The 60,948-nt window shown below is 54.3% G+C and overlaps 7 protein-coding genes and 1 non-coding gene across 13 annotated transcripts; 3 read left to right on the top strand and 5 right to left on the bottom strand.

Annotated features, from left to right (window-relative positions):
* The first annotated feature begins 7,426 nt into the window (after window positions 1-7,426).
* Fbxl16 (F-box and leucine-rich repeat protein 16) lies at window positions 7,427-20,228 on the top strand. Of its 3 annotated transcripts, none has more exons than NM_001379394.1 (6): window positions 7,427-7,786; window positions 15,383-16,029; window positions 16,646-17,154; window positions 17,464-17,548; window positions 17,862-17,925; window positions 18,340-20,228. In NM_001379394.1, the coding sequence occupies exons 1-6, from the start codon at window positions 7,513-7,515 to the stop codon at window positions 18,486-18,488; spliced, it is 1,728 nt and encodes a 575-aa protein (NP_001366323.1). In that variant the 5' UTR covers window positions 7,427-7,512; the 3' UTR covers window positions 18,489-20,228. The 3 variants fall into 3 exon arrangements, with proteins under 3 accessions (NP_001366323.1, NP_001366322.1, NP_001157697.1); NM_001379393.1 differs by lacking the exon at window positions 7,427-7,786 and adding an exon at window positions 8,065-8,357; NM_001164225.2 differs by lacking the exon at window positions 7,427-7,786 and adding an exon at window positions 8,065-8,352.
* Window positions 20,229-22,592: 2,364 nt separating this feature from the next.
* On the top strand, window positions 22,593-27,696 carry Wdr24 (WD repeat domain 24). The gene is made up of 9 exons (NM_173741.3): window positions 22,593-23,652; window positions 24,620-24,797; window positions 24,918-25,590; window positions 26,001-26,119; window positions 26,201-26,322; window positions 26,394-26,498; window positions 26,619-26,959; window positions 27,120-27,304; window positions 27,381-27,696. Exons 1-9 carry the CDS (start codon window positions 23,172-23,174, stop codon window positions 27,547-27,549), a joined length of 2,373 nt encoding a protein of 790 aa, NP_776102.1. The 5' UTR covers window positions 22,593-23,171; the 3' UTR covers window positions 27,550-27,696.
* Window positions 27,697-28,008: 312 nt separating this feature from the next.
* On the top strand, window positions 28,009-30,809 carry Jmjd8 (jumonji domain containing 8). The gene is made up of 9 exons (NM_028101.5): window positions 28,009-28,129; window positions 28,206-28,304; window positions 28,450-28,498; window positions 28,572-28,668; window positions 28,751-28,819; window positions 28,908-29,027; window positions 29,105-29,172; window positions 29,266-29,400; window positions 29,476-30,809. Exons 1-9 carry the CDS (start codon window positions 28,038-28,040, stop codon window positions 29,554-29,556), a joined length of 810 nt encoding a protein of 269 aa, NP_082377.3. The 5' UTR covers window positions 28,009-28,037; the 3' UTR covers window positions 29,557-30,809.
* Window positions 29,600-31,885, bottom strand: Stub1 (STIP1 homology and U-Box containing protein 1). Of its 3 annotated transcripts, none has more exons than NR_157361.1 (7): window positions 31,658-31,885; window positions 31,012-31,210; window positions 30,762-30,875; window positions 30,510-30,597; window positions 30,275-30,331; window positions 30,068-30,184; window positions 29,600-29,976 (listed from the first exon to the last, which is right to left on the bottom strand). NR_157361.1 is itself a non-coding variant. In NM_019719.4 (7 exons), exons 1-7 carry the CDS (start codon window positions 31,817-31,819, stop codon window positions 29,851-29,853), a joined length of 915 nt encoding a protein of 304 aa, NP_062693.1. In that variant the 5' UTR covers window positions 31,820-31,885; the 3' UTR covers window positions 29,600-29,850. The 3 variants fall into 3 exon arrangements, 1 of the variants encoding a protein (NP_062693.1); NM_019719.4 differs by having other exon boundaries at window positions 30,762-30,927; NR_157362.1 differs by having other exon boundaries at window positions 30,275-30,597; window positions 30,762-30,927.
* Mir3082 (microRNA 3082) lies at window positions 30,331-30,394 on the bottom strand. The gene has a single exon (NR_037243.1). It is a non-coding gene; the product is annotated as a microRNA 3082 (primary transcript).
* A 1,545-nt stretch (window positions 31,886-33,430) lies between the features above and the next one.
* Rhbdl1 (rhomboid like 1) lies at window positions 33,431-36,093 on the bottom strand. The gene is made up of 8 exons (NM_144816.1): window positions 35,954-36,093; window positions 35,377-35,538; window positions 34,935-35,159; window positions 34,711-34,859; window positions 34,436-34,548; window positions 34,243-34,343; window positions 34,103-34,163; window positions 33,431-34,022 (listed from the first exon to the last, which is right to left on the bottom strand). Exons 1-8 carry the CDS (start codon window positions 35,990-35,992, stop codon window positions 33,751-33,753), a joined length of 1,122 nt encoding a protein of 373 aa, NP_659065.1. The 5' UTR covers window positions 35,993-36,093; the 3' UTR covers window positions 33,431-33,750.
* A 1,329-nt stretch (window positions 36,094-37,422) lies between these two features.
* Window positions 37,423-43,491, bottom strand: Rhot2 (ras homolog family member T2). Of its 2 annotated transcripts, none has more exons than NM_145999.3 (19): window positions 43,366-43,491; window positions 43,221-43,279; window positions 43,055-43,136; window positions 42,907-42,950; window positions 42,073-42,126; window positions 41,332-41,384; window positions 41,146-41,254; window positions 40,956-41,057; window positions 40,723-40,821; window positions 40,525-40,633; window positions 40,328-40,448; window positions 40,018-40,102; window positions 39,802-39,944; window positions 39,617-39,717; window positions 39,404-39,534; window positions 39,221-39,301; window positions 38,951-39,073; window positions 38,655-38,857; window positions 37,423-38,460 (listed from the first exon to the last, which is right to left on the bottom strand). In NM_145999.3, exons 1-19 carry the CDS (start codon window positions 43,400-43,402, stop codon window positions 38,334-38,336), a joined length of 1,863 nt encoding a protein of 620 aa, NP_666111.1. In that variant the 5' UTR covers window positions 43,403-43,491; the 3' UTR covers window positions 37,423-38,333. The 2 variants fall into 2 exon arrangements, with proteins under 2 accessions (NP_666111.1, NP_001351879.1); NM_001364950.1 differs by having other exon boundaries at window positions 43,362-43,491.
* A 208-nt stretch (window positions 43,492-43,699) lies between these two features.
* Wdr90 (WD repeat domain 90) lies at window positions 43,700-60,481 on the bottom strand. Its single transcript, NM_001163766.1, has 41 exons — window positions 60,151-60,481; window positions 59,873-60,049; window positions 59,621-59,783; window positions 59,338-59,508; window positions 58,985-59,099; window positions 58,824-58,891; window positions 58,355-58,458; window positions 58,066-58,284; window positions 57,702-57,770; window positions 56,291-56,401; window positions 56,065-56,210; window positions 55,928-55,985; window positions 54,725-54,843; window positions 54,474-54,635; window positions 54,267-54,397; window positions 54,084-54,200; window positions 53,496-53,731; window positions 53,004-53,143; window positions 52,688-52,818; window positions 51,792-51,922; window positions 51,364-51,525; window positions 51,122-51,250; window positions 50,798-50,913; window positions 50,684-50,724; window positions 50,362-50,493; window positions 49,713-49,904; window positions 49,384-49,481; window positions 48,834-48,936; window positions 48,529-48,650; window positions 48,220-48,379; window positions 47,939-48,129; window positions 47,494-47,662; window positions 47,293-47,404; window positions 46,766-46,937; window positions 45,490-45,612; window positions 45,206-45,380; window positions 44,965-45,095; window positions 44,737-44,880; window positions 44,545-44,664; window positions 44,341-44,425; window positions 43,700-44,191 (listed from the first exon to the last, which is right to left on the bottom strand). Exons 1-41 carry the CDS (start codon window positions 60,424-60,426, stop codon window positions 44,034-44,036), a joined length of 5,679 nt encoding a protein of 1,892 aa, NP_001157238.1. The 5' UTR covers window positions 60,427-60,481; the 3' UTR covers window positions 43,700-44,033.
* Between the last annotated feature and the right edge of the window lie 467 nt (window positions 60,482-60,948).

Consider the following 60,948-nt stretch of genomic DNA (forward strand, 5'->3'; position numbering starts at 1 on the left):
GGAAACAGAAAGAAAAAAAAAAGAAAAATATGACATGCCTGATGAAATTATAGCAGACACCAAGGCCTGTACCGAGGATACAAGACACCTCGGGCAACCACAGTACAACTATCCAGCCTGAGAAATTGCAGCTACTTTGGTAATTCTTTGGTACTTCCCATTGCAAGCCACTGAGGCAGAAAAGTAGTCTCCAGGCGCCCTCTAATGGTAATATGGGGATGAGCTGGCCAGTCTCAGAGTTGAAGTCGTCCGACCCTAACCTCCAAGGGCAATGGCAGGAGACCTAGCAGTAAGAGGTAACTGCTAGAGGTTACTAAGGGGTAACTTGGTCTGAAAGAAACACTCACCTGACCGGAGTCTCTCTATTAAACTTACTCTTCCCATCTTCATCTTCTAGCACCATAACAATGATTCTGTCACGATGGTAGATTCTAGACAGGTGCCACTTCTCACACTGGTCAGGGAAAGGGACCCTTGACCATCATTAGCTAGCAGAAGTCTGATGCCCATGGGTATAGATCCCAGAAAGCCATGAGTAGCCTCAGGGTCCAACAGAGCTGCTCCTGGTGCTTTTAGATACCCAGAAGGAAAATGAAGGATGAATGAGAGAGCACCCCACATCTCAGAGAACCTTTAGCTGTTTATGCTCAAGCTTGGGGACTTCCTTGAATGTCTCAAGACTTTGTGCCCTTACCTTAATAAATGAGTTGCAACCGGGTGATAGCAGCGCACACCTTTAGTTCCAGCACCCAGGAGGCAGAGGCAGAGGCAGGTGGATCTCTGAGAGTTCAAAGCCAGCCTGGTTTACAGAACTGAGTTCCAGGACAGCCAGGACTACACAGTGAAAGACTGTATCTAAAAACAAGAAGAAAAAAAAAACAAGAAAGAAGTAAAGAAAAGAAGGAAGGAAAGAAGGAAGGAAAGAAGGAAGGAAAGAAGGAAGGAAGGAAGGAAGGAAGGAAGATGTCTCTTTTTATTTGATCATTACTATGATAGATGGATGGATGGATGGAAAGATGAGAGATAGATTAAAGTGTCAGAGTCAGCTAAATGCCTCAAAGACATGCTCACAGGCCAATCTGATGGAGAGAATTCCTCAGTTGAATTCTCCCTTCACACATATATTATGCTAACAACAAAAATTACCCATCATAGGGGTTGTCCGGGCTGGAAATCACACTGAGACCTGTTTTCTGTACTGTCTTCCCCAGGGCCATGTACTGCACTTGTGGATGCAGTGGGGACAACAGAGGCCTTGGTTGTTATGAGTGTCACCACTCAGGCACCCCATCTCCAGCCATACTGTCCCCTGTTACACAGGCCTTTGCAGGTTGAGGACATCAATAATGTATGTGCAGTATGCTGGTCCCTAAGCAGAGTGGAGGGTAAGCAGCCCAAACGTTCAGCAGGAGAGCTGATGGGAGACATGCAGCTGGTTCCCAATGAACAGGCCATCCAATTGGGGCTATTCGGGGAAGAGCTACAAGTGAGGAGAGTTGACAGGGATTAGAAAGCCAATGACTCCAGGACCATGGAGATTTGAACAAACACAACCACAAATATAACCTGAAATCTGACCTACTGACAGAGGGTGAGTTTGGGTTTCTCCTTGATCTTGTGAGAAAGGGGGGACAAGTTTCCCACCTGCCTAGGACTGCCCCCTTCACAGATAGCAGATAACATTTGAAGCCAGGTAGGGGCTAGATACAGGTAACCTGAGAGCGTTCCTGTATCCCTTAGTGAGCCTGTGGCACCAGGACCCTTACAGCCAGGATTAAATGTGTGTCCTGCTGGATGGAGCTGCAAGGTGGAAATAACGATGGGTGGGGGCACCAGGGGACCAGGAAAGTGCATCAATGGTACCTACCCCCTGAGCACTGCCTTCCCTTGCTGTACCCAGCTGGACCTAGGCAGTTTCAGGGTGGTTCAGCCATCAGCCCCTTGAACACAGAGACCTCATCCAGGATACAATCATAGCCGTCAGCTCCCAAGAAGTCTCAGGTTTCCAGCCATTCCCATGGTTTCTGGATACATCTCCCCCCCACCCCATTAGCCTGGCACTTCAGGGGGTTGGGCATTGAGGTTTCTATCTCTGTAGTTTTTCATTTGCTGAGAAGCCCCCCCCCCCAACACAAGCCTAAAATGCAGCTGCTGATTGATTTGAAGCTGAGCTATAAATAGCCACTGGCTCCAGCCAGGGCCAGGGGAAAATATCCCATTGCTAGGAGACGACCGTTGCCGGGAGACCGCCATCACTAGGCGACTCGTGCTGCTGAGGTGTCAGCTGGGCCCTGAGTCATCCTCAGTCTTGACAGGGGGTGGGGCCAGGCCAAAGCAGAGGCCAGCAGAGAACCTCAACGCTCTCACCCTGTCATCAGGGCAGCCAGACTGATGTTCCACCTGCTTCTCTCCTGTGCACTTCAGCCTCTGGCTCTTGGCAGGGACAGGGTGGAGGAAAAGGAAAGGGCGGAGGAGTATAGGGAGACAGGAAGAGGAATGGAAAAGGACAGAGGGTAAGTAAAGAGGGAGAGAGAAGAAAGGAGGGTAGAGAGGATCGGGGGCATAAAGTATCTACCTGAGCTCAGGGTGACTCACTTGAAGGGGTCGCTCCCCACCAATACTGTGCACTCAAGGTATTCCTCCTTATAGCCCAACTACGTTTCCCAGAAGGGGTTCAGTGAGGGGAACGACCTGGGGAAGATGTGACCCAGCTGTGTGTCTCCCCAGCACTCTCCACACTAGAACCCTGAAAGGCCATGCCTGGAACCTCCTGTGGTAAGACTTAGAGACAGTGTAGAGCTATCATCATCACTCTAGGCTTAGGAGTGATCCCATGATGCTCCCTCCTCCCTCTCTATCCGAGCCAAATGTGCCAGCAGCCCTAGTCTTCATCATCCCCATTCTGTGGAGTTGGACCTTAGAAGCCTGGATAGAAGACAGTGTTCTCTGCTCTGACATCAAGGCAAGGGTGAGGAACATAATAATAGCCTTAGATGAGGGGTGTCTTAAGAGAGGGGTGCTTAAGACAAGTAAGACTGACCCGTGAAGAAAGCATCCTGGTTGAACTGGCCCTATATGCTACCCCATATTCTGTGCAGGAGACGAAAGTCCCTGGTCAGGCACTTGGATATTGTCTGACACAGTTCTCTCAGGATGTAAGATGTTCCAAAAGCGTCATCAGGAATGAATGATGCAGGAATCCTCCGTGGAAGGTGTTCCAGAAGCCAGCTTCCCTATCATCATGACCACAGGGGTGTGTGAACCTCCCCTATGCCCCACTGGGTACCCAGGAAACCCCACCCTGGCCCTCTAAGTGTTGTGTCAGCCAACAGCTCATCATAACTGTGCCATCAGAGAGCCAGTAGGCCCAGGCTGAGAAGAGGGGTTCTTGGTGTTTGGGGAAGACATGAAAGTGAAAACTTCTGGGGAGGATATAGAGTCTGAGAGTCAAATAAGTTCATTCAGTGGCAGGTGACAAGAGGCCACACCAGATGAAGTGCCAGGTGAGAGATGTGGTACCCTCCTAGCTGGCATAGAGCCCAAGGAACAAGGGTCTTTAAAAAAAGATTTATTTATTTAATGTATGCGAGTACACTGTAGCTAGCTGTACAGATGGTTGTGAGTCTTCATGTGGTTGTTGGGATTTGAATTTTTAGGACCTCTGCTCACTCTAGTCAACTCGGCTCGTTCCGGCCCAAAGATTTATTTATTATTATACATAAGTACACTGTAGCTGACTTCAGACACACCAGAAGAGGGTGTTAGATTAGGGCATCAGATCTCATTATAAGTGGTTGTGAGCCACCATGTGGTTGCCGGGATTTGAACTCAGGACCTTTGGAAGAGCAGTCAGTGCTCTTACTCAGTGAGCCATCTCGCCAGCCTGGAACAAGGGTCTAACAGACCACAACTGAGGAGATAGCTGCCTGAGAGAGCTGGACCATTAATGCATGCCAACTGAACTCCTGGAATCCCAAGGGGAGCAGAAGAGAGCAGTAAGTTGGAAGTTTCTGATGACATGAAGGAGAGCCTGATCTGAGGAGGATGGCAGAGGTAGAGGGAAGCAGGTTGGTCCTTTGATGAGAGAGGAAAGGCCCCCAGATTAGTGCTCAGTAACTTCCTAAGTGCTCTCAAGAGACAGGGCCACTGTGTGCTGGGCCTTCCTCACACCCACCTTCACACCGGAGTGTGCTCATCCTATCTGCCCCAGCCAAGACACACGCCCAGCTAGTGATCCCCTGTAGCATTTACAACAGGCAGAGGGAAACCAATCAGCACAAGTCAGAATGAAACTTGGCTCAGACCGATTTGACTGTAACCAACGCTGGACCAAAACTTCTAGAGTCTGGTCCACATCATTTTACTTTAGCCATATTTTTTCTTTTTTAAAAAGATGTATTTATTTATTTTATGTATGTGAGTACACTGTCACTGTCTCCAGACACACCAGAAGAGGGCATCAGATCCCATTACAGATGGCTGTAAGCCACAATGTGGTTGCTGGGAATTGAACTCAGGACCTCTGGAAGAGCAGTCAGTGCTCTTAACTGCTGAGCCATCTCTCCTGTCCTACTTTAGACATATTTAAGCACAGCACAATTTTTTGGGAAAAGTATTCAGATAACAATGAACTCGGTTCCAAGTGCACAACAATTTTTTTAAAGATTTATTTATTTATTTTATGTATGTGAGTACATTGTAGTTATCTTCAGACACACCAGAAGAAGGTACCAGATCTCATTACAGAGGGTTGTGAGCCACCGTGTGGTTGCTGGGAATTGAACTCAGGACCTCTGGAAGAGCAGTCAGCGCTCTTACCCACTGAGCCATCTCTCCAACCCCAGGTGCACAACAATTTAAGCCATGCTTGCATTGAGATTCTTTATGATGTACATCTGGCTTCTTTCACAAGAATGGGGACTGTTGGGACTGGAGAGATGGCTCAGTAGTTAAGTCACTGCACTTTCAGGGGTCCTGAGTTCAATTCTCAGCAATGGCATGGTGGCTCACAACCATCTATAAAGGCATCTGATGACCTCTTCTGGTATGTCTGAGGACAGCTACAATGTACTCATATGCAATAAACAAACAAACAAACAAACAAACAAATAAATAAATAAATAAGACTGAGATAAATGTAATGCCAGTGGGTGTCAGGATTGGCCTGGCCCTAAAATATTATAGAAGTCACTTAGGCTGTTGTAAAATACAAGTGACATCACTCATAATGTATTTTGTGGCCTAAATGTAATGGTTTTAAGGGGAAAAGGTCTGAGCTAAGTCAATTCTTGGAGATGAGAACAGACCCTGTCTCATCTGACAGTGAAGGATCACCAGGCTGTAAAACAGCTGGAAAGAGCAGCTTCGCACCTCATTCCACCGAAGGGGTAAGTTGTGTGTTTAACTTTTTCTGGATTCCCCAGTGGTTATTTGTGCGTGCAGAGGCTTTTTGTCCTCTGTAATTGCCCAAGGACCCATGCTACCACCGAAGACCAACTGCAAGGGCAATAAGTAGAGAAGTGGGAAGAGCATAGTCTGGCTACTCACATCTGCCCTAGTCCCTGCCCCATGCTGATCCATCATATCTGATCCATATCCAGGCAAGATAGTGACACTCTAGTTCCAGCCACACCCATGCCTGCCTCAATCCTGGCTATGACAAGCTAGACTCAAGGCCCCTGCTGTAAAAACAGTGACTCACCCTATAAAAGACAGCCAGGGCCTTGGAGAGAGATTGGTCTGCAAAGTGTATGTCTTGCAAGCACTAGGTCCTGAGTTCTGTCCTCAAATTGCATTCAAAAATTAAAAAAAAAGAAAAAAAAAAAGCCGGGCGTGGTGGTGCACGCCTTTAATCCCAGCACTTGGGAGACAGAGGCAGGTAGATTTCTGAGTTCAAGGCCAGGCTGGTCTACAGAGTGAGTTCCAGGACAGCCAGGGATACGCAGAGAAACCCTGTCTCGAAAAAGTTAAGGCTGAATTCTGTGGCCTGTAGCTGTAACCTCAGTATGGGAAGTCGACACAGGTGACCTCTAGGAGCAGTAGCCAGCCAGCCCAGCCTACTCAGTCAGTTCCAAACCAGTGAGAGAATGCACACAAGAGGGAAAAAAAAAAAAAAAAAAAGAAAAAAGAAAGAAAGAGAAAAAGGAAGTGGGGGGGGGGAGTGGGTGATACAGGCTAAGGGGTAGTTCTGTGGGTAAAGTGCCTGCCTGAGGATTAGGGTCCTGGGGACCTGTGGGTCAGGCAGTCCAGTATAAATGTCTCAAAAAAGAAAAGAAAAGAAAAATCAGGATAGCTCTTCAAGCTCTCACCCTTTTTTACTTTACTCTCTAGCCCTTCTTCCATCTCTCTCTTTTTCCCCCTCTCTTTATGTGGCCATGGCCGCTCTCTCTCCCTCTTTCTACCTCCTCTCTTTCTCCCTTCCTTTTAACGATAAAGCTCTAAAACCATTAAAAAAAAGAAAAGAAAAAAAGAAAAGACAAAACAGGGTAAAGAGTGGTAGAAGACAGACTGGCAAGATGGCTCAGTGGTTAAGAGCACTGACTGCTTAACCTGAGCAAAAGGTCCTGAGTTCAAATCCCAGCAATCACCTGGTGGCTCACAACCATCTGTAGTGGGATCTGACGCCCTCTTGTGGTGTGTCTGAAGATAGCCATGGTATACTCACATACATAAAATATATAATTTTTTTAAAGACTGGTAGAAGAGGATTCTAATATCAGTCTCTCTCTCCTCTCTCTCTCTCTCTCTCTCTCTCTCTCTCTCTCTCTCTCTCTCTCTCTCTCTCTTTCTCTCTCTCTCTCTCTCACACACACACACACACACATATACTCACTCACACACACTGCCTAAGAAATACCTGAGACTGCCCTCTAACTTCTATTTGCACCTTCACATATATGATCATACACCACACACACACACACACACACACACACACACACACACACACACACACACACACCAGCTAGGATACAGCTTACTTCCCTTTCTTATTGCCCCTAGGCCTCACATCATTCCCAGGAGACAGACCTCCCATCTCCACAGCAGTTGGTCTCATCTGAGGACATTCCACCCTGAAGCTCCTTCTCTTCCAAGACGCTACTCTGCTGTCCCAACATCTGCTGTTTCTGGTCTCAAGAGAGACCCAGATTGGGGTCCCTTTAGCCTGCTGAGAGGTCTGGCTCTCCAGCAGCCCTTAATGGGTCCTTTTACACAAACCACCCTCCCTGGTCCATACAGGCTGCCACCACCTGACCTCTACTTCATCTCAGAGCGAACCTGTGGAACTCCATAAGGCAGGTCGATTCTCGAACCATTCCTACCAAGTGCTATGGGGACAGAGAGGGCGTCTCAGATCATTTGTGACATTGTCAGAAGTAACCCCTCCCCACTATCACTCCACTGTCTTGTGTTTTCATTGACGCTTGCTTTAGTCACTTGCTTGCAAGTGTGTGACTATGTCACCCAGAACAGGGATTCTTCTGCCTGACTCGCAACAGGATCGGAAGGGATATGAATCCTAGGGGCCATAAGGAGGGTGTGTGTGTGTGTGTGTGGAGGTGCGACGATGTCGATGTCTCCACTCGGCTTCTCTTTCCTCGCCCTCACAGGTGGCAATCCAAGCAAGGGCACATAGGGCCAGTTGCATCTGCGCAGGATCCGGAACCCCACTGCCAACCGCTCGCGCCAAGGACCGCAATTCTCCTCAGCTGGCAAGATTCTGGGTCGCCACCACTTTGTGCAGATGGGACACTCGAAGCTGCTCTTCGGCCGCGCGGCCTACGGGGTTTGTTATTGTGCGAACACCGGCCGCTGAGCGGGTGCTGCCGCCTGGCGCGTGCCCGTCGGTACCGCACCGGGAGCGCGCGGAGAGGAGCGGGGCGGGGTTGGGGATTCTCGACACCTCAGCCTGGCTCTAGAACCCGGATTGGTCCGGACGCCGGGAGCGCGCGAGGGCGCGGCTCTTAGGGCCGGGCGGGGGGCACGCGCGGCGCCGGCGGCGGCCGCGGAGGAGCGCGGGGAGGAGCGCGGAGGAGGAGCGCAGGGAGGAGGGGAAGGGGAGGGAGGAGGCGCCCGCCGGGTTCCCTGCAAAGCGGCCTTATTTATCTGGGCACAGCCTCAGCCTCCCCGGTGGGAGGCTCAGGGCGGCAGATCCTCTCCCACCGGGGAGCTCCGCTCGGAACTCTGCGGAGAGGGCCCTGGCGCGGGGCGCCGGGCGCGGGGCGCAGTCGGGCCCTGCTAGCCAGTCCAGCACCTCGGCCGCCTCCGCGCTAGGCGGCTCGGGTGCTGAGCTCCCCATGACGCGAGGTCGCCCGGCGGACAGCGTGGCATGAGCCAGAAGCCCTGGCCGAGGTAAGGTGTGTGTGCGCGCGCGGCCAGGCTGCGGGGAGGGGAGGGTCCAGGTCGAGCCACTGCCTCCGCGAAGGCTACAATGAGGAGGGGGCGGGGTGGGGACTTGGGACTGCGCCGCGGCCGCCGCCGCCTGAGCAGGGCTTACGTAATCGCAGCCCCTTCCCCACCTCACCCTTCGGCCGCTGAGCCAGCGGTTCCGCAGCCCCTAACCCTAGTGGCCGGCCTGATTGCGCCCCGCTCGCTACCGGCAGCGCGGTCAGGCTGTATCTCCGTACCACGGAATTGCTGAGAGGAAGCACGGTGGCTGCGAGGACGCGGAACTGCAGGCCGTCAGCCCCCACTCCTTCTGGCTTGGCTCTGGGCTCTCCCCACTCCAGCCCTATGAGCCTCCGGCGGACTGGAGGACGTGACAGGTGTTGATACAATTAAAAGGGAGGAGCCATGTGGATATGTGGCCTAGGGGTCCTGGACGCCTTCTGGACATGAGCTGGTATAGAGCTGCCGCCCACAGCTCTATACCAGGGAGTGGGCTGGCATGTCTTTGGTTCTAGAAAAAGAAAATGGGCCTTGGCCAAGATTGGAAGGCTTCAAAATGGGGAATGGGCATCCTGAGATTGCTGAGCAGGGCTTCCATGTCCTTCTAGGATGTTAGTCAGTGGGGGATCCTCCCCACCCGTCATCCCAGGAGAGAAGGCTGCACTGTTGAGGCCTGGATCTGGCCTAGCAGCCCTCCTGCTAGCCCCTCCCAGCCCGAGCCAGCAGCTGACCTCCCAGGAGCAGATGGCAGATGCCACTTCACCTGCTCCCTCCTGGAGGCCCGACTTCCACTGCCATCTTGTCCCAGGGCCCACTGACCAGGGTCTTCTCAGGCCTCCCTGCTGCCCCTTCGGGACACGGGACCCTCTGTTCCAGCCCAACACTTTGATGAAGTGCTGGACAGCAGCCTCATCGCAGCAGGGGGGAGGGGCGGGGGGGGGGCCGGTGTTGGGACAGGAGCCTGGATGATTAGGGGCTGCCTAGATCAGGTCAGAGGCATGGTGGAGCCTCGATTTCCTGCCTAGACGTGGCCTGAGGGCCGGGCTGGGAGCCATTGGGAGAAGAGAGGGAAAGTCAAGGTTGAAAACGTGGGTGATGTTGAGATAGCCCAAGATTCAGCAGCCTCATTTCCTGCCACCCTCACTATTTGCCTCCCCAGTCACCCATACTGTAAGTCCAGGACACGTATGCACTCACCTGTTCTCCCAAATACACCTGAACAGGTCCCGTCTCGCACTGATGAAGTTAAAACAAGTGCATCTAGGTAGCCCTGAGAGATTGGGCTCTCTATTTCAGAGGCACTAGAAGGGGCTTCTGGTGGGCATCACTCAACCTTCCTGACCATAAGCCTTCACCTCTGAGAGTCACTGATGAACCTTCCGGGACTGGCACTGGGGGGGGGGGGAAGGCAGCAAAGCAAGGTCAGGAGGTCAGTGAGCAGCCCTGAACTGTCCCCATTAGTGGTCAGATGGCCAAACTGGCTGCAGAGAGTGCAGGTGGGCCTCACTTGGCAGGTGTCTAAAGGAGCCTTGGGTTTTGAAGGTCTCATATTCTACAGAACAGCGGGAGGGGGGGCGTGATAAGATGAAGCCTGTCGTGACTATTTGCCCTTAGTTTGGTCACAGAGCATTAGTTTGATCTTCTGGAGCATTGACCTAGGTTCAACCTGGGTCTGTTTACCTCCTGGGCCAAGGGTCTCCCTATCCCCAAGTCCCTGGCACACACACACCCCAGAGGCAGCTCCAGCAGGGGGTGGAAGAAAAGTGCTGTGGTTGACACGTGCAAAGTGGCAGGGATGTGAATGTGCCTGAGTCACAGCACTGTCACAGAACATGTTGCCTGCTCTGTGCCCCCAATCTCAGATACCCTGGTCGTCACCCCAGGCCACGGGGCTGCCACTACAGACTGAACTGGAGATGGGTGTTTTGGTTGTCCTTTTCAAACCTGAGGAGCTGATCAGGGCAGGTGCTATGCAGGCCAGAAGCCAGCCTCCAAGGTGGCCTTCATCCTGACCTGTGCACAGACTCAGGGAAAGAGTCCCTAGACTGAGAGAGATGACGGGTGAGACATTGGTGAGTGTGTAGTTGGCGGTCTTTAAGATTTCAGGGTAACAGCAGTGACCCCGCTGGAAGATAGCTGTGTGCAGAGGCCACTAGTCAAATCATAGGAAAACACAGGACCCAGTGAGGCAGAAGAAAAAGACACAAGGTACAACAGATGTGTTCCTAGTCTGAGTGCTTTGGGGTCTTGGGACAAGTGGCAGTTCTCTGCAGCATCAGAAAGATCCATCCCTTTCTGAGGCTTGTTTTGAACGGTGGTGCTCTAGGAAGTCATGAGGCAGGGATGTTGGAGGAAGGCATCTCCTTGGTGACTCCTGTCTCTTTTTCCTAGGATCAGGTCAGATTTTGGGGGTCAGCCAGTCAGATTCCTTAGCCATGAAACCCCAGAAGAGGGACTTAGCCAAAAGATCTCCTCTCCCTGAGTACCTGCACCTCAAGATCAGCGGGTCTGGGGAGCTAGGTGCTGGCACCAATCTATTTCTTTTGAACAAATGCTGACCACAAGCATACCCGGAGTTAAATTCTTGTGCTTCTCCTGCCCCGCCAACCAGCCAAGGCTCTCAGCCTCGGGCAGCTGCACCCCTGAACCTGAATGGTTCAGGTGACCATTTCTTGTCCATTCCTTCAGCAGTACCCAGAAGCCACACACTCATGGTGCTATTTGTCTTCAAGGAGTTACCAGGCCACGGGTAGAAACAGTGATGACATCTCCAGGTGACACCTGGAGGTGCTTTTTCAGAGTACTAGGGGATCCTATCTATGGAGGCAGGCAGCAAGCTCGGCACTGAGAAAGCCTATGAGACAAGCAGGGCACCGCCACTTGTCCAGGTGAGGGGGGGTGGGAGAATGAAGAGCAGGGGTCTGGCTAGGGAAGGAGGAATGGATGGAGATGAGGCCAGGAGACTCTTTTGATGACTGGATATACAAAAGAGGCAAGTCCTCGTGGTTCAGCATCAGACTCTGTGGAATGCCAATCTGGAAATCACCAAGTACTGGAACTTTCCCAGGAGACCCATTGTACCCTCCATGTTCCTTATGTCCACAATGAGTCCTCTAGAGAGGGCAAAGACTACAGTCAGTGCTCCCGGAGAGCACCTTGATGAGACGGGCTGATGAAGACACAGCAGCTGAGGAAGTTGTCACTGTCCCTTCCTAGCCCAGGATGGACCTAGGGAGTCCCATCTCAAGCTCCCCTGCAGTCTAGAGATGACCCAGAATTCTACTCCAAACCAAGCACAGGACATACTGGGCCTGGGGCTGAGTGCTGTGCCAGTTCGGACATCATTCCAGAAGGCCTCTCCTCAGTATTAGCTCCTGAGGTGCTTGTCCGTGAAGGGAGAGACAACCTGGGTCACTTGGCCACTGATCCATCCCCCCACCCCCCTCCTAGGAAGCAGGAGTTGCAGCATCATTAAGGAGCTCTAGCTAGGCATGGCAGTACATATTTGTAATCCCAGAGAGGTAGGATGGCTGTAAATACAAGGCCAGCCTGGGCTATAGAACGATACCTGGGAGCAGACCTTATGTCATCATCTGGTGAGATGGCAGGGCCAGGTGGAGTGATCCTTGCTTAGAACCCCTCAATAACCTCTTGCTCACCTGGCAAGAAAGTTCCAGTCTTCCAGTGTGTGCTTAGCTTTCTCTGAAAGCCTCAGCCCTTGAGTTCAGGTGTAACTGTTTCCATTTTTGGACGCCTGTGGGGTTCTCAGGCTTGGTTAATGTCAAAGAGAAAGAATAAGTGAGAACCTCTCTAATCACAAAGCGAGGTTGACTTTGTGGAGATGAGGCTTCCACCAAGGACAGGGGCCTGGATGGGGGAATTAGACACTGAATCTGGCCTGGATTCACCTATGTGACCCAAGTCTGGAAGGTGGGAAGGGGGTCGATCGTGTGCTTCTGGAAACGTGAATCTCCAGAGCTGCAGAGAGGGGCAGAAAGGAGCCCTGCAGATGCCCGGGGCATCCACGTGCATCTCCCCCCCAACCCCCAGCAACTCAGGCGCTCCACGTGCACACCCGCGGCTGGGAGCATTTTCAGCCTAAATCGGCACAGCTCTTGGATTATTTCTCCCCTGGCACCGCCTCCGCAGCCTCCTCCAGATCCTAGCCAAGCGGGCGGCTTCTCCCTCTGCCTCTTCCTGTGGAGCTGGGTTTGCCGGAGCCACCGATCATTCCTCCTCCGCTCCACTGTCTCTGGTGCAGAAAGCCCGGCTGACCACATTGAGCGCGGGAGCTGTCCGTGGTGCTGCTTGCGGGGTTCCGAGAGCGCTGATTCTGCGCCTAGTGGCTGAGGTTCCATGGGCAGTCTAGAGGTAGACCAAGACTTAGTATATGGCTGGTACTCAGGCTGGGGCTGTCTCTCCACCCTCAGCACAGTTCCCAGGAATGCGGGTGGTACTGGATAAGAATTGGAGCACATAAGGAAGAATCTCATCCTTTCCCATCATGGATGCTGCTGTCCCGCAACAGGCCAGCTTCCCTATATTGCTCCAGGGAATTGGGGTAACCACACTTTAGACTTCCCTTACCGTAGCATGCAAACTATAACTCTTCAGAGCCTCGGGTTCTTATGTGATTGAACCAGTGTGCATTTGGCAAGTGTTAGCATTGCTACTTGCTATACTGGCTTTTTTTTTTTTTTTTTTTTTTTTTTTTTTTTTTTGTAGCTACTATTGCCTGTTCTTGAGCACAAAGAGCAGCCAAGGTCTGAAACCTTTAGGGAATAGCTGGCCTACTCCCCAGGTCTTAAGAGTCATATTGAGAAAGGGAGTAATCAGGAGACAGTACTGAGGGCCTTAGGGTGGACTGCCAATGGCCATCCTTAGACACAGAACTAGGTTCATCATGAGGACCATGTTCTGGGGAGAGCTTAACCCGGGACTTTCCCTTCCCAGAGGTGGGAAACTAGCACAGATTGCATGTGCAATATAGGGAACCATAGAGACAGAATTGCAAAATAAAGGCAGAAGGTAGTTCTTGTCTACTTCTCTTGTGTCAAGCCAGAGTATAAGAAAGAGTAGCCAATTTCCTTGGCCCTGTAGCTCCAGAAAGGGGTCTCAACCTAAAGGGTAACATGAGTCTTTCTCTGCTGAGGGTCTGTGTACTTCAGTGCCCACCACTTGGGAAGCTTCTTCATGTAGCCCTTGGTATTGCTCCAGGCTCCCTGGCAAGGTTATGAGCCACCAAAGCCAGGTATGAAGGTATGACTGAAGGTTTGGTAGAGGCTTTTGTTGACTCCCTGGAGATTGTAGGGCAAAAACTGACAATTCATGTGTGCATCCTGCTCATCCTGGGATCACCTATACACACAGAAAGGGAAACCCTGCCTTGCCCTTGGGTCAGCTCTGGGACTCAGGATTTACACTACCATAGACTGCAAATCCCTCCCACAGGAAGGAGTTTGTGGTGTCACCTCCCAGATTTCATGTTGAGGAAATGGACTCACCAGAGGCTAGCCAAGAGCACTCATTTATAGAAGGGGCCATCTGGAGTCCAGAGTATTGCCTTTGAATGTTTTAAGTGTTGCATTGAGCATTTCATCTGCAGGTGAAATCCATGGAAAAATCACATCCTTCTGGATGCTGGGTGGTGGTGGGTGTGATGTCTGGAATGCAGAGCAGACAGAGATCATGGCATTATGAGAGTCTCACTGCTCTTTCCCTCCGTGCTGTCCACTCACAGTGTCCTCTGCAACCCAGTCACAGGCCTGGGAGTCTGAGGGGAACAGGGAGGGAGTGATTCAGACATGTTGGTCATGCTGGCCTTCCATATGACCTTCCTCCTCCAGTTCTGATCCGAATTTTAGCTCTACCACTTAACTATCGGCCATGAGCTTAGTCAGATAGTTCTCTTGGTCTTGGCCTCTACTTCCTTGGTTGTACAGAGACAGCACAGCACTGTTTGCGTTGACTCGGGTGGGGGATTAGAGCATGTGTCCAGCAGGCTGGAGAAGTGCCTCAGTGCTTGGGTGCCTGCTGCTTTTACAGAGGACCTAGAGGCCTGTAACTCCAGCTCCAGGAGATCTATGTCCTCTTCTGAATTCCACAGATATGTATGTGGTACACATGCAAGAGAACACCCGTACACAGAAAATTTTAAATTTTTTAAATATGAAAAAGCATGTGTCCAAGTATCACTGTGCTGGTAGCACAGTCAGCTATACAGGGGATGCGACTGAGCCTCAGAGCCTTTTATAGGGATACAGATTTTTTTTCTCTTTTGAGATTGGGCTCCTCTGTGTAGTCCTGGCTGTCCTGGAACTCTCTCTGTACAAGGCTGCTCTTGAACTCAGAGATCTGCCTGCCTCTGCCTCCCAAGCACTGGCATGTGCCACCACTGACTAGGTGCACAGATTTTGGAGAGCTGGTCTGTGACTCAGGGCTATTCAAGCACCTTTCTTCTCTGGGTTCTCCGATCCTAGTCCTCAAGATAAACTCCAGGAAGGGGCATCAGAGGATTGGAGGTGAAAGGAACAGTTAAGGATTCCATCTACCACCGGGCATGGTGGCGCATGCCTTTAATCCCAGCACTCGGGAAGCAGAGGCAGACAGATTTCTGAGTTCAAGGCCAGCCTGGTCTACAGGACAACCAGGGCTACACAGAGAAACCCTGTCTTCTTGAAAAACGAAAAAAAAAAAAAAAAAAAAGGATTCCATCTCCCCAAGCCTCGATGGGAATCAGAGCATCAGAAAGCACCTTTGAGCAAGGCAGGCTGAGCCAGTGAATAGGACAGAGAGAGGATGTGGACACTTGAGCTAGCTGTGAATGTGGCCAGCTTGCCTCTTGTGCAGACAGAGAAAGGCGCATACTAGGATCTGTTCTGTTAAGTGGTCCTGGAAATGCTTTGGGTGAGGAGCCTCGAGGATGAGAAAAGGTTAGCTCTCCAGTTCCTCCAGAGCCTGGCACACTTATTTGTTCCTCCTGTCTCATCCACAGAGCGTGCAAGAAAAATGTCGAGCCCCGGTATCGATGGTGACCCCAAGCCTCCATGCTTGCCTCGAAACGGTCTGGTGAAGCTGCCTGGCCAGCCCAACGGCCTAGGTGCAGCCAGCATCACCAAGGGCACACCTGCTGCCAAGAACCGTCCTTGCCAGCCACCACCCCCACCGACCCTCCCACCTCCAAGCCTGGCTACACCACTATCCCGGGTTGCTCTGGCCGGGGGGCCATGCCCCCCAGCCAGTGGACCAGCCTCGGGTCCAGTGTCTGGACCCCCAGTGGAGCGGCCACCACTGGCCACAGACGAGAAGATCCTTAATGGGCTTTTCTGGTATTTCTCAGCATGTGAGAAGTGCATACTAGCTCAGGTGTGCAAGGCTTGGCGGCGTGTGCTCTACCAGCCCAAGTTCTGGGCGGGCCTCACGCCTGTGCTGCATGCCAAGGAGCTGTACAACGTGCTGCCTGGAGGCGAGAAGGAGTTTGTGAACCTGCAGGGCTTTGCTGCTAGAGGTTTTGAGGGCTTCTGCCTAGTTGGTGTCTCCGACTTAGACATCTGCGAGTTCATCGACAACTATTCTCTCTCTAAGAAGGGAGTCAAGGCCATGAGTCTCAAGCGCTCCACCATCACTGACGCTGGTCTAGAGGTGTGTCCCAAAATTGGCTATGACCAGATGGGTCTGGGTCTGGGGAGGGGGGTGGGGAACATGCAGAAGCAACCTTATGGACATGGGAGGTTGAGGGGCCTGGAAGATACTCAGGTGTATACAGGATAAAAAGCAGCAAGGATGGTATTTCGGGGCCTAATGCAAAGTGAAAATGTGGGCTTGTTAAAAAGTGATTAAGATGTCAAGGTTGGTGCAAGAGAGTAGTCAATTACATGTGGGTGTCTGCTTGCTTGTGAAGCTGCCTTGGTGAATGGGCTGCTGGGCTGGTGTGTGGAGGGGTAGCTAAGAGTCTCCTAGAAGCACCCTGCCCTGCCTCCCCACACCCCTGGACCTGGATTGTAATTTTAATATTCAAATCATCTGTTCTAAACACCTGCACTGGCCACACCCTGGCTTGTGTCCCCTGTGCCCTGCCTCCCCCCTTGGAATATTGGGAAAGTATAACAAGCAGTTTAAGTGCATTCCTTGGAGTTCAGCCTGATGCATGCTTGCACAAGCCCACGCCTGAGAGACCACCGCTTCCAGAATCCCAGAAACTTCTTCGGGCAGGCGTGAGCCAGGGAGCTGACTTAGTCTGATTTGTACCTGCCTGTAGGTGATGCTGGAGCAGATGCAGGGAGTGGTGCGTCTGGAGCTGTCAGGCTGCAACGATTTCACCGAGGCTGGCCTGTGGTCCAGCCTCAGTGCCCGTATCACCTCCCTGAGCGTCAGTGACTGCATCAATGTGGCAGATGATGCAATCGCTGCCATCTCACAACTTCTACCCAACCTGGCAGAGCTAAGCCTTCAGGCCTATCACGTGACTGACACGGCCCTGGCCTACTTCACAGCACGCCAGGGCCACAGCACCCACACGCTGCGCCTGCTTTCCTGCTGGGAGATAACCAACCATGGGGTGGTCAATGTGGTGCACAGTCTGCCCAACCTCACCTCACTCAGCCTCTCAGGCTGCTCTAAGGTCACTGATGATGGAGTGGAGCTTGTAGCTGAGAACCTGCGCAAATTGCGCAGCCTTGACCTTTCCTGGTGCCCTCGGATCACCGATATGGCACTGGAGTATGTGGCCTGCGACTTGCACCGACTGGAGGAGCTCGTGCTGGACAGGTGCACACATCCCTACACTCCAGGCGGGTACTGGTGGGATCTCCAGGAACTGGAAGCCTAGAGTGGGTGGTGCCCGGTTCACAGGCTTCGGGGATGGGGAAAACCACATAGAATAGAGTGCCCAAAACTGGAGGAAAAGCCATATTCCAAAAGGGGAGGCCACGGGGTGGGACCAGGGGAAGAATAGGGCATTGGTGTGTGGGGCAGAGACTTGCTCTAGGGACACCTCTGAAAAGGGGGGAAGGACCTAGGTGGGGATGGGGTAAAGTGATTTAAAGGTGGGCAGTCCCCCTTCTGGTGCAACCACAGGTGTGTACGCATCACGGACACTGGTCTCAGCTATTTGTCCACCATGTCGTCTCTCCGCAGCCTCTACCTGCGATGGTGCTGCCAGGTACCTCCATGCCCCCAGGGATCTGGAAATTAGAGCGTGGTTGGTGGCGGGACAGGACAGGGTGGAGGACCAGTACAGATTATCCTTGAACTTCACCCCGCCTCATTCAGAGTCCTCTAGAACCAGCAGCCAAACTAAGCAGAATCATTGGGTTCCAGATTCCCCAAGGCCCTCTTGGTGCTTCCAGTCTACGGGGGGTGGGGGTGGGACTGAGAAATCTCCATTTTGAACCCCTACCTCCTGCCCCTCTAGTGGCTCCAGGTCCCAAGCAAGTGGAAATAAGTTAACACGACCTCCTCTCACTCCCGCCCAGGTGCAGGACTTCGGGTTGAAGCACCTCTTAGCCATGAGAAATTTGCGACTCTTGTCTCTAGCAGGTGAGACACCCCCCACCCCCGCATGCCTCATGGGCAACGATGCCCACTCACTCTGACCCCCACCCCCATCAGGTCCTTTGTGCAGATAGATTCATTTCAGGTTTTGGCAAATCGCATCCCAGGTAGCGGGTTAGAGGGTGAATCCAAGCCCTGTTGGTGACGCCCTGCTCAGATCTACCCTGCATCAGGCCAAGTCTGAACACATCCTTCCCTGGTGGAGGTCCCGCCCATCCTGTCAGATTCCCACCCCTCCACGCCCGGTACAGGTCCCGCCTCATTCAGCAAGCCCAGTAGAATCCACCCCTAGCAGGTCATTGTCCTCTTCAGCCTTTCCCACCTGCCCAGCCCAGTCCAGTCCTCCCGCCAGGCGGAACTGAACTGCTGAGCGGCTGTCCCCGTGCCTCATGCTTGCAGGCTGCCCGCTCCTAACTACCACCGGGCTATCTGGCCTCGTGCAACTGCAAGAGCTGGAGGAGCTGGAGCTGACCAACTGCCCTGGAGCCACACCCGAGCTCTTCAAGTACTTCTCGCAGCACCTGCCGCGCTGCCTCGTCATTGAATAGCGCAGGCTTCCCGACCCGGCCGCGGGAACCGGCCACGCCCTGGGCAGTAGCCCTTCTTCCATCCCTGCCGGAGCATCTCTTCTCCGCCCTGCGCTGGAGGCGGGGCAAGCTGAGGGAAATCCCGCCCCGTGCCTCCCTTGCTCCTCTGCTCAACTGCTCCTTCCCTGTCTGGGGCAAGAGGCAGAGGGGCCAGCCCCACGCACGCACGCACACTCGGGGACTTTGTGCATGCCCCTCGTGCCCGCACTGCACGCCCGCCCTCCACCATGCCACAGCCGCCGCCATCACTCGCCCGCCTTCTGGGGGTCTAGGTCCTTTTGGGGATGCTTTGAGTGCATATGCCCTCACTGGCTTCCCCACTTCATTCTGCTCTCTGCCTCCCCTCGCTGTCCCCCCATCCCGGGCAGGGCCCAAGGGGATGGAGGGATTGGTCCCCCAGGACTTAGGGGCCTGGAAGAGCCCCCAAGGGCCTCCCACATCTTCCACTGCACCGCGCCTGGAGCCCTCCAAAGGGTATGAGGCGCCACAGGCCACTGCCAAAGCCATGGCCCCCTGAGGAGCCCAACTCCCCATGCCCACCTGACCTAGTGGCTTCCCTTCTTCCTTGTTGCCATATAGGTCAGTTCTTGTCCTCTGTATCCTGCGCCCCTACCCCCGTATCTCCTTCTTTCCCCCTGGCCTACAGATCCTTGGGCCCTGGCCAGGTTGGGACAGCTTTAGGAGGACGCAGACCTTGGAACAATCAACATTAGCCTAACCGGTGCCCATCCACCTAAGTGCAAGGGTGGAATAGGCACCTGGCAGACCCCAATCTGGAGCCACCCACAGGGCTATCAGGCCTTGGGATCAGCCCACCCATTTGAGCCCCTACCCCAGCTGAGCTCAGGCCTCTCAGCACTGTGCTTCTCCCTGGATAGGTCTCCTCAGGTGGAATCTGCAGAGGGCCTGGCCATGAGTCAGGGTCAGTACTGACCAGCGATTCTGATCTCCCAGTGGCCAGCACCCCCTTCACACCCCAGGGAAGGAGGGCTCCTTCCCAGTCCTCCTTTAGTTCTCCCAGCTTCCAAAACCTTTGCCTGCCCAAAGGGTTTGTGACCATGTTCTGTCAGGTCTCAAGAAATTTGGAAGTCCTAGGGGATCCTGGCATATAGGTGACAATACCGAGGAAGGGACTGGGAACCTTCCCTCCCAACCTTGAACCCCAGGAGACACAGCACCCACAACTAATCTTGGGACACCCCTATCTGGTTGGAAGAGAGTAAACTAATTCCCAGAGAGCCAGAGGGAGAGAGAGAGAGAGAGAGAGAGAGAGAGAGAGAGAGAGAGAGAGAGAGGAGAGAGAGAGATGCTGTTGACGAAAAGTAAAGATTCAACAGCCCAAAGAGTTCCCTGCCCCTGCAGTGTTGGCCAGGGAGGCCCCAGGCTGAAGTGGTCAGGAGCCAGATTTGTCAGCCCCTCTTCCCACAGTCCCCCAACAGGGAGGGGGAAGCTGTCCATTTGCCCAAAGTATTAATGCAACTGAAGCTGTGATATTTCCAATGACTGTAGGAGGAAAATTTAAGGGGAGAGAGGAACACAAACAAAACCAACCAACCCCTAAAATCATTTTCTTATTGTACATAACGACCTCATTCTCCTGTATATGCGGAAGATATAACCTTATATTTGGTAAGTGTTTCTTGTGCTATTTTATCACGTGACCTGTTTATAAAAATATATATTAAAAAAGTTGTAAAAACACAAGTGGGTTATTATTTTTTGGTCACCTGACCAAGTTGGAAGGGATAACTCTGCCCTGGATGGCCCAGGTCTCTGGGTCTTCCTGCCTCCTAAATCATTAGAGGTACTCCATAAACAGGAGAGGTTGGAGGCTCAGGGCTGGACTGGAACCTTAGCAACTGACGAACATAAGTTCTCTAATGTCCTGAATGCACAAAAGGGAACAATGTGTTTGATGTCAAAATGTAGGTCTTCCAAAGGATCTAGGGGCGGTGGTGGCGCACACCTTTAATCCCAGCACTTGGGAGACAGAGGCAGGCGGATTTCTGAGTTCAAGGTCATCCTGGTCTACAGAGTGAGTTCCAGGACAGCCAGAACTACACAGAGAAACCCTGTCTCAGAAAAAAAAAGAAAAAGAAAAAGAAAAAGAAAAAAGAAAAAAAAAGAAAAAAGAAAAAAAAAGAAAAAGAAAACAAGGATCTAGGATCTTGCTATCCAAGAGCAGAAATGAGCCTTATCTTCTGCACGGGGTCACTAAGTGAGGGATTGTGATGTTCTAAAATAATCCAGTGATGCTGGATAGATGGCTCGGTAGTGCAAAGAATCTACTGTTCCTACAGAAGACCTGGGGTCAGTTTCCCAGCACTCACGTCAGATGCCTTTAAGCTGCCCAGTAACTCTAGCTTTAGGGATATGATGTTCTCTGGCCGCCTAGGGAACCTGAACACACATTGGTACAAATAAAAACTCACACAGGCACATTTTTGCATTTACATGTGCACACACTCAAATAAAGATTAAATAAATAAATAATCACAGACTGCTAGAAGATCAAGACTATTGTGTCCACCTCAAGAGAAAGGGCAAGTGCTGAAGGGAGGACTGCTAGCCAGCTTTGTCCTTCTCTGCAATGCCTTCTGTCTTGCTAAAAACCTTAGATTATATTCCTAGAGCTAGCCACCATGGTATGTTCCCTTATTTGGCCACTTCTACTCCTGAGGCTGGCGATGAAGGCCCAGCTATCAAAGTATTGAGGTCCAGCAATCAAAAGCCCCCATGGGTTCACTTAATTAACCTGTCTAATCAAAATTAAATACCTCATTCTAACATGGTGTTTCTCCCTCTTACACTTATAAAGTCATAAAGTGTCATTTGTCTATAGGCCATGTCTGTCTCCTTTCTATCCAGAGGCAGTTCTTTATCCCCTCTGGTCAAATATCCCTACTCCCTCTCCTCCCTGACCCTCTATCTGCTGTCTGTCCCTATTGCCTAGCCTTTGTCCCTTTGGGGCAAACAATCTTTCTTTATGCTGAGAACTTGGTCTTGAGGCTCCTCAGCCAACACTGATTTCTTACAATGGAGACTAAATCTACTAAGCCACTGATGACTGGTTGTCAGGCTCTGAAAGTACCAAAACAGGTGTAATCATACAAACCACAGTAGACAAAGGAGACATTAGACTGGGGTGGCAAGGATGGCCTAAGATGGTAGGCATTTGAGCTAAGTGCCTACCTATGTGTAAAGGAGACACCTTCTGCAGGGGTAGAAGCCATAGGTAGAAGCCATGGTTTTATAACACAGCTGATGAACTGTGAAAGAAGAAGGAAAATACTCAGAGGGAAGGAAGCTGGGATAGAAACAAGCTGAGAAAGGAGGAGCCAAGAAAGGTAGAGCTGCAGATGAGCCAGAAAGGTCAGGGTCAGGTCTCTGAGACCTATACACAGTGAAATAATGACCTAGAGTAGAAAAGGCACCAGGCTGCTAGTGCTTCCGTAGGGGAAGTGGCACTGTGGCAGAGTGGTGGAACTCAAGGTCTCCTTAGAAAATTTCTCCTCGCCGGGCAGTGGTGGTGCACGCCTTTAATCCCAGTACGGATTTCTGAGTTCGAGGCCAGCCTGGTCTACAGAGTGAATTCCAGTACAGCCAGGGATGTACAAAGAAACCCTGTCTCGAAAAACAAAAAACAAAACAAAACAACAAAAACAAACAAACAAAAAACAAAAAACCAAAAAAGAAAAAAAAAAGAAAAAGAAAAAAGAAAAGAAAAGAAAGAAAGAAAAAAAGAAAAAGAAAATTACTTCTCCAAGACCGGAGGAAAGGTTTAAGTACTGGTATTAAGATATTGAGATTAAAATAAACATAGCCTAGTTGGTAGAGAACTTGTCTCTCGGGCTCGATTTCCAGAACCATAAAACAAAACAAAACAAAACAAAACAAAACAGAAACCCTAACCAAACGATCAATAGCGGACATATATAACCAAGTTAAAACCAGGGAGCCCAATTCTGGTCCGTTTGCTCTGCAGAAGCGCTGTTCGCAGACACGGAACTCTTATGGTGTGAAAGACGAGTTGTCACTCACTTCCGGCGAAGTGAGAATAAGAAAGGACTACTTCCGGTAATGGGCGGGCAGTAGGTGAGTCTCTTCCGGTACTGTAGCTGAAGACCACTCTGTGCTTTCGGTAAATGACTGGCGTGCGACGGGGCAGAGGCTTTTCTAGCACCTGGTTCTGGTCCCTCAGTTGCCGCTGCACGGTGCAATTAGACACCTGCACTTATTGCTGTAGCCTCTCTTCTGCATTCCAAGGTGTATGAACTCAGTCCATACCCATCTAGCTTCTCTGCCCTTTCCACTCGGTTGTTTTTCCTCTTGGAAGCCCCGCAATCCTCGGAGGCATGGGGCTGTGAAGTCAGGAGCCACTCCCCGCCCCCAGGATCTCACTGATGGAGAATTAACCACATAGAATCGGGAGACGTCAGATATGGTGCTGACGAACCTCAGGTTAGCTCTGGAGCCTTCTGGAGAACTCCAATGAATGTGAACCTTCCTAAGATAACGACTGGCTGATGGACCATCTCAGGCCGAAGGTTCGAGAGGAGACTGAACCTGAATTGTTAGGACACCATGGCTGACCAGGTCAGCACACTTCACTGACCTCCTCCTGCCTCTGATACCTGTGCAGACATGGAAAAGATGTCCCGAGTTAGCACAGCCCTGAGCGGCAGTGCTCTGACGGGCCGAACCATGCACTGCCATCTGGACGCGCCAGCTAATGCCATCAGCGTGTGCCGCGACGCTGCCCAGGTTGTCGTGGCAGGCCGAAGCATCTTCAAGATTTATGCCATTGAGGAGGAGCAGTTCGTAGAGAAGCTGAATTTACGTGTGGGTAGGAAGCCCTCGCTCAACCTGAGCTGTGCTGATGTGGTCTGGCACCAGATGGATGAGAATCTGCTGGCCACAGCAGCCACCAATGGTGTGGTGGTTACATGGAACCTAGGTCGGCCATCCCGCAACAAGCAGGATCAGCTGTTCACAGAACACAAGCGCACAGTGAACAAAGTCTGTTTCCATCCCACCGAGGCCCATGTGCTGCTCAGTGGCTCTCAGGATGGCTTCATGAAGTGCTTTGACCTCCGAAGGAAGGACTCTGTCAGCACCTTCTCTGGTGAGGCCCACAGAGGAAGTTGGGGGTACATCTGGATCTCTGTAGGTGTTAGACCTGACAGGCAGGCTGAAATGTGTGTCCATCAGAGGCCCTCAGATGGACCCTCAGAGGCGGAACAGCCCAGAAAGAGTGGTGGAAATGGGAACGGTTGGCCCCCTGAGAAGGATAAGCCCAACACTGCTGTTGGGGTGGGGGGGGGGGCGAGGCAGGAGGTCAGACCAGTGGAAATTGAGACTGGGTGGTGGGTGTGGCTAATAGGGAAGGCGGAGCCTTCAGACACACCGTAGTGAGTGGCGGAGCCTTGTGTCTTCAGGACTCAGACCGGGACTCAGAGTGAGGTGGGGAGTACACAGCGCCCCTTTCATGGCAGGCCAAGCTGTCTGCATTCAGCCCTCATTCCCCTCTCTCAGATCTTTAATGAGACCAAATGATGCGCAGGCAGAGCCTTGGGGCCTGGAGAATTTGGGGGTTACAACAGACCTTGAGCTGTCTGTGGCAGGGAAAAGCACTGGACACTGTACCCGCAGGCTCCTTGTTTGGCGATCTTTTAAGGTGGGTATGGTCTCTGAGCTCTTCGGTCCTTCGAGGCTAACTAGGCAGCTGGCAGGGCATTGAGCAGAGCACGAGGAGCCTCCTCTTCCATTCGTTGGGTCTTCCACAAGCCTTGGCCTGGGACATATAGACAGCCAACGAGGGTGAGCTCCTGTGCCTCCAGTGCTCACACATAGCCTTCTGAGGCAGGTCTGCAGCTTTGCCTGTGCAGAATCTAGGGAACTGAGGCTGGGAGTCTGCACTGAAACTACCTGGCATACTCTGGCCTAGGCAGATTTTGGTGGTGTTTCTCCAGTCCTGTGTTTCTGGGCTGGGCTATAGGCTGGTGAATAACATGGTTGGAGCCACTCCAAGGGCTCCCCCACGCCCTGGGGGCCAGCCCCTCACTTATGTCTGTACCACTGTGTGCCCACAGGCCAGTCTGAGAGCGTGCGGGATGTGCAGTTCAGTATCCGTGACTACTTTACCTTTGCTTCCACCTTTGAGAATGGCAACGTACAGCTCTGGGACATCCGCCGACCCGACCGCTGTGAGAGGATGTTCACAGCCCACAATGGGCCTGTCTTCTGCTGTGATTGGCACCCAGAGGACAGGTGTGGTGTGGGGAGAAGATGGGCCTTAAGGCTGGAGGCTAAACGATGCCTTTGGGTGTGGCAGGGTCTCCTTTCCCATGGGAGAGGTCACTGACAGCTTGAGTGGGACATTCTCCGCAGGGGCTGGCTGGCCACGGGTGGACGTGACAAGATGGTAAAGGTCTGGGACATGACCACACATCGTGCCAAAGAGATACACTGTGTGCAGACAATCGCTTCAGTGGCCCGAGTCAAGTGGCGGCCTGAATGCCGCCACCACCTGGCCACGTGTTCCATGATGGTGGACCACAACATCTATGTATGGGATGTACGCCGCCCCTTCGTGCCAGCTGCTATGTTTGAAGAGCATCGTGATGTCACAACAGGCATTGCCTGGCGTCATCCGCATGACCCCTCTTTCCTGCTCTCCGGCTCCAAGGACAGCACGTTATGCCAGCACCTGTTTCGGGATGCCAGTCAGCCTGTTGAGCGTGCCAACCCTGAGGGTCTCTGCTATGGCCTCTTTGGGGACCTGGCCTTTGCTGTTAAGGAAAGCCTGGTGGCTGCTGAATCTGGACGTAAACCCTATGCTGGTGACCGGCGCCACCCCATCTTCTTCAAGCGCAAGTTGGACCCTGCAGAACCTTTTTCTGGCCTCGCTTCCAGTGCACTGAGCGTCTTTGAGACGGAGTCTAGCGGTGGCAGCATGAGCTGGTTCGTGGATACAGCTGAACGTTATGTTCTGGCTGGCCGGCCACTAGCCGAGCTCTGTGATCACAATGCAAAAGTGGCTCGGGAGCTTGGCCGCAATCAGGTATGTGAAGCTGGAGACCCAGGGTCCGAGACTGCTGCTGTAGTTGGGGCATCATGCCCACAACCCCCCTGAGCTCAGTCACAGTGGCAGCCTCTGTCACAGTATTTGACAGTGTAAAGATCATGGGAACCAGACTAGCCCAAACTCAGGGTGGAGGCCAAGGAGTCCCGTGCCTACAGCCCGCTCTTCTACCTCGTTCTTGGTGTTGGAGCTGCCTTCTGCTCTCTCTCTTCCCCATATCTGTTCCATTGCTAATCTTAGCACCAGACACCTCACAGATGTGCTACTGTAGAGTGGACACTGCTCTTTCCAGGGGCCAGTTTCCTGGGTGGTAGTAGATCAGGCCATGGGTTGGTATATGACTCTGCTCAGGAGATGGAGACCCCTGAGTGGTTGGTCCCTCCCCCTAGGTGGCACAGACATGGACCATGTTACGGATTATCTACTGTAGCCCTGGCTTGGTATCCTCTGCCAATCTCAACCACAGCGTCGGCAAAGGCAGCTCCTGCGGCCTACCGCTCATGAACAGGTAGATCCTTGGCTACTTCCTGCCCCCTCCCCAGAGTGGACTGCCGGGGCCTGGCCACCCACAAGCCTTCCCTTCCTATAGCTTCAATCTGAAGGATATGGGCCCGGGGCTGGGCAGTGAGACACGGCTGGATCGCAGCAAAGGGGACACACGGAGTGATGCGGCGCTGCTTGACTCTTCAGCCACACTCGTCACCAATGAGGGTAGGCAGGGATGCTGATGGGAAAAGGCTGGGGTGCCACTCCCTGAATGACCTCCCTTCCCTGCTGGGCAGATAATGAGGAAACAGAAGGGAGTGATGTGCCTGCTGACTACCTGCTGGGTGACGTAGAAGGAGAGGACGATGAGCTGTACCCACTTGACACAGAACATGTGCACTGTGAGTAGGGGCTGGGTCAGCTATAGAGGGGTCCAACCCAGAACATGGCTCTGTGAGCAGGAGCTGAGTGGAGCGGGAAGCCTACACTCAGGTCCATCTTTCCTCACCCCTGCCTCCCAGCCGAGGAGCCTGAATATGTGCTGCCACAAGAGGCCTTCCCACTGCGCCATGAAATTGTAGACACACCATCTGGGCCCGAGCATCTGCAGGACAAGGCGGACTCTCCGCACGTGAGCGGCAATGAGGCAGACACAGCTTCATTAGCCCCGGTGGACTCCTCCTCCTCCCTCCTCTCCGTCTCACATGCACTCTATGACAGCCGCCTGCCACCTGACTTCTTCAGTGTATTGGTACGGGACATGTTGCGCTTCTACGCTGAGCAGGGCGACGTGCAGATGGCTGTGTCTGTTCTCATCGTGCTGGGTGAGAGAGTGCGAAAGGACATCGATGAGCAGACCCAGGTGTGTGATGGATCGGGGCGGGGCAGGGGAGGGTCTCCCCAGACTGGCTGCTGGTTCCCTCATCTGAGCCTGTTTCTTTTCCACTGTACCCCCCCCCCCCCCCACACACACACCCTAGTGTTCCTGGAAACACTAACCTGAGCCTGTCCCTCCCCACCAGGAGCACTGGTACACATCCTACATAGATCTGCTGCAGCGCTTCTGCCTCTGGAATGTGTCCAATGAGGTGGTGAAGCTGAGCACCAGCAGGGCAGTTAGCTGCCTCAACCAAGCCTCCACCACGCTGCATGTCAACTGTAGTCACTGCAAGCGGCCCATGAGCAGCCGCGGCTGGGTCTGTGACAGGTGCGATGGTGCAGTTGGGGAGGTTGGAAGGGAGGCAGCCCAGAGCTCCCCAGCTGAACAGCCCTCCCATTCCCAGGTGCCACCGCTGTGCCAGCATGTGTGCTGTCTGCCATCATGTGGTTAAAGGCCTGTTCGTGTGGTGTCAGGGTTGCAGTCATGGTGGCCATCTTCAGCACATCATGAAATGGCTGGAAGGCAGCTCCCACTGCCCTGCAGGCTGCGGCCACCTCTGTGAATACTCCTGACCTGGCCTTCCCTAAGGCTGATGCAGCGTCCTCAGCTCGATCCCGATGTCCACCGGACTAGGCTCACAGCCCCTTACCCATCCTGTGTACCAGGATGGAAGGTGGCTACAACTTTTTAACCCAATAAAAATCCAGAGCTGCTGTTTGGCCACTTGTCACTTTCATTGCGCCTTGGGTGGGAACTTTCTAGCACATGGGAACTTCCGGTAGGGGCGCTGTAGCCATGGTAACGCACAGTAGTCAATGGCTGCTCGATACAATTTTCCCTCCGCCTTGAGGAAATGATTAAATAGGGATGTTGTGTGGATGTGTGTGTGTGTGTGTGTGTGTGTGTACAATGCGCTTGTATGAAGAAGGAGGAGACTTCCAAGGCCGGCTGGCTACTGCTTGCAGGTAGCTACAGCAGTCCGGATGATAAGCCAATGGCTTGTGGTTACGCAAGTGTCGACAGAATTCCCAGCGTGCTGCGCGCCTGCACCCGTATGTTCATGGCGGCGGCTGGGCGGCGCGGTCTGCTTTTGCTCTTTGTACTATGGATGATGGTGACTGTGATTCTGCCTGCCTCTGGCGAAGGGGGATGGTGAGCCATAGGAAATGGGTGGCGGGAGGGAGCCTGAACTTAAAGCTTTGACTGGCCTGACCTGTTGTCCCTGCAGGAAACAGAATGGGCTGGGAATTGCAGCAGCAGTAATGGAGGAGGAGCGTTGCACAGTGGAGCGTCGGGCACACATCACGTACTCCGAATTCATGCAGCAGTATGTGTGCCTGCCCCAAGTCTCAGCATGATTCTAGGCATACTACCAATCATGGTCTTTGGCTGCGGAGGTCTCACTGCCTGGTGTGTAGGAGAGGCCCCTGCAGAGTTCAAACTCAGTGCAACATTCTCCTCTTTCCCCCCAGCTATGCCTTCCTCAAGCCCGTCATCTTGCAAGGACTCACGGACAACTCGGTGAGTATTCGTACCCTGTGGGCAACTGCTTCTGTTTGGCCAAGTGCTCAGTTACCTTATCCTTCATCCCCAGAAGTTCCGGGCCCTGTGTTCCCGGGAAAACCTGCTAGCCTCGTTCGGGGACAACATTGTTCGCTTGAGTACAGCCAACACCTACTCCTACCAGAAAGGTGAGCTACACACCCTGCAAGGTTTGCCTTCACATCTCAAAGGCAGAACTGACCAGTCCCGACTGGCTCCCCCTTCTTGTAGTGGACCTGCCCTTCCAGGAATATGTGGAACAGCTGCTGCAGCCCCAGGATCCTGCATCCCTAGGCAATGGTGAGCCAGACCCAGGCAGCGGTGGGAGTGGGGTACTTGGGAGCCCACTGTTGCCAGTACTCCTGCCTATCACCCTCTCTGCTGGCAGACACCCTGTACTTTTTTGGAGACAACAACTTCACTGAGTGGGCATCCCTCTTCCAGCACTACTCTCCGCCACCATTCCGTCTCCTGGGAACCACCCCTGCTTACAGCTTTGGAATTGCAGGTAGGGGCTACTTCAAAACAAACTTGGGGGAGCCCATATATATTTTGTTCATCAGCTATTCATAACTGACCCCACAGGAGCTGGATCTGGGGTACCCTTCCACTGGCATGGGCCTGGTTTCTCAGAGGTTATCTATGGTCGGAAGGTCAGTACAGTGTTATGTGTGTGTTATGTGTGTGTGTAAATCTGGTGTCTATAGTCCATTGCACACATAGTGACCTTACACTCCTGCCTCCAGCGCTGGTTCCTCTACCCTCCTGAGAAGACACCTGAGTTCCACCCTAACAAGACCACATTGGCCTGGCTGCTGGAAATATACCCATCTCTAGCCCTGTCAGCACGGCCTCTAGAATGTACCATCCAGGCTGGTGAAGTCAGTAGCTGGTAGGTGGGGGTTGGGCTAACTCAAAAAGCCATGAATCAAAATTTTTTTTTTCTTTTCTCCCAGGTACTGTATTTTCCTGATCGGTGGTGGCATGCCACACTCAATCTGGACACCAGTGTCTTCATTTCTACCTTCCTTGGCTAGCCAGACAGGCAACTGGCAAGCCCACTGCACCAGCACATGCCAATGTAGTGCTCACAGACTTTATTACAGGACAGTGGCAGCAGCAGCAACCTCAGCCCACCCTCACCCACTCTCCAGCCCAGAAGGGGGACAAGGGAGGCTCATGGTCCAGCAAGGGGTATGCTGAGAAGGGGAGCAGTTCAGAACCCATCAGCAGGGCCGATGGGGGCAGGCCCAGGGACACAAACTATACAGGGACTGGAGCTTCCGTCTCCAGATCCTCCTGGGCCAGGGTGCCAGGCAGGACATGGGGCCTCAATAGTCCTCTACCCAGCCGTTCTCAGAGATGAAAGCGTCAATGACTTCCTTCATGGCCAAGTTGGGGATGAGCTGTTCCTGGGTCAGAGGGCTCCGGGTCACAGGGTCAAAGTGGCCCACACGCTGCAACAGAGTCAAGAGTGTTCAATGGCCTGAGTATACCGATCCGGGTACCAAGGCTCTCCATGGCCCGGTCTCCATGGGCCCTCCTTACCTGCAGGTGCTCCTCAATGTCCTTGCGGTCATAGGTGATACCACTGGGTGTAATGCAGGGTTCCCGCATCAGCTCAAAGCTAATCTTGCCACACAAGTAGTCAGGGATATCTCGCTTCTATAGCACAAGGGGAAAATGTCTAGAACTGGAGGGGGCTGTGGGGGTCACCATACCAGCAGCAGCCGATGAGCTTCCGGGGGTCCTCACCTTTCTTTTCTCGTCCACCTGAGAGAAGAGCTCATCCATATCTGCCATGTATTTATCCTGCAGAGTTGAGTGCCATGTGTGGGCAACTCCTGTCTCCACACAGACACACACACTCTGTCCACCAGGGCACTCATGTCATGCATGGGCCAACAGATCCACCAAAGGCTGGGGCACTTTTCATGCCACACACAAACACACACACAATGACCCACATGTGGACTAGGGGCACCCTCACGTGCTTGGCCTCAATGCAGGCCTGCTGGGCCCGGATGTGGCCATCATCTTCATGACCCTCGTGGTTCCGCTGACACTCCTCCAGTTCCCTGAGGGTTAACCAGAAGCTAGTTGGTGATGGCCCTGACCAGGAAATCACAGAGCCCGCCCCATCTCAGGCCTCTTTCCTCCTGGGCTTCCCATGTACCGGTTGTTGTCCTTCAATAAAAACACTTGTGCTGGTGACTCAGTGTCTGCTGGGGGAGGGACCCACCTCTCTCGCTCAGCAGCAATGAGCCTGGTGAGATATGAATGCAGCTCACTCTCCTGGTGGATGCGCCGTTCCTCGATACTGTTCCAGCGCTTCTTCTTAGCAATGCGAAGGGCACTAGGAATATCATCCCCAAAGTTGAGTCGCTGCTCCTTGGCCAAACTATAGGCTAGGGGAGTGGACACTTTTGGTTACACTTGTCAACAATCCTGGTCCCCCAAGGTGCCCTCAACCTTGCATCTTGTCAGCCCACCTCGCTGCAGATTGGCAATGGCCTCATCATAACTCTCCATCTCCAGCTGGCACTGCCCCAGGAAGAAGTGCGCCTTCACAGACTGCCCGTCCAGCTCCAGGGCTCGCCGGCAGTCAGCAAGTGCCTGTTCAGGCTGCTGCATCTTCAGATAGCACAGGGCCCGGTTAGTGTAGTACACTGCCACAAGTGGGTTCCGAGTCTGGGGACCAAGACCAGGCGTCAAAGAGTGTGGGCTCAGTTGATCCCCTCTCATTTAGCAAGCTGAAAGCCAATGATCTGGTCAATGCTCCAGCTTTGGGGGCCCATGGCTGGAATAGAGGAACTGGAGATTTCCGAATTATCAAGAGCTCTGGATTCTGGCCATGCTTTCTTGCCTCCAACTGCTTTTGAGAGAAATCCCACAACCCCTCTACAAGCTCTGGGCTTGGAAATCTCAAGGGGCAAGAGCTCCTGGTGTCATCCTTAGTCTTACTTAATCAAGCATCCCGCCCGCCAGTTCCCAGTCAAATCAGCCCTAGACTCGGGAACAGCAATCCGGGCACCAGGGGAGCGAGCGAGCCATCGAGTCCAGGCTGCCAGAAACCCTGTCCGGGATCACAAAACTGGGAGGCACATCGGGCCCCGCCCCCGCCCCTCCCGCACTCACGATGGCGCGGCCGTAGCAGGCCGCCGCCTCCGGGTACTTGCGGCCCACGAAGAGCCGGTTTCCCTGCTCCTTGAGCTCTTGCGCACTCGGGCTCTTATCAGGGCTGCCGCCGCCACCAGTGCCCAGCCGCGCGCCGCCCTCCTTTTCCTCCTTGCCCTTCATGGCGCCGCGCGGCACGGCTTGGGCTCCGCGCCCGGCCACCTAGATCTCGCAGCCCGCGCAGCGATCAGCTCCGCCCGGTCGGCGATCCGCCACCGGAACTTCCGGTGTGGGGCGGAGCTGGCATGGGGACACGTGAGCAAAGGCGGAGCCTCGTGGATTGAGCCAGTTCCCTTAGCTCTGAGAAGCTTCCGCCGCGCTCTACAGGCCCCGCCCTACAGTAACCGAGACCTACCCTGCTCAGACCAAGGCTCCGCCCATCGGCGCTCAAGCCCCGCCCTCCGGCCCCAAGCTGGGCGAACGTGGCAGCGGTCATTGAGAAGTGGCCTTCCGAGGGCCGGTCACTAGGCCCGGGTCCTAGCGCACCACCAGGGCACACACGGGCTCACGCGACAGCCTGGGAACGTCTGGACCGCCGGTAGGAAGGCGGAATTGAGGGTAGAAGAGAGGCCCGCAGATCAGACCGCTCTCGAGGGGCTTCCTCGGGAATCGGGAGGAGCTGCCTGCGGCCATTAATGGCTGAGAAACAAGCACGTGACACGCTGACACCGAAGGACCTTCTGCGGTTGCTATAGAAGTAGCTGCGGGTGCACGGCTGGACTCTTGCCCTTCTCGCGGTCATGGGGAGGAGCTTCTTCAAGGGCGGAGCCGGCTGGTTTCCTTGGAGAGCGCCTGCACCAAGACCCTTTGACCCCATGGTCTGTCGTTGAGGCATTTCTAGCCGCTGCTGCATCAGCTGTTGGCCGCTAACACCCCCAACCCCGGACTTGGAGAAGCAGAACTCGGCTTTCTGCTGATCTGGGCGCCGCAGTCAAACTTCGCTGCGTGGTTTCTGCCACTGCCTCGAGTGAGTAGGTAGCATCTTTGCCCAAGTTGGGTGGGGGCTCTAGGAGCTCAAAAAAAGCTATCCCCAGAACCTCCTTGTCACTCTTTGCAGTGGTCCTGGAGGCAGAGGTTTCTGGGGTTGCAGCTTTCATATACGAAGAGGCGGTGGCTACAGTTCCTAGCTTGCTAACCCTCCAGTACACACTCAAGCACTACTTGCTGTTTCTAGCCCAGGTGCAAGAGTTCACTGCCTTTCTGAGCGGGGCTGAGCGGGGCCTGAGAGGTCATCCAGGGCCCCATCATGGTTCTGGTGGTTAGTAACTTGACCCCAGAACCCTTGTGGACCTCACTAGTGAGTGTCTTAGAGTTGTAGACTCTTCGTCTTGTGCAAACTTGGGGGGCAGATGTATGCCCAGACCTGCTGCCTGACCTTCACCCTGACTGGGCCTCCCACAAGGACCTGCCAAGAATTACAGGACCCAGGCCAAGTGAACCTAGCTCTGTTGTGGGCTTGCGTTTGGAAGGGAGGCTGAAAGAACAGGAGATTGGAAGCTCTTGTAGCACAATAAACGATTGCTGAACTTGGACTGACCTGGAAGTCCACAGTTTCTTCCCAGGGGCCCCACCTCCTGTGGATTCCGGCCATGGCCAGGAGTAAAGCTACCACCTCAAGTCAGGTGCAGAGCTTGAAGGGAGAGAGGGAGCACAGACCGTCCTGGAGGGGAGGTGTCTCATACAGCTTGGGTGAGGGGGCAGACAAGCCTGCAGAGCCCCAGGACAGCTACCTGGTGCTGTGTAAAATATTTATTCATTCTCCAAAAAGGCTCAGACTGCAAGTCCTGGGGTCAGTGGGGAGGGAAGGGGTCTCCTCTAGGGCCACGCTCAAGGTCCTCCACCCAGCCCTGGCCCAGTAACACCCCTCCCCCTGGAAAGCCTGGGGGGGGGGGGTGCAGCAAGGGCTGCAGTAAGACTTGGCTTCAGCTGGGGGTGGGGGATCACAGGGCCCCCCTGCCCCTGTGGGGAAAAGCAGCCGAGAGGTCCATTCATATAGGGCAGACATGCAGGCCCACCTGGTGCCTGGCTCTAGCCACATGGCCCTAGGGAGCAGGTCAAGGTGGAGGGGGGATATCGGCACCCAGCAGGTCATAGGCAAAGACGTTCCAGAAGATGGCGAAAAGCAGGAAGGTGCCATAGGCAAGTAGCACCACCCACCAGCCGCACTGGTCCCTCAGGCGTTCCTCATAGCTCCGAAGGATGGTAAGGCCCATGCTTACACCTACCACTGCACCAGCCAGGTGTGCCATGAAGCTGGGCTGTGGGCCTGAGGCAGGCAGTGGTGGGGAGAAGCGTAGCCACACAGCCCGGCCCACTTCGGAACTCACTGCAGAGGGAGCAACAGGTGGGAGGGGCCCTGTCTGCAGGTAAAGGGCCTCCCAGCGCCCCACCTGCCCCACTACTCACTGCACACCAGAGCCAGCACCATCCTCAGCAGCTTGTATGGACACCGCATCCCAGCCCAGTTCTGATGGGGGCAGGCAGACAGGCTGTGAAGCATGTCCAATGGGCCCCTTCCCACCTCCCCAGAAAGGCAGTCCCATTACCATGACAACATTGGCCAGGTGTGCTGAGCACAGGGCATAGACCCCTCCAGAGCCCCCTACCACGGGGGCACGCATATCTGTGATAGAGACAGTCAGGGAGCCTGTGGGCAAAGGGAGAGGTGAGGGCACAGCTGGCCCTCCCCTCAGCAGGTGAGGTAGGCAGGGGACCCACCCACCTATATGCCAGTCTCACCTGCCAGCACGCCCGCCAGGTAGAGCAGGCTGATGCGAAGCACGCCATGTACCATCTCCAGGGGCACACCGATCATCAGCTGCAGGAGGGCATTGAACCCTAGCTGCTCCAGCCTGGCCACAGAAGAGCATGGCAGAGGTGGTCAGATGGGTACCCTGCCTACTCCAGACCACCTCAGGCAGTGTAACTTAGCTGGGAGATAAGCCTTCAGAGTCAGTGGGCAGGTGCTGGGGGTAGGAGTGGAGAAGAGGCTCTGGAAGGCAAGGCTCACTTACCCGACATGCATGAACATGTAGGTGAGGAAGCGCCATGCCCGAGCACGGTGTCCTGGGTGATACACCAGAGGGCTCTTCATATATTCAGGGTGGTAGGTCTGGAGCACCCACTTGTTGAGACGTGCCCCGTAGCACAGGAACACGATGATCTGGGGACACTAGTGTTAGGGCTGGTCAAGACTAGGGACTCAGGAGGCCCCAGGGCAATGTGTAGGCAGGCCCACCTGGGCAAGAGTGACCGAGGCCATGAACACAGGGGGTGGGCAGGTGCGGTGCCTGTAGAAGTACCAGCGGCGGTCCACCTCGCAGGGCAGGATCTCGTAGGCCACATAGCGCACAAACCGCTTGTAGACACTCAGGCCTGGCTCATCTAGCAGTCCGTCTCGGGGCAGTGCCCGCTGTCCGTTAGCAATGGCTCTCTTGAAGCTGCTGGAACGCTTGCTGCTGATCTGAAGGGCAGGAACCTTAGTGTAGGTGACAGTATTGTTCCTGTGGAACCCTACCTTACTTGGCTGTGTGGCTGCTAATGGTCTGAGGGTCTTCCACACTGCCCAGGTCTGTAAGCCCTACCCAGTAAAAAGCTGTGTGCCCACCCAGCTTTGGTCAGGGTGCTGCGCTTGACCAGGCCTGGGCCCTCCCCTGCTGCCCACACACCATGGCACTGACCAGGTCCACCAGCTCCTGGTAGCAGACCTGGCCCCGCTCGTTGCTCTGAGCCAGAGCCACCAACATGTCCAACTTGGTGGGGTCCAGGGGCAGCTCATGGCTGTGTACCAGACCAGCGAAGGTGTCCGCACCGATGAAGCCTGTGTTCTCAGGATCCAGCTGCTGTGGTGGGGGAGTAGAGGGTGGGCCAACTCCCAGCCACAGGGCTGAGCTAGGCTGGCTAGGAAGGCTGGACCTTTGTGCCAGTCAGTGCCTGTTTGCTAGAACCAGCTTGTTCCCAGGCCCTGGCAGGGCAAGGTGCCTGGTTTGGCTGTTCTACCACCTCATATTCGCTCTACCAGTCCTAGAAAGGGGAAGGACCTAGGTCCAAGGACCACCACCCTCCATCCCCAGCTTTCCGTGGAAACCCGATGAAGCCAGACCTTTCTTGGGGTCGGGAGTCTCAGAGACCAAGGTCGTGCAGGGAGGGGGGTTTGGGAGGCGGCTGCCTGGGCCTTCTGCGAGCATGGTCCCTCCCCCGAACCCCTCACCGGCTGGAAGGGCGCCAAGGCAGTGCCAGCTCCCACCCACCACGCACCTGCTCCTGAATGAGCTGCAGCAGCGAGCTCCTGTCCATAGAGCCGGGCCGAGGGCCGGGGTCGGCCGAGGCCGGGAGGGGCTGCTCTGCGGACCGCTCCGCTCCGCCCCGGCCGGCCCGCTCCGCCTGCTCTGCTCTGCGCTCCCCGAGCTCAGACAGCGTCACCGAGATGCCAGCCCAGCGCGCACACAGCCAGAGTACGCGCATATCCTGCACGCGCACGCGCGGCCCCAACTCGACGCACTGCCTGGGTAGATCGTCCCCCACCGAACAGCTCGACCCAGAACCACTGCCTGCGTCCAGCTCTTGCACCACGTGCGGCAGAAGCTTCTCCCAGTAGGCCATAGCTGGCAGCCTGCAGCACCCAATACCCTCTTAGGCAGCCTGTTTTATTACCTTCCCTAGGATACTTTCTTTCTACTAAAAATAGGTCTGTGACCCATCCCCAGAATGTCAAGGTCCAGTTGCTCCCATCATACTTTCTCCTGAGCTGGAGCTGCTTTCAGTAGACACACTTGTCCTTATTTGCACTGTTCCAGCAACGAAGCCCCAGGTTCCCTATTCATGGCCAAGGCTGGAAGCTCTAACCAAACATCCCTGAATTGGATTTGAGATAGCAGGGCCTCCAGTGCAAAAACACCAGTCAAGAAGGCACAGGGGATAGCCAGGAAGAGCCACAAATAGCCACGTGAAGGTAGAACTGACTGCAGCTTGGATAAGGGAGGGGGTGTGCTCCTGAGGACAGTGAAGGTGACAGACCAATAGGATGTGTAACCATGGCAACCCCCCCAAGTATCATTCAAAACAATCTGCTACTGCAAAGATGGGATGGCAGTTATTCTTGCCCGATGGGCCTCTACAGGGAATACAGCTGCCTACAATAAGCAGCCTGCCTAGATGCTCAGTGGGACGGCAGGCCAGTAGGTTGGGACTGGAGCAGGAGGCAAAGGCCTCATTTTTCAGGGATCCCTGTTCTGTGGACATTCTGGGGCAGAGAGAACCCACCTGACCCAACCCAAGTGACTCGTTGAGTGTATGGATTCCTGTTTGGGTGTCTTTGGTGGTAGGAGGTCATGTCACAGGATCAACTCCGAGTCCATCATTCACTCAGCTTCTGGCCAGGTTGAGATCTATGGCTGGCCCTTGCTTGTAACAGCCAGGCTACACATAAAGCCCAGGTTCTCAGCAGAGCCAGGCAGGCTGCCTGGGCTGTGTGGAGTGTGGGGCAATGAAGAACCAACAGCAGAAGCAATGTTCCCAGAGAAGCAGCAGGAGCCCTCTCACACACACCCCCACCCCCATGACACTGATGGATGCTGGCATTACTAGACAGCAGACCCCTTAACTGGACCTTCCGTAGCCATTAATCAGCATGACTAGTGAGACCACAGAATGGGAACCAGGACACAGGGGAGACGTCTCAGAAGGGTCAGGTGGCATTTCCAACTCACACAAAAACAGCAGTCACATTGCGATTGAAAAGCCATTTTTTATGGGGCTGGAGAGAGGACTTGGTGGTTCAGAGCACTTGCTGCCTCTGCAGAGGACCTGGGTTTGTTTCCAACACCCACGGGATGGCTCACAATCATTAGTTAACTCCAGTTCCAGGGAACTCTGACATACTCATTTGGCTTCTGTCGGTACCAGGCACACACACGGGGCACTTACATATATGGGCAGGCAAAACACTCAAACTCATAAAAATAAGCATATTTTTGAAAGAAAGAAAGAAAGAAAGAAAGAAAGAAAGAAAGAAAGAAAGAAGAAAGGAAGAAGGAAGAAAGGAAGGAAGGAAGGGAGGGAGAGAAAGAGAGAAAGTAAGTTGCATTGAGAGATCAAAATCCAAGAGATGGAAAAGACAAGTGAAATTTAATCAGGAAAGTCAGTTCCGCTTGCTCTGCAGCTGGCGCAGTGTGGATAAGGCTCCACACCTGACAAAAAGGTGGGACCTCTGTGACTATCGGGTCCCTCCCTGATTTGACCACTACCTCTTGCCCTCTACATGTCCACTGGCCATGCACAACCAGGAAGGGGGGGGAACACACCCTGAGAACTTCGGGTCCTGGTCACTGGATTCCTTACCCACAGCCCAGCCCCTTACACACAATCCTCCCTCCCTCCAAGGCTAAGGCCTCACACCTGGCACCAGTACTCTCAGGCTCAGCAGGACAGGCCTGGAATAGGGCAACAGACTTTTGGAAGCCAAGATCTAAATACCAAGTTCCTGAGCAGGAACCCACATCAGTCCCAGGGACCCTGTAGCCAGCCACACAGATATTACTCCAACAGGCCGAAAGCCCATACTTCTTTGCCGTGTGGGCCCACATAAGGCACCACAGTGTGCTGTGCCTGGGGGCAGGAGAGGCTCATGGGTCCTTTGTCATCGGCTCTTCACTAGGACCCTGTATAGTGAGAAGCTAAGGACAGCAGCCACAGCCGTGCCGACAGCCACCAGCACTCCTCGGAGCCAGAAGGAGGTGGGGTGCAGCTCTGTGTGCACCAGGTGTCTGTGGAAAGAATAATACTCAAGACGTGTGCTTGCGAAAAGCTCACTGCTGAAAACCCGTCCCAGGCAGGCGGAGGCCAAGCCAGAGGCCATCCAGCATAGCTCTCTGGGCCACAGGCCACGGGTCTACAGCTCTGACACCTTTGTACCCAGACAGACTAAGCCCCACCCACATTGAGGCTGCGGTATACTCACGGGAAAGTGGCCATGGTAGCAAGTTGGGTAAAGACATCTGTGCTGGGCATTGCGGGTCCCAAGCAGGAGAATGAAGCTGGGGCAGGCAGCCGGTGCCTCCGGCAGAACTCAGCGGGTGACAGCCCTGGGGGGGCAACACCTTCAGGGAGATCAGCTTTGGAGGCAATAAAGAGGCAGGGGGTCTGCCCATCCATGTAATAACGCTGCCAGGAAAAAAGAAACATTCGAGAGCTGAGCTTGCTGGCTAACTGGGCTATGGCTGGGATCCCCCCACAGGACCTCAAGTCAGGGCTTGCCTTGTATATGGTAGCACAGTGTACAAAGGTCTTGGGATCACTGCTGTCAAACATTAAGCAGGCGACATCACAGGTAGTGTCTAGAGAGGTGTCCAGCAGGCTGTCAGCATTCACTTCACACAGCTGGGACAAACAGTAGCTTTAGTGGCCTCCCCACAGCTGGATCCCTCAAGGGCCACCCTGAGACAGCTCCATTAGGAGGAAGAATATATGGGTATATGGGTGTCACAGGTATACCCTTCAGGACATGGTGCACAGGCCCTCACTCACAATCAGGTACTTCTCCTGCCCGTTGACCCGCACTGTATTGATGGTATGCAGGGGGAATTTCTCAGGGGGGTCCCTGGCTTCCTGTGTGGACAGCAGGAAGAGTTTTTGGCCCCAGAGTTCTCTGTGGCACCCCTCTGCCCCCTTGAGTTCCCAGGTAGGGGCTGGGGCCTCCATAATTCTCACCCCAAGGCTGTTGCCAAGGAAGGCTTGCAAGAAGGCTGACTTGCCCACTCCTCGGGCTCCCAGCACCTTACACATGAGAACGCTGCGCTGTGTCTGCCCTTTCTCCTGGTCCAGCTTCTTCTCGCGGGTAACTGAAAAGGTGCGCTCACGTGAGGGTGTTGGCCATCAAGAAGGGTTTGGCTGGGCCCAGGGACCAAAAAAGTGGTCACCTACCTGTGATAGCCTGTGCCTGAGAGTCCTGTTCACAGAGGGTAGGGTAACCCAGGTAGCCAAGGTGTGCAAGGCATTGCTGGACATCCAAGTAGGTCATGAGGCTGGGAGTAGAGGAGGGTACAGGGCTAAGGAGAGTGGAAGATGGGATGGGTAGGGACAGACAGGTAGACAGGGACTGTACTTACGTCCACTGGCAGAGATAGCCATGCAAAGGCAGACAGCCAGCCTGAGTGGGGACTGTGTGTAAGAGTTCAGGGCCCCATGGAGCACCTGAGAACACACTGAAGAGATTCTGTAGTTCCGTGGGCGAGAGGACACCATCATGGTCCTACAGGCAAAGGGGCTATGGTGACAAGTTTCTTTGCGGGGAGGGGTGTCAAGGCGTGAGGTGACGTGCTTACCTGGTCATGCTTCTCGAACATCCGCTGCACAAACTGGTAGCCACGATGGTTGAGCTCTGTGCTGCAGCCAGGGGGGACATGGAGCCTGTGGGGATGCACTTTAACTGTCACAAGGCAGGGTTACTGTCACCTGTGACAGTTAAAAGTGCCTGGGCAGTCAGGCACTCCCAACAGAACCTCTGGTTACACGGTTGGGGCTAAGCAAGGGGGGAGCTAATGAGTGTGTGCTCAGAGACCAAGCTAAAGTCCCCAGGCCACAAGGATTGACCCCAAGAGGATAAGCACCACTGCCCACCAGCCTACAACTCACGCTGGATAGAGGTAGTCGGGCGTTAGCTCCAGTGAGTCACTGTAACCAAAGCGCCGCAGGATGGTCCACGTGGTCTCGTGCCGGCCACGCTGGATGAAGAGTGTGTTCAGGAAGAGGAAGCCTGTGGGAAGGTGGAAGGTTAGTACACCGCCTTGCCACTCCCCACACATCAGGATATAAGGTGATGTCTGCCTCACCTTCCAGGGTCAGCCGGTCATTCTGCACACCACCTGACACGTTCTTGCACACCACCCTCTTCACATCCTCCAGGGCCTGTGGGGCCAGGGGATGGCCAAAGCAGGACTTCTGCCTCCGGTAAGAGAGTGCTTCAGATCAGTCAGCTATCCTGATGACCCTCTCACAAGGGCAGCTAGGGTGTCAGGGCAGGACCACACCTGGAAGGCATTGAGTTCCTCGTCGCTCAGCCCGTGGTCTCGGTCCTGGTCCGACAGCCTGAAGATGCGTGTGAGCGCCTGGGCGCATGCAGGCCTGAGCTGCAGGGACACAACACCAAGTGGCCCTTTTCCTGGCCACCCTGTCGGTACGCGTATTTACTTGTACTCCTTATCCAAGGCCCACATGGATGGGCCTTCGAGAAATAGGTGTGTGGCCCTCATCCACTACTTACCTGTTTGGCCTCAGGGTCATAAAGGGGGGCTGTGGGATGCAGAACAGCCTTCTGGGCATAGTAGAACAGCTCTGAGATATTCCTCAAGTGCTTGGCTGAACACTGGACAAGGGTGAGGGCAGGCTCAGGAGGGACCCATGACAGATCTAGGGAGCTGCTTCAGGGTCTTACCACAGCCCTCCCTGCTCACCTCCACGCAGGTCTCTATCTCAGGAAACTGGCTCATGATGGGCAGCACAGCCTCCATGGTACTCCCCGGCCGCAGGTCAGACTTATTGCCCACCAGGATGATGGGCAACCTGGGAGAGAGGCCATGATCACCAGGGATGGGGAGCAGGTGGGCTCTAGTCCCCCTAGCTGAGGCCCTGCTGGTCACCTGGGCCCTGTCGCCGTCCTGCCATTCACAAGCGGGATCCACTTGGTTCGGATCTGAAAGACCAAGTCCAAGTGTGAGGCGAGAGCAAGCGCATGCGCATGCTCACCAGCCCATGCTCTTCTTCCTGGGGCTACACAAGCTTTCAGAGTGCAGGAGCAAGCTGGTGGGAGACTGCAGACGACAGACAGGGACTTGTCCGATTCTCCCCAAGCAAGCTGGGATATGAGGAGAACACTTCCTAGCTCAGAGCTGTGGGGGTTCCTGAAAGGCTCAACAGACGTGAGGCTAGGAGAAAGGGCTGAGCATCAAGAGCCACTGTGTACTGTCCAGGCCAACTGCCAACTAAGCCAGGCACTAGGACAAGGAGGGCTAGAGAGATAGCTCAGTGGTTAAGAGCACTGACTGCTCTGCCAGAGGTCCTGAGTTCAATTCCCAGCAACCACATGGTGGCTCACAACCATCTGAGGACCTCTTCTGGTGTGTCTGAAGACAGCTAAATGTATTCATATAAACAAATGAGCTTTTTTTTTCTTTTTTTGGTTTTATTTTTTTTTTTTTGAGACAGGGTTTCTCTGTGTAGCCCTGGCTGTCCTGGAACTCAGGCTGTCCTCGAACTCAGAAATCCGCCTGCATATGCCTCCCAAGTGCTGGGAGTAAAGGCGTGTGCCACCACGCCCGGCTCAAATGAGTCTTAAAACAACAACAACAACAAAATGGCCAAGGAGATCCCCTCTTGCTTACCTTCTCAATGGTGGTCTCCTCAGACACATCGTACACCACACACACTACATTTGCCTAAAGGAAAGCAAGGCACAGGGTAAGCATAGTCTGCCGGCTCACTATGGACAGTACAGGCCACTCCTGGCCATGTCCCGGGTGCTCACAGCAGGATGGGTAGGGCTCTGAGGCCAGGAAAGTCCACCTTTGCCAAGCAGGCCTCTCCCTGCCAACACTCCCTAAGAGACACCAGACCCTAGCACCATGGCTCTAGACAGCACATCCTGGACTTATGACAGACCTATCACACGCAGGTTACAGTCCCAAGGCAGGTCTCTCTCACTTTCTATCTCAGTACAAGCAGCAAGGATGCTGCAGATGCAAGCAAGGAGACACTGCACCCTGACCAAGTGACCAAGTGACCTGCACCTATAGGACACAAAGAAGGCTGAAGGACTGCATTCAGGAACATAGTAAACTCTGGCATCAGGGAACGCCTAGTTAAGATGGCATCCACTACAGCCTAGGGAGGAATAGTACTGGGGAACCGAAGTATGTTAAGGAAAAGCAATGAAGGGTGTGTGTGTGTGTGTGTGTGTGTGTGTGTGTGTGTGTCTGCTCCCCTCAGACCCTGGGATGGATCACTAATGGCAGTACTGGCCAGGTCCTGATTCCCAGAAAGCTATGATCTGGAAAAGCCAACAATACTCAGCCGTGAAGGTCACAGCTGAATTATCAGGGTCAAGCAGAGTCACCTAATCCAGCCGCCAGGAAAGGAAGCCGATTAAGACTAGATGGCAGCAAGTTAGGACCAAAGAATTGGGCTCAGTACCCAAGGGCCTGCAAGATGCACCGCACCTTGTGGATCTCCTCCTGAAGTTCTTCCTCTGTCTGCTCCGCTTCTAAAAGGAAAAAGAATGCTATGTAGAATGGCTGTTGCGCTCGATTCAGACCGGCTGCAGGCTCAATACACACCGGCTGGGGGGCAGCATTTGGAGATAGATACCTGAGTAATCCACGATATGAGTGGGCACCTTCTCCGGGGTGACGTCGGCGGGGATGGTTATCTCCTCCGCGCGGGCAGGGACCTGCAACAGGTGGGTCAGTATTGAATGCGGAGCGGCTGCCCAGAGCCTGGCATCCGCCCTAAGTGCCCAGTCCGCCCCGCGCACCTCCTCGGGAAACTCCTCGCCGACCAGCGACAGGATCAGAGACGTCTTCCCCACCTGGGCTGCGCGGGGAGAGGGAACAGTAGTCAGGAGCACCGCCGAGGTCACGGCGACCCTACCGGTCTTCCCGCGGCCCCAGCGCACCTACCCTCGCCCAGCAGCAGGATGCGAACATCGCGCCGCATGGCTGCTGCCCGCAGCAGCACCCCAAACCCACCCCTCCCGGCCCGGCCCGGCCCAAGTAGACCCAATCCCAACCCCAACCCTCTCCTTCAACCCGCTCAGGCCCCCGCACTTCCTGTCTTCAGTACCGCCCTCACCCAAGCTTCCGGTCCCGCCCACACAGCACCAGCTAGTGGTTGGGCTAAGGCAAGGCGCCCGCGCCCGCCTGCCAGTAGAGTGTTCCTGACTCTGCAGGTGGTGCAAACAACTCAGACTCAACGGGCTCCTCGGGAGGAAAGGGTGAGCTCAGGCCAGAAGTGATGCAAAGACACAATTTATGGGACAATAAAACAATGTATCGCTATAATAAATGCCAGTGTTTATTTCCTTAAACTGTACAAAATAAAAACAATAAAACAACCTTCATGTGAAAAACAACCCAGTATGCCAAGTTTTGTGTAGGAGGGAGTGGTTCTGAGGGTCAAAACCACACTTCACAGATTCTAAGTCACTGCCACACCCTCAGCCTCCTTGAATCTTTTCAGATTTCACCCAAATTCCAAACAATGCAGTTCTGAAGCCTGTCCCAGCCATCCTGGCTCGGCATACAGCAATCCACAGTCTGGCTTTTCTGCCTATGTTCCTAGCAATAGCTCAGGGATCGGTGACTTCCCACACCAGGATCTCGTTGTGAGCAGCTGTGAAGAGCAGTCTGCCAGATGGAGTGAACCTACACAGGTGGACCGAGTCATCATGGCCTTCCAAGTCCTGGGCAGTCCCTGACGCACAGTCTAGGAGCCTCATCATGCACTCTGTGGGTAGATGACAGGGTGCTCTGAGTACTGACACCTTGCTGGGAACCTTGCTGAGGGGAGCAGGGCCATGACATCTACGCCCCCAAACCTGCTATGGCTGAGGACTGTCAAAGCTGCCCTCTCTATGTGTGTCGACCAGCACTCACCAGCAAAACCAACCACCATGAGCTGAGATCCTGGGGACAGGCTCAAAGACATGGCAAAGAAGGGCAGAGGTGTCTTCTGTATCACCTGTAGGAAAACAATATGACACTGAGGTCTCCTGCCAGGGACAAAGCCCAGGCTCCATGGCCTTCTAACCCTATGACACAGCCCTGGATGTCCACCTACAGAGCAGTGATCGCACAAACCTGCTTCTGACGGAGGCTGTAGAAGATGACCTCCTCATGTGCACCCAGGCCCACACACACCAGTATCGCCTTATCCCAAGGGCAGAAGGCAGCAAGAGAGGGGGGCAGGAGGCCTGGAGCCTGTGGAAAGCAGTATGTTGTGCTGGGTTGTGCAGACTCCAATCCCCACCCACATGACCGTGGAACTCTTACCTCTGAGACAGCAGGTGCAGGAAAGCTCAACCATTCCAGGAGTTCACAGCGGTCCCGGAGCCAGTCAGAGACCCAGATGCTGACACGTTGGTCCCCACTTGCAGCCAGCCACAGTTCTACACCCTCTACCCCTAGGTCTCCATACTGGGAGAAATGAGGGATGTGAGAATCTGCTGCCTGCCCACAGCACCCCAAACCCCTCCCCACCATCACCTGAGCTTGCCTTACTTCTTTGCTCGTGCTCTGGATAGCAGAAATTGGAGCACCCCGGTGGTCACTGAGCACACGGAAGGTCATTCCTGTGCAGGGGTGGCTTATAGCCACAAGTCCGTCCTTATCTCCAGATAGGATGGTCTGACCTGTGGCAGATGGAGACTATGATGCCATTATGTGAGCCCAACCCACAACCTGGAAGTGTGGTGCAGGCTAGCTGAGGTGGGCACGTGACTCTGTGGCCGCGTCTGCTCACCGTCGGTGGAGAAGGCGATGGCTGTCAGAGCGGTCCGGTGGGGGTGCATCTTGAGTTCCATTGCTGTACGAGAGATACTGAAGACTCGAAGTGTGCCATCGCTGTAGCCGGCCACCACCTGCTGCTGCTCTGGGAGTTCACAGGACGGGGGCGTCCACGCAAGGCAGAGACAGCTCTAGTGTTGCATGGAGGAGAAATCAGCATGGCCCCAGGAAGGAAGAGGACAGAGGGAGCCGAGCACATGACCGACACCCTCCCCCCCCCCACCAGATCTCCCAACCTACCTGGTTCAGCACCTGAAACTGGATCACCAGCTCCATGCTGGCCAAAGACCACACCCTCACGCTCCCATCCTCACCACAGGTGGCACAGTGAGACTCACCGGGGCTGAAGACCACCTCGTTTACCTGTGGGACCCCAGGACAGTTGAGGGGATGCCCATCTGGGCCTTTCCCACTCAGATCTCCAAGCCAGGCTGCCCACACGGGAACAACTGTCTTCTGCCCAAGCCCACTTGACCCAACCACCTCCGTGTGAGGTACATACTGCTCCTAGACTTAGGGATGAACCCGTCATAGGTAGGGCGTGGAAAACCCCGGGAAACACTGACAGAACCTAGAGTATATACTGTGACCTGGTGTCTCCAGCAGGCTACAGACTGAAAGAGAAAGCACGAGCCACTTGGATATCCCCACTGCTCAGAGCTCAAGTGGCTTTGTGGCTCTTTATTCAGACTGCTGAATGTCTTGATGGAGAAAATATGTGTACCTCGTGGGCACCACTGAGAATCAGGATTTTTGGAGGCAGGTGGCACAGATGCCATGAACCAGTAAAGTTCCGTGTAAACTGATGCATAATAGCTCTTGGAGAAAATCCAAGGCTAGGGTTGCTCAGGAGTCCTGGGTCCCATTGCCATCCTGGGCTCACGAGGTTCATATCACAGCCTATGGGCCTGGAATGCCTGTCCATCCTTAGTGCTGGGAAGCAGTCAGGGCTGCCAGCACAGCTAAGGGCTCAAGACCCAAACCTCTGTGCGCGGGAGGGCATACTGGCTATTTGAACAACAGGAAACTGGCCATAGGAAAGACAGAAGAACTGAGACACAGCCTGGATGAACCTAGAAATCTGATGGACAATGAAGGAAGCCCATACAAGGCCATAGGCAAGATCTATCACATGACAATCAGGCATGAATAAATCCAGATAGTCCTATCAAATGGCAGGCCTGCCTAGACCTGACCACATCTGAAATACCCAGACCAGTTCCAACTGCGTATGAGCAGATACAATCAGAACCTGGCGGGACCGCCAGGATTCCACACTAGGATCCTGACGATGTCAGCAGAGCCAGCCTATGGGAAGGGCTAAGCAGGTGATGTGGGTTCTTTAATAAGTTACAAAAAGAAAAGACTACAGTCTTTTGAGTCTCCGAGTGTTACTCATGAGCTGAAGACACGATGACTGTGGTGGAAGAGATCGAGGCAGTAAATGGGCTTGCTGCCCTAGCCTACCCTACCTGGGCTGGCAATCCTGTCTTCCTTCACAGCCCAGAGAGCTCACCTTGGTCCTGTGGCCACTGATGAGGCGGGTGCTAGTGCCCTCTGTCCAGCTGATGTACCAGATGGTGCCAGCTGTGGTACCCACTACACCCATGTCCATGCCACTGTCAAAACTGGCACTCACAACAGCCCCATCCAGGGTCAGCTCACGCTCCATGAAAACAGAACTGGATCTAAGAGAACAGGGAAAGGAGTCTTGAGGCTGGAGACACAAGCCAGCGGAGTCTGCCAGGTGACAGGGAAACTGGCAGCTATCAGTCTGGTCCTGTGCTCCCGTGGGTAAAGGAACCGACCCGACAGGTCAGAGATTTTAAGCTTCTTTATCCTCGGTCTGCAGTGTGCAAGGCCCGTGCTATCTATGCCTGAGTGCACCCATAAAGAGGAGCCCAACTAAGACAGATATGTAGGGTAGCCCGAGACTAAGAGCTGTGCTATACCAGTGCTGGCTTGCAGGATCTGTCAAGGACTTGAGACTTTATAGCCAAACCCCAGGGGGATGATGCAGGCCAGAGGCCTACGGCAGCTCACCTGGCACTGGAGCCTTTGCGCCTTAGCTCTGGCACAACCCCCACAGCCCAAAGGCGCAGCCTTTTTGTGTTGCTCCCACTGATCAGTCTAGAGCCTGAACACAGCAGCACCCCTAGGAGACAAAGTGGGTATAAAATACCCATTTCCCACACTGTGACAGCCAGCTCAGCTGGAGGGTGACAGAGACTGTAGAACACTCACCGATCTCCCCATCGTCAGCCTCCCAGGCCAGGAAGCAGTGGCCAGTGCCAGTGTCCCAGACACAGACCTGGCCAGAGCTGGAGCCGCAGTAGAGCAGAGGGCTGGCCCCATAGCAGAGTGAGGTCAACTCGGACGCCCCCAGTTCCTCGGGGATTGGTTCCCGGTGTACCTGACAGACAAGTGTGGCTGTGGGTCAGTGAGGTCCTCAGACAACCGTTTCCCATTCTCCCAAGTTGCCCATGGAACGCCTCGGGGCTGGAGAGATGGCTCAGAGGTTAAGAGCACTGGCTGCTTTTCCAGACGACCCAAGATCATTTCCCAGCATCCACGTGGCAGCTCACAACTGTGTAACTGTTCAAGGGGATTCAGCACCCTCATACAGAGGCACATGCAAGTGAGACACCAATGCTAAAATAAAATAACACCTCAGTCAGCAGCCTGGTACCTGGAAGCAGGTGTCTGCCCCATGATGCTGCAGGAGCCAGAAGGTGATGGCATTTGTGCCCACACAGATGAGCTCATTGGCATCCCATGGGTTAAAGGCCACACCATGCACAGGCTCCAGGAGGCGAGTGGATGACAGGAGTTCATAGGTGGCCATGCTCCACAGGGCAAGGTTCCTGTCAGCATAGTCCCCTAGGGACATATAACAGGAATGTCAGGCATAGTCCAGCCACCAGGGCTCCTAGAAATCTACCCTCTCTCTGCTTACCCAAGCCTACCTACCCAGCGTTACAAGGAACTCATCATCTGGTGAGAAAGCCAGAGCTTGCACAGCTGTGTCATGATGGGAAAGGAGGTGCCGACAAAGGCCCTTGGGAACATCCCAAATTCGGATCTGGCAACGGGCAGCTGTGTTGCCGCAGCAGGAGGCAGAGGCCAAGATCTGCAGGCCGGAAGGTGGTCAGTAGAGACAGCTCCCATGCCTGCCCTTGCTGAATGGCAGGTACTCAGGGACATATCCTGCATGCTAAACTAGAACCACAGCCACCCTCTACTGTACACTGTGCCCCTGGACGTGGACAAGGGATGCACCTGGCCATCCTGGTTGAGTGCCAGAGTAGAGATCTCCTGAGAATGGCCAAGCCAGTGCCTCTGGGTGCCAGAATGCAGGTCCTCCACTACCACCAGGCGACCACAAGTGTAGGCAAAGAAGCCTGTAGGCAAGGGAAATGACAAGATCCCAGCACCGCCACTGCCGGCAGTAAGACCTCACGGGGCTTTGGCATAATAAGGGCATGTGCCAGTGCCCTACACTCTAGAAGCTTCAACTGACATCCAGTGTTTGTTCACTGTGGAGGACCTACCCTAGAGGATGAGACTGGACACTGCAGTCCTACCTGTGTCGGGCCTCCAGACCATGTTGGCCCGCCCATTCCCATTGTAGCCCACAATGGCCTTCAGTCGCAGCCGCTCCCTGCCAATGGGAGGGAAGTAGACACTCTGCAAGGAAGCAGACCCAGAAAGCTGGTGACCAGCATAGCTGTCCCCAGACTACACAAGTCAGCTGGTGACCAGCATAGCTGTCCCCAGACTACACAAGTCAGCTGGTGACCAGCATAGCTGTCCCCAGACTACACAGGTCAGCGCTAAGAGATATACAGAGTGGTCAGGTAAGGGACCTGGGGTATAAATCGGGAGGTGGGATCCATGGGAGCCAGGAACTAGGAACTTGATGCTCCTGGAGTACTGAGGGGCAGAGAAGGGCAGCAGCGCCAGTGAGAGACAGAGGTGGTGTGTGGTATCAACAGAACCAGAAAGCTGAGAATCTACACTATCAGATGGAGGCTGTGTGTGAGCAGGATGGAGTGGAAGCTCCCCAGGGGAAGACTGAGAGGGTCCATGATGAGAGAAGACGATGTTTAGACCCTAGCATGGTGTGCTGCTAACCTTAACCCGTGGTGAGGTCTTATATCGAGGTGTGAAGTGCTTGTAGGAATCTGGGCGGGTTGGGAGCCCAGCCTTCCCGCTCCGCAGGCTCCATTCACCTGACAGAAGAGACCATGGGACACTCAACTGTCTACTACCACCAGAGATTCCTCCCCAGACACAAAGCGCCCATAACCCTGCTAGGCTAAGAGCTGTGTACCACCCACCACAGGTATATCAGAACCCCCAGAGTCCTGGAGGTGACCTCAAGTCATCTTTCAGGAAAGATTACTACAAGCCCCCAAAGTGGCCTGACAGAGGTCTTGGTCTCTGTCTGAGGCCAGGCTTACTCATGTGGCTGTGGGGACTGGGACGCTCAGCTGGTGTCCAGGAGCTCCCTGCAGTCTCCCGAGGGGCATCCCCAGCACCACTGGCTTCCCTGTCCACGAGCACATGTGGGGTCGGGGCCTGGCCTTGGAGGAGCGCCTCAGAAACATGGTTCTCCTCACAGAGTCCTTCCTCATCAGACGTGGAGAAGGTGCCTACGGTTAGGACCAGCAAGAGAAAGAGCAAAGTCAGATTTGGTAGTGCACACCTTTAATCCCAGCATTCAGGAAGCAGAGACAAGTAGATCTCTGGAGTTTGAGGCCAGCCTGGTTTGTATGGTGAGTTTCAGGTCAGCCAGAGCTGTCTTGAAAGTGAGACAAATGTATACACATATCTAGTATCTGCTCCAGATACTCCTGCTGCTCCCTGGAGCTCACTGACCGGACCATTACAGTGTACAATTATCCAACACAGCCAAACCCCAGTTGCCAGGTACATGCTGTGGGCAGCAACGGGCTGTGGCTCCCACAGAGGAGGGCACAGACAGAGTGAGAGTCGGTCTTGAAAGAAAAAAGGAAGAAAGGGAACAACAGCTACCTGGCCCGACAGCACTAAGAACCAGCACACCATGTGACCACGTACACCCAGACCTGCCGAGGACCCCACCCTCACCAGTACTGCCGTCAAGGAGCCTGTCATGGCTACTCAGTGGAGGCGGTAATGCCTGAAACGGTATGGGCACTTGCTGCCGAGGGAGTCCACTGGCCCCGGATGCCAGGTCATCCAGCTGCCCCGAACTAGAGCCTAGAGATAGAAAGACCATGTCAGGGCTGGGCGTGCCAGATATGTCTCTCAGGGAGGAGGTCTCATCAGGCAGGCACAGGAGAGGAGACGGTGTCACTTGCCCAACATGACCACCAACCAACCCAGTGTCAGCTCCACACCAACTAACACGGTCATGCCCTCCTCTCCCAGCTAAGCCTGAATCACTCACCGGCCTCATGCCCTGGGGGTGCTTCATGATCACCTCCATCTCTGAGAACAAGAGAAGGTGTCAGGGGCCAGCCAGCAAAGGCCCATGCAGACATGATGAAGGGTAGACACTTGCCTCTCAGGGGTAGCCAGGATGTCCCAGAGGAAGATAGCATCCCCCACACTGATGACCTGCAGCTGATCAGGTGTGAAGGCTACAGCGTGCACAGGCTCTGAGTGGCCAATGTATACCTAGGGGCAGTAAGCACCACATATAGGGACCCAGAGCATGCCCAGGATTCTGTGCTCCCAGTCTCTAGGTATCCCCTTGTAGCATTTGGCCTCAGTAAGCAGCGAGTTCTACACATCACCTTCCATCCTTCCAATCCCTGCCTTCCCTCACTTGCTCCTCCATGGTCTCCTCAGCCACCCCTGGAGAGCCACAGCACACAACACATACCTGGCAGCTGGGGTTCGCCTGTGTTGGATAATCCCATACTGTAATGGTCCGGTCAGTGGCTGCCAGCAGCAAATGAGCATCCTCACTGAGAGCCAGGGAGCAGCAGGCTCTGGAGCGGACACTAGATAACTAGAATAAAGCATTCTCAAGATGCCCCTTTGTGGTAGAGCAGCTGGCACTGGGGCAAGGCTGCAGGAACAGGGAAGGGTCGGCAGCCCACTGCCTGTAGTGCCCTGACTCACCTCCCGGAGGGTGTGTCCTGACACAGCATCCAGTACCACAACCTTGTTAGAGGATGTGGACACCAGCAGATGGCCTGAGTTCCCGGGGCTGAAGCAGATAGCCACAGCCCAGTCCAGGTGGTTGCTGGCCAGGTTGAGGGTGCTGACATCAACACGGAGTAGCTAGGGGGCAAGTGACCACTAGCCTCCAATCCAGGCTTAGTGGGCACCACCCAGGGCTAGGGAAGTGGCTTCAGGAGCCCCCACCTGGGTGCCCAGAAATAAACCCCACTTAGGAAGCTGAGCTTCTGGAAAGCATGGCGAGGCCAAGACCTTCATTATCGGGGATAGGCCCTGGACTGCCCCTGAGCAACTGTAGCCTCGTGCCTATTCCTGTACACTTTATACCTAGGCAGGCAGAGCCTTGGCCTAGGGGGTCCCACACTCACCTCATCCAAAGAGGCCGACTCCACAATTGTCACCATGCACTTGGAGGGGCCCACAAAGGCCAGCCGGCAGCTGTCTCCACTGACTGCCAGAATATTGGGGTTGGGGCGACCATCCTGACAGACCATGTTGGCTGTAGCAGCACAGGGCAGGGGGTCAGTGGGTGACTCTTAACCCCATCCCCCCTGCAGCATACACTGGCCCTCTATAGTTTGCACAGAGCTCATACTTCAGGTCTCTCAGGCTGTCTCACACGACCACTTGGCAGGCTAAGTCAAGGAGAAACACTGGAGGCCCAGACGCCATCTGAATGGGTCTCTCACAAGTGCTTTCCCAGTGCAGTGCCCAGGCTGCCCACCTTCTGAAGCAGAAGAGGCACAGACCCTTATTGACCCTTGGCTTGTAAGGAGGGCTCAGAGACCCCTCCTTGGTAGGAGGCACATGACACAACACAGACCCTGAGCATGGAGGTAATGGCCGTGCCCTGATTAGATTTTTTTTTTTTTTTTGTAAATGTGACACAAGTCAGAGACACCTAGAAAAAAATACCTCTATCAGATTGGCCATGTGAGCAAAATTGTGGGAGCATTTTCTTGATTAATGAATGACTGATGTAGGGGGTCCCGCCCATTTGGCAGTGACACTTCTGGGCCGGTGGTCCTGGGTTGTGTAAGGGAAGCAGGCAGAGCCAGCCATGGGGATCAAGTCAGTAAACGGTGCCCCTCCATGGCCTCTGCTTCAGTTCCTACCTTCAAGTTCCTGCCCTGACTTCCCTGGATGGACTGGAAACTGAAAGATGAAATAAACTCTTCCCCAGCTTGCTTTATCAGAGCATAGAAAGCTAACCAATCAGAGCTCCCCAGTGCTTGGAACCACCGTGAGTGGCTAGGAGCCTGACCTGCCACACGTAGGACGCAGCACTGAGAGTCAGCACAGCTGTACTGGACTAGGGAGCCCTGAGAGCAGGAGCTGAACAGGAATCTGCCGTCAAGGGTGATGACCAGGCTGGTGATGGCCCCTCGGTGACGCCTGCAGCACACATGGGACACTCGCTGACCTTGGTCCTGGGAGCCAAGATGTGGTTTATGGTGGCACTGGCTTTCCTGCAAAGGATCCTCCCCACATGGGATCCCACAGAGCTCCTGAGCTTCCATATTCACTGGTGGTGCCCGTGTAGCCCTGCCCCTCACCCGTCCCCGCCCCTGGACACTCACGTGTGTTCTACCAGGACTCCAGAGCTCTCCAAGCTGAAGGAACGCACGGCCCCACTGCTGAAGCCACAGAAGAAGTTTGGCATTGTGGGATGGAAAGCAACAGCACAAGGGGTGTCCTCGGAGGACGAGAAGTCATACAGCTGGAGGAAAGAGACCACCATGAAGGGTGGGGAGGGGCCGAGAAAACTCAAGGGGCTGGGCGTGGTGGCACACACCTTTAATCCCAGCACTTGGGAGGCAGAGGCAGTCAGATTTCTGAGTTCAAGGCCAGCCTGGTCTACAGAGTGAGTTCCAGGACAGCCAGGACTACACAGAGAAACCCTGTCTGGGGGGGGCGGGGGAACCCTCAAGGGACAATTGTGCCCCATGTGATTTTTAACACTAAGTTCCAGAGACTGGGCCGGAAGGACCCAATTCCCTGTGGATCCCTGCCCTCAGCCTCTGGGTGTGGTGTCTGGATTTATCCCCTGCCTGCCTTTTGCCACTCCCTACCTGCTGTAGGGTAGCCAGGTCCCAGATACGGACAGTGTGGTCAAGGGACACAGTGGCCATCTGTCCCCGGTTCGGTTCTGTAGAAAGCGCCAACACTGGGGCCATGTGGGAGCGTGCCAACACAGTATACTCCCGGGAGGGGACATCCAGGAAGCCCAGGTGGCCTGAAGTGGTGGTGGACAGCACACGCAGGCCATCGGGACTGAAGGAGACCGAACTGACAGGGCCGTCGTGTTCTGTGGGAAGGGTAGGTCGACAGCCGCTGGGGCTCCAGGAAAGCTCACACCACACTATGTGGGTACTGAAGTACCCAAGACACAGACCCCTTGCTCCTCTGCTGCCAAGGTCTCCAAAGCTCTGAGAGTATCATGCCCACCAGCCACTGCTCCCAAAGCCCCGGTGGAAGTGGCCTGCTGAGAGCAGCACTGGTACTGCGAGGCAGCCAGGTTCAGGGCAGCTCCCTCACCCCATAGCTCACTGTCCAGCCCGAGACGAGTACTCCCAAAACCAGAGCCAGAGGATCCCAACCTTCCCTGGGCCAGCTCTCCCCACACCCACGCTAGGGTAGACAGATGTCTGCAATCTCACCGGCCTCTAGGAGCACGGAGGAAAAGTCCAGGGGCCAGAGTCGCAAGTAGCCATCCTCAGAGCCCACAGCACATGTGGCAGTAGAGACACTGAGGCTACTGATAGCGATGCCGGACCCTGGAAAAGGTAGCCATCAGTACCTCAATGTCATGTCACTTCCCCGAGGAATGGGTCCCCACCTACCCACGCTAAAGTTCTGCTTCTCGGCGAGGGGAGCACCAGGGGACCGTGCAGGCAGCAAGCGGCGGACGTGCTGCACCGACATGCGCTGGTGGTCAATCTCCAGGATGTGACCACTATGGCTGCACACAAAGCTACAGAGGGAGGGTGGAATGAGGTAGGCACTCAGGGTAAAGGGAGGGCTGGGTAAGAGCAAAGGTGGGGACTCACAGTGTGCCGGCCGAGGGGGCACAGTGGCCATCCAACGCCTGTGCAAAGGCAAGGTCAGTGAGCTCCAGTGAACAGTACTCCCCCAGGTCCACAGCGCAGGACCGAAGAACACCACCCCGCAGCCGCCAGAGCCTCACGCTGCCCCGACCACATGATGCCATCCTGTAGGTATGGAAGAGTAAGCAACGTGGAGCAGAGAGGAGCTGGAGGCCCAAACCCTGTCCTGGCACCACAGAGCCTGGCCACGTCACCTGGTTTCATCAAAAAAGGCCACCTGGAAGGCCCGAATATCGAAGTCAGTGTGCACTTTTGCAAGAACCACGACCTCACCGCCGAGGCCCGCCTGCTCTGTACTCCAGGCCACCACCACCTGCAACCAACATAGAGTGAACTCTCACGGCAGACACCAAGCCCCGCAGGAGCTCTGCCTAGCCCTGCCCTGTAAGGACTAGCTGAGCCCTCAGCCCCTCAACAGGTAGGGAGGGACTTTTCCCTGACACAGAGACCAACCAGCCCCTGAGCATCAGGTCTGCAGAGTGCAGCTGTAGCTGTCTATAAAGATAAGCAAAACCTGACTGAGACTGGGGCATAGCTCAGTGGCAGGGCAACTGGCTAACATAAGGCCCTAAATTGGATTCCCAGCATTCTGGGAAAAACGAATGTAGCTCACACTGAAACAATGGGTCAGTTCAGGGCAGCTGAATGCTTACAACTCTGACAACCCTGAACATTTAAATACAGATTTAGTGTATGTAGCCCTGGCTGGCCCGGAGCTTGATATGTAGACCAGACTGGCCTAGCGAATGGCCCTGTTTCCTGGGGGGAAAAAACAAAGCAAAGCCAATCAAAACAAAGGAATGTGCCATCACATCTAGGTCATCTTGATATTCATTTTCTCTCCCCCCCCCCCAGATTTATTTATTTTATGTATATGAGTACACTGCAGCCATCAGACACACCAGAAGAGGGCATCAGATCCCATTACAGATGGCTATGAGCCACCTTGTGGTTGCTGGGAATTGAACTCAGGACCTCTGGAAGAACAGACAGTGCTCTTAACCACGCAGTCATCTCTCCAGCCCCCATTTTAAAACAAGATAGACATACTATTTTAATAAGCAGAAATAAACAAAGACAAGATTTTTAGAAAACAAAAGCTGGGCCAGGGAGTGATGGCACACACTTTTAGTCCCAGCACTCAGGAAGCAGAGGCAGGCAGATCTGAGTTCAAGGCCAGCCTGGACTTCAGAGTGAGTTCCAGGATAGCCAGGGTTACATAGAGAAACCCTGTCTCAAAAAAAAAAAAAAAAAAAAAAAAAACAAAAAAAAAAAACAAAAAAAACCAACAAAACCAAATAATCAAACAGCAAACAAATAAACAAACAAAAAAGCAAGCAAAGGCTGGCTGGAGCGCACCACCCAAGCAACAGGTACCAGGCTTATTGGCACATTACCGTCCTCCCGTGTCTGTCCTTGCCCACACCGCAGAGGAGTGCCCCGCTGCCAGAGAAGCTGTGGTGTGAAAGATGAGGTCAGCATCTGATGAGGCATCTCCCACTGCCCCTGCTGCCCTGATCCAAGGCTACTGCACCTGAGGGAGCAGATGGTGTGCAGTGGGCTTCTGAAGAGAGACAGGCAACTCCCAGTCTGGAAGTCCCAGAGACGCACCATGCTGGGAGGCTGCACCTGAGCTGAGGCTAGCAGCGTATCACTGCCATTGAGCGCCAGGGCAGAGACCTGGAGATGTAGAATAAGCAAGGGAATGTAATATGGCCTGCAGGTTCACCTCTCCCTCTCCAGGCCCAGCAGGCATGTACCTTGTCGGTATGGCCAAGGAAAAACCTCTGCTGTCCAGTGTCAATCTGCAGGACAATTATGACTGCATGGCAGGGGTAAACAACAGCCACACCATCTTTGGTCCACAGGGCCTAGCATAGGAGGGCCAGGACCAAAGTCACCACAGAAACCCAGCCAGGTCCCTCTTGGTTGCTTAGAAGGGGAGTCTGACACACACATGTATGCACACAGCACACACAGGCATTTGGCCACCCAAAGACACATCACACACACACATCACACACACACACACACACACACACACACACACACACACACACACACACACACACAGAGGCATATGTGCAGAAATCAACTAAAGCCTCTTCACCATAAAAGACTGGTGATCTTGGTAGCAAAAGATCAAAGACTCAAAGACCACGCCCAGAAGGGCCTAGAGAGTACCCAGAAAGAAGAGAAACACCACTCCTTTCTAACTGAGGTCTTTCCTAGAGGCCCACTGCATAGCATATGCTAGAGCAGACTTCCCACATCACACCCAATTCCAACACATCTGGTCTGGATCAGAGAGACCCACACTCATAGAAGGTCTAAAGACATCACCAGGGCTGGAAAAATGGCGGCAGAAAAGGCAGCTTAGTACTCTTGGCGAAGACTCACGTTCTGCCCCAAGCTCCCACACGGTGGCTCACAGCTGCCTGTGACTCCTGTTCGAAGCATCTGATGCCCTTTCTGATCTCTGTGGGCTTCTGCACACAGGCAGTAAGGATACATATACATATAAAATAAACAAATCTTTATGGGACTGGAGAGATGGCTCAGCAGTATAAAGAACTTGGTTCCTTTTACAAAGGGCCTCGGGTTCAGTGTGTAGCTTTGGCTGTCCTGGAACTCTGTAGACCAGGTTGGCCTCAAACAGTTATCTGCCTGCCTCTGCCTCCAAATGTTGGGATCAAAGTGCTGCCACCACCTGGCTACATAAATTTTTTTTTAAAGATGTATTTATTATATGTAAGTATACTGTAGCTGTCTTCAGACACCCCAGAAGAGGGCATCAGATCTCATTACAGATAGTTGTGAGCCACCATGTGGTTGCTGGATTTGAACTCAGGACCTCTGGAAGAGCAGTCAGTGCTCTTAACCAGTGAGCCACCTCTCCAGCCCCATAAAATAATCTTAAAAAATTTTACACACACACACACACATCCGTATCTCAGAGCTCTTGGGTCTTTGGGAGCCCTTTAGCCCAGCAGACCTTACCAAGTGAACAGAGGGCACCCATGACCTAAAGACTCACATTAGCCCTCAGGAATAAGAGGTGGGCAGGGCAGGGTTTCTTGAGGAAAGAAAGTGCCCGAGACAGAACTAGGAATCTTTCCTTCCCTAAAACTCACTCGTCCCACCCAATCAAAACTGGCCTGGGAACCTCACCCATTGGGTGCTGTGACCCCCAAAACCGATGACGCCCTTGAGCCTCAGGACTGGGTCTGGGAGGAAAAGCTGAAATAGGAAAATGCAAAATGAGACTGGGGGAAGTCACTCTATCCCCTGCGAATGCCCCACTTGTGCTGCCTCTCAAATAAAAGGTGGGGAGGTACAAAGAACTCCTGCTAGAAGCAGTCTTCTGGCTGCAGTGGTAAAGTCTTTAGAAACCCCAGGTCCTGTCCTTTGACAGAATTGGCAACAGGAACAAACCCATCTCTAGAGGCCCATCCACTCTGGATGCATCTCAGGAGGCTCAGGTTAGCCAGCCTGTTATCTCACTAATGCCCAATGCCTTCAGATGGGCACTCACCCTACAGGAACCAATGTCCTCAAGGGCCATGGGCACGCCAGATGATCTGTCAGCAAGAACGTGTCTCTCGCCGGACACCGTGTGTGCATCGGGAACCTCATCGCGAACTGAAGGACGTTGGCTCTGGATGCTGGAGGCACTTACACTGGAGACTTCTCGATACCTGTAGGTCCGGCTGACCTCTGGAAGGCGACTAGATGCTGAAAGGACCTGGCATGGCTGTAATGGAACATGTGCCATCAGCACCCTTAGGGGCACCGGTCCCCAGCCCTTTCCCAAGCGCACTCACCAATGCAGAGCTACATGCCTGGGCCACAGGGGACTTACTGCTCAGCAAAGGTTTGCCCAAGACCCCTGGATGAGGCAGGTGCCGTGACATACGACCTAGGAAGACTACAATGGAGCAAAGAGCCAGGGAGGAGCAGCAAGAGGACCCATGAGGATGTCAGCCAAGGTGCAGGGAGGAACAGGAGGTTCCCCTCACCATTCTACAGATGCTATTCCATAAACGCTGCCACCATTCTATCCTAAACTCTGGCAGAGTCTCTCCAACACGAAAGCTTGGAGACCAGATGCCACTTGCATGGACCTTACGATTCTAGGACCTCAGAGGGCCACCAGCTCCGCCCTTCTCTGGGCCTATTTCCAGGCTGCCCCAGGCACATACCATGTGTAGTCTCCATGCTACTGATCCTCATTCAGGATGCCCCAAAACTGTTCCCACCAAGCCCTGTGCACCCTGTCGAACCACAGCCCACCTGCTTCTGGGGGGGAACAGCTCTTCTCATCCTGCTCATCAGGCACCTTGGAACAGTCACTTGGAAACCTTGTGGGGGGCAAACACAGGTAGAAGCAAAATCAATATCTGGGGACTAAAGGCCACCTGACCCCTCACCACCTGAGGTCCAGAGCTCCTCACCGAACGTGGATGTAATTGTCATGCCAGCTCTCCCCTTTTGGCACCGGGAAAGCCATTTCTCGAGGCATAGGGTTAACAGACAACTTTGCACGCCGGGCCTCAGTGACAGTGACAGCTACAATGAGCAGGACTGTTCTAGATCAAGGGACATTTGTCCTATCCCTTCCCACCCCAGGCAACATGCATTACCAAGTATCTGCCACTCCACCAACCAACCCACCCCAATGCTCTTCCTGGAGCTGGGAGCCCTGGTGCATGGCTCTCCTCTGAAATTGGTAAGTGGTTCTTATCTGCCAGCTAGCGGGAGGGTTCTAGCCTTCTGACTGGGATGGGGCATGAAGTGTGGGCCTCACCAGGGTCAAAGCACAGATCACTGGTGTAGAGGTTTCTGACTAGCAGGCTGGCACACAGCCTGATGCTCTTGAGATGACTATAGTGCCTGCCCAGGTAGAACATCAGGATGTCACGCAGGTCCAGCTGTAGGCAGGTCCAGCGGGCACGAGGAAGAGCTACACCTGCCAGGTCTGCAGGACACGTGCGAGGTCAGCACCTACCATTTTGTTGCAACCCCTCTCAGCCCCATCCCCTAGCTATCCTCAGGGCCACACAGAAGCACATGCCCAGTTGGGCCTGTACCATCCCGTTTTAGGCCTTCATTCAAGCCGTCCCTCTTGGACCAAATGTCACCACCTCTCCTGGGTGTCTTAGTCTCGAAGACAAAGGGGAACTGAAGCCACGTTGTGGAGGACTTGAACTCCTTAAAGAGGTTGGAGAAAGACACACGGATGACCTGGCCGTCCTATGAGGCAGAGCGAGGCCATTAGAAGGAGATTATGGCACGGTGGGAAAGCAGCAATAGACACCCAGCCCTCCTTCCAAGCTGGGCACCTCGGTGGACACGTCCAGGTGGATGACAAAGTGCTTGGTAGGCACAGGCCGGAAAAGCACATACAGGTACCGCCCAGTCAGCCCCAGAGACTGGGTGCTAGTTCTGGGGAGCTGGATGTAGTTGCTGGCAGATACAGACCCACGGATGCGATACACAGCGCTCTTCAGGACCTTGTCCTAGAAAGAGAGAGGTGCTGCAAACAGGCGCAAAACTGGAGGACAGTCACAGTGCCCACTGGGAGATTTCTCAGGAGCAGGAAGGACCCCGCGGCCAGTACCGTCACCACAGCCACATCTCCCTCTTTGCTGGACCGTTTCCACTCATCCACCCTGAAATGTCTGAATACATTGAGGAAAGGGTGCTGCCAGGCTGCAGAAGGGACGCCGCCTGAGCACCGATCTGGGGCAGCGCGCCGCGACCCTCCACCTCCGCCCGCGGGACGGGCTTCTGCACGAGGTCCAGTCACTGACGCGGCGGGGACCTCGGACCCGGGACTCCCGGGACGCGAGCCCTGACGACAGCGCGTCTCGCGCGCGCCGCTACCTCCGGCCATGGCGCTACAGCTCGCGCTTCCCGCCTCAGCTGACGCTGTCTTACGCAAAACACATAGCACGGCGCCTAGCAACAGCCTCCTGGCAACGCGCGTCACTTCCGTCGCCGCTGCAGCAACGCACAAATATCCCGCTGCTGCGTGGTCCTGGGCACCTAGCAGGCCCCTAGGTCTTGCGTGGGCTCGCCCTGCCCACTTCCACCGCTGTTGCCTCCTGCTTGGGGCTTTGCGGCCTCGCCCAGCCGGGGCCTCAGCACTGTGCAGGGAACTGTGCTAAGTAGCCGTGGTCGCTGACTCTCTCAGAGGCCTCCGGTTTTGTTTTGAGAGCTGAACCTTTTTTTCTGTATGTGAGCCAGAAAGGTCATGCTGAGACCTGTCCACATCCACGGTCCACCCAGGCTGGGCCTCATCTCTGCTTTCTAACTGTGTGGAGGTATCTGATCAGCATCCAGGGTACTCTGGGTCTCCCTGCTTCAGGAGAGTAAGGTCCCTGTGCCCACTGGGGTGCAGCTTTCAGATAACCAC

The sequence above is a fragment of the Mus musculus genome, chromosome 17 (assembly GCF_000001635.26).
Source record: "Mus musculus strain C57BL/6J chromosome 17, GRCm38.p6 C57BL/6J".
Taxonomy (NCBI): domain Eukaryota; kingdom Metazoa; phylum Chordata; class Mammalia; order Rodentia; family Muridae; genus Mus; species Mus musculus.

Coding starts and splice junctions, on each gene's coding strand:
- Fbxl16 (NM_001379394.1), top strand. CDS start 7,513: ATGAATCCTAGGGGCCATAAGGAGGGTGTGTGTGTGTGTGTGTGGAGG. Junction 16,030..16,645: donor TCACTGACGCTGGTCTAGAG/GTGTGTCCCAAA, acceptor ACCTGCCTGTAG/GTGATGCTGGAGCAGATGCA. Junction 17,926..18,339: donor GCGACTCTTGTCTCTAGCAG/GTGAGACACCCC, acceptor TCATGCTTGCAG/GCTGCCCGCTCCTAACTACC.
- Wdr24 (NM_173741.3), top strand. CDS start 23,172: ATGGAAAAGATGTCCCGAGTTAGCACAGCCCTGAGCGGCAGTGCTCTG. Junction 26,960..27,119: donor ACATCGATGAGCAGACCCAG/GTGTGTGATGGA, acceptor CCTCCCCACCAG/GAGCACTGGTACACATCCTA. Junction 27,305..27,380: donor CGCGGCTGGGTCTGTGACAG/GTGCGATGGTGC, acceptor TCCCATTCCCAG/GTGCCACCGCTGTGCCAGCA.
- Jmjd8 (NM_028101.5), top strand. CDS start 28,038: ATGGCGGCGGCTGGGCGGCGCGGTCTGCTTTTGCTCTTTGTACTATGG. Junction 28,820..28,907: donor TCCTGCATCCCTAGGCAATG/GTGAGCCAGACC, acceptor CTCTGCTGGCAG/ACACCCTGTACTTTTTTGGA. Junction 29,173..29,265: donor AGGTTATCTATGGTCGGAAG/GTCAGTACAGTG, acceptor TCCTGCCTCCAG/CGCTGGTTCCTCTACCCTCC.
- Stub1 (NM_019719.4), bottom strand. CDS start 31,819: ATGAAGGGCAAGGAGGAAAAGGAGGGCGGCGCGCGGCTGGGCACTGGT. Junction 31,211..31,657: donor CCTGCTACGGCCGCGCCATC/GTGAGTGCGGGA, acceptor CTTGGTCCCCAG/ACTCGGAACCCACTTGTGGC. Junction 30,185..30,274: donor AGGTGGACGAGAAAAGAAAG/GTGAGGACCCCC, acceptor CTTGTGCTATAG/AAGCGAGATATCCCTGACTA.
- Rhbdl1 (NM_144816.1), bottom strand. CDS start 35,992: ATGGACAGGAGCTCGCTGCTGCAGCTCATTCAGGAGCAG. Junction 34,344..34,435: donor CCTGGCGGGCGTGCTGGCAG/GTGAGACTGGCA, acceptor CTTTGCCCACAG/GCTCCCTGACTGTCTCTATC. Junction 34,023..34,102: donor GGTGCTGGCTCTGGTGTGCA/GTGAGTAGTGGG, acceptor CTCCCTCTGCAG/TGAGTTCCGAAGTGGGCCGG.
- Rhot2 (NM_145999.3), bottom strand. CDS start 43,402: ATGCGGCGCGATGTTCGCATCCTGCTGCTGGGCGAGG. Junction 43,137..43,220: donor GCGAGGAGTTTCCCGAGGAG/GTGCGCGGGGCG, acceptor CACCTGTTGCAG/GTCCCTGCCCGCGCGGAGGA. Junction 40,634..40,722: donor AGGAACTCAATGCCTTCCAG/GTGTGGTCCTGC, acceptor TACCGGAGGCAG/AAGTCCTGCTTTGGCCATCC.
- Wdr90 (NM_001163766.1), bottom strand. CDS start 60,426: ATGGCCGGAGGTAGCGGCGCGCGCGAGACGCGCTGTCGTCAGGGCTCG. Junction 56,402..57,701: donor GGGGTCACAGCACCCAATGG/GTGAGGTTCCCA, acceptor CTCCTATGCTAG/GCCCTGTGGACCAAAGATGG. Junction 55,986..56,064: donor CACACCATCTGCTCCCTCAG/GTGCAGTAGCCT, acceptor TTCACACCACAG/CTTCTCTGGCAGCGGGGCAC.